The 53,968-nt window shown below is 38.1% G+C and overlaps 2 protein-coding genes across 2 annotated transcripts; both read left to right on the forward strand.

The window, feature by feature from the left end:
- Nucleotides 1-1,299: 1,299 nt before the first annotated feature.
- Nucleotides 1,300-31,253, forward strand: shtn3 (shootin 3). The gene is made up of 16 exons (XM_067458047.1): nt 1,300-1,356; nt 12,059-12,153; nt 13,193-13,355; nt 13,523-13,620; nt 13,831-13,912; nt 15,748-15,842; nt 16,084-16,230; nt 18,783-18,936; nt 19,064-19,223; nt 19,334-19,404; nt 19,501-19,604; nt 20,432-20,446; nt 21,795-21,914; nt 22,165-22,285; nt 24,485-24,758; nt 28,454-31,253. The coding sequence occupies exons 2-16, from the start codon at nt 12,067-12,069 to the stop codon at nt 28,593-28,595; spliced, it is 1,833 nt and encodes a 610-aa protein (XP_067314148.1). The 5' UTR covers nt 1,300-1,356; nt 12,059-12,066; the 3' UTR covers nt 28,596-31,253.
- A 3,736-nt stretch (nt 31,254-34,989) lies between these two features.
- thoc3 (THO complex 3) lies at nt 34,990-43,108 on the forward strand. Its single transcript, XM_067456681.1, has 6 exons — nt 34,990-35,225; nt 35,500-35,656; nt 35,735-35,939; nt 36,052-36,213; nt 42,161-42,261; nt 42,351-43,108. The coding sequence occupies exons 1-6, from the start codon at nt 35,046-35,048 to the stop codon at nt 42,512-42,514; spliced, it is 969 nt and encodes a 322-aa protein (XP_067312782.1). The 5' UTR covers nt 34,990-35,045; the 3' UTR covers nt 42,515-43,108.
- Nucleotides 43,109-53,968: the final 10,860 nt, after the last annotated feature.

Genomic DNA, 53,968 nt, shown 5'->3' on the forward strand with positions numbered 1-53,968 from the left:
ATGGATACGCCGCCGCCGCTGTCTACCGGCTGTGGTACTGAACATTGAGAATAGGCTAAATCCTTAATGATTTCGCATCTATACGCCTATTAGCAATAACGTTCTCTGTTCATATACATACATTATTCTCAGAGTAGTGAAAAGGGAAAATGGGAAATCAGATGTGGCTGTGTGAGTTAACCGGCTTTTTCATACACTCGAGGGTTGACACCCTTTTCATGTGACACTGTCTGCGAATCTTTTGTATTTCATTTTAGAGCGCACAACATATAGACGATGACCTTAAATAATAATAATAAAAAAATATCCGTTTACTTTGACACGTTCATTTGTGGTTGCAGATTAAACACCTCACCTATTGTGGCTTTTTGCATTTTCATATTTCTCATGTGGTTTCATTCATATGAATATTTCCAGTTCTCGAATTAAATGTTCCAAATAAACGGCATTTATTTAAATTTAGACAAAGGAATCGATGGTTTATAGTGATATTAGGATATAAGTTATTAAGGATATCATTGGGTCACATTTTGTGTGTCAGTGCAACACTATTTACATTATTTGCAATGTTAAGGAGATTTATGTGATTTATTAGAAAGGTGCCAAGAGGTTCTGCAGAGCATTGCACCACTGTCACTTCATCTGATGAAGCCCCAAAGTATAATTTAATATTTAGTGTAGGACCTAAGACAGACACAAGACATCTTTAGTGAGAGACTGATATCCAGAAAAAACTAGCAGGAACATACCCTCACATCTACAGAAATCTGGTTCAGTAACTCAAATGGCAGAGCTACCTTGTCAGAAAAACATTACACTGATGTTTGTTTTAAGTGTATGCTATGTGATTTTTAGTACATTTGTATAAATATACAATAGAGTTCAAAAGTTTGGGGTAAGTAAGTTTTTTTTCTTTTTCTGATAAGTCTCTTTAAAAAAAATCCAGAAATTCCAAAATGCTGATTTGCTGCCCAAAAAAATCTTATGATCAATGTTGAAAACAGTTATGCTGGTTAATATTTTGATGGAAACTATGCTTTATTTTTATTTTTCTGGACTCTTTGATGAATATAAAGTCCGAAAGGAGAGCATTTATTTAAAATAGAAAACTTTATATAACTTTTGATCAATTTAACGCATTCGTGCTAAATAAAAGTATTACTTTATTTGAAAATATTAAATTAAAAAATTCTTACTGACCCTAAATATTTGAACAAACAGAAGTGCACATATTAAACTGATGTGGTCTCAAACTCAAAATAAATGTTGTCAAAATGTCAAACCTTGTTTTTTAGTGCCAGAGACTCGCTGCAGAGAGAGATGAGGCTGAAAGGCAACTCAAGCACATTAAACGAGGTAAGATCAAAACCTGACTGTGGTGAAAAAATGTGAAGTCATCTTCTGCTTATACATTTGTTCTACTTTTAAGGCATGTTTGTCATTTAAAAGTGGGAAGAATGATATTGCAATGTGCAGTGTAGTTTCTGTTTATTGGTAAAGTATCAGATTCATTTTCTGATCTTCTTTGTAGACCGAAGGCCAACAATTAGCATCAGTGTGGTCCAGAAATCATTACTTATAAATGAATACAATTATAAATAGCTTTTTTCGTAGCACCCCACATTACCTTGCTGGCTGTTTTACTGCAATGAAGGTCCAAAAGTCTTGAGTTCATATGAAACGGAAGTTGCTATAGCCTTTTCGTACATATTGTGGCTTATGTCCAAGTGAAACAGCGTTTCAAACAAGAAAAAAATGTAGGTTGCGTCTATCAGTAATTGATTGGATGGTTGTGGTTTGCTATTGCACCGATGTCATGTGAGTGACAGAGAGATTGTCCTGCCGTCGCATCAGTAAACACGTCATCAGAGAAGCGATACATTTTTATTTTCCTTCAGTACGTCATCTGGGTTTGCGGTATATTCGCTGGTTTTCTCCGGCCAAATTTGAACCGGTCCAATCAGCGAACAGAGGGAGTGTCTGAGAACGATGACGTTGATGTTGTGTGCTAGTTTGAGTTGTAGTTCAGTAATGAGAGCGGAGAAAATGGCGAGCGAGCCGAATATTAAGAAATTAAAGCCGGAGCAAGAACAATCTTTGAAAGGTTTTGTTTGTGGCCATGATGTTGTGGCCCTCCTCCCCACGGGGTTTCTGAAAAAGTTCGATTTTTCCGTGCGCTCCGTTAATAGTGAAGGAATTGGCTTAGACAAACGGCATGACATACGCCACAACCAAACGTCAGCGATTGGTTACGGCAGATCCAGAGTGACTCTGGGCAGATCCAATAGTTTTTAACTTCAATGGAAGTTAACGCCTGTCAATGGAGAGTGGGCCAGACTCTCTGTACAAATGAAATGTATGAGAGTCTGGTAGGTCAAGGATAAGGGGAGGGCATTGAGATGAAAGATTACGAGAGCACATGAATTTTATAAAATTCATAATATATATGGTAAATGGACTGCATTTATATAGCGCTTTTAACAGACCCTATGGCCATCCAAAGCGCTTTAAATTTTTGCCTCACATTGGGGTTAGGTGTCTGGCTCAAGGACACTTCGACACTTGGTCAGGCGGGGATCAAACCACCAACCTTTCGGTTTGTATATATATATATATTAGGGCTGTCAATCTTAACTTGTTAATGCATACGATAAATTTAAAGTTCTTACCGCATTAAAATTAAAATGATTTAATGCAATTAATGCGAATAAATTACAGAAGTATGTGAACAAATATTTATGGCTGGTACATTTTCTTACTGGCCATCGGCAGGTGTGAAAGTTAGTTTTAGACTATATATATATGGTCTAAAAGTAACTTTATTTTTAAAGACAAGTTCATAGTCAGTAATAAAATAGGAACAATCAATCAAATTTAAAACAAAAGCTCAAAGTAATACACTACATACAAATGAAATAGTTATCTTCAGGCAGGTCTAATAGGTTTCAGGTAGACTACAGAAAATGAATAAAGTTGGCTAATGAAATAAATAACTGCATAGTCTTCAGAGCAGTGAGTGATTTTTTTTCTTTGTCCCTTTGTTGTTTGATTAACATTAAAAACACTGACAGTAGCATGATTAACATGACAGATCATGTGTTTTGTGTTTATGTTCACTTAAGACATAACTGACTGTTTAACGCAGAGATGGATTTTTTTACATATTTTTGAGTGAATTTGTCTATTTAAGCACAGGAACACATGAAAGAGAGTTCATTGTTGCATGCACATGTTTAAACTTCCCACACAGTAACAAATTCCCTTTCATATGTTCCAGCGCTTAAATATTTAAATTGGAAAAGCTGAAACTTTTGTGATGATGCAGCACTGGCCTGTCAACTGTACAGAGCTTCATTCACATTTGTTCATGGCCATTTTGTCACAACATTGCTTTGTTAGAATTTGGGTTGTGTACCCAAACTCGGAGCTAATATAGCACCGGTACCGATACAACCAGTGTGTCAGAACGCAGATTTCTGTTCCTCATTTCGGTGCCATCAAACGTGCTTTCGCGCTTTGGCTGGCGCTGAGCCAGAAACAGACACGCTCAGCGCTCGTCACATATCACAGCGATTCAGTGTTTTCACCACATCATGTTTTTTTAGGTTTTAGACATTTAAATGCACATAAGTAATAGGGCTGTGCGATCCTGAAGAAAAATGTGATATGCAATATCTTATATCTGATATTCGATATGTGATACGATATTGCTATTAGTGTGTAAAATCTATTTAAATGATATTTTTTAAAAAAAATGTATAAACTGAGGATGATACCATTTATGTGTTTCACATTCTTTCTGGGAAAAGAAAGCATCGCTACAACTTCTGAAAGTGACCAGCAGTGTTTGGCAAAAAAAGAATGTCACAAATGACAAATCTGACAATATAATTTTAAAATCAATGTAAACAAACTGAAAATGTAATGCCAATATTTAAAATACCAAAAACCCTTTGCTTGACTTGATAATATATAGTTATATCAGCCTAAAACTGAACATCAAGAACATCCAGATAAACAGAGACTCCTGAACTAGGGGTGGACGCTTATTTTGGTTATTTTAATGTATCTTTGTTATTAAAAATAAGAACTAAAAACAGTCGTCTTCACATTAATTAAATATACACTGTGTACAGACAGTGGCAGGTTTACTATATTAGCTGCCTGTCACTTTAAGAGCTAATCCATGGATCCTATTGACACACACTCTGCTTGTTTCCCCAACTGATATAGTTCATTTAAAGCATAACCGACTGTTTACAAGAATACTCATCAAGACGGCCATTTTGACATAACTGTGTGTGTATATTCACAATGTTGAAGTAGCCTTTATAATCATTCAATGTGTGACATTGCGATATGTACATTTGCGATATTTCGATATATTGCACAGCCCTAATAAGTAACGTTAGCAGCAAAAACACGCTGATGTCTATAGAAGTGGCAATAACAATCCTTTCTAACAGTTATAATTTGACTGTGTTTTATTCATATCAGTTCACCGGTCACGTACTTTCATGTATTTTGTGAGACGAGGATGAATTTACGTGAAATAATCCGACTGATCCGATTCTCTGAGGTGCTATGGCGACTCCCATCGCGCGTTATAGATCAACTAACATGATCATTATGACAAAACACATTCACTTAAATCATTTGAAAATGACATAGGTAACAAGTTTGTAAATATTTTTAATAAAAAATACTAAATAAACTGATACAGCTGAGCTCTGAGCTGTGATACAGGGCTTTTGCGGTTGCTGTATGTCATGTGATGTGAGAAGCCGGACGCGTTGCCATGGAAACAATAAGGCGATGTGTTCTAACTAAGCCAGAGAATATGGTCATATTAATGCAAAATAATGCCGAACTGAAGCTGGTTTGTTGCAGACCAATAGTTTGCTGTTATTAGTGCTGTAATATCACTAGTATTAGGGCTGTTATTTTGTGTTTAATTAGGCATATTGTAGTTGGGTCAGGTGGCTTTAGCTTTTACTGTGAATTTAAGTAAATTGTGTTTTGTATCTATTTATATATCGGGTATACTTTAAACTTCTAATAAATTGTTCATTTAAATGAATTTTTAAAAAAATCAATAAAAAGCCATTATTTAAAGGTGCACTATGCAACTTTTCATCCACTGGAGGGTGCCTATTCTAAACGGCTCGCGAGTATCGGGACTTTTATTATGACGGGACAGGACACAGTCGCCGGGCGCCCGCACTTCCGCTTTTTCCGGTCAGGTAAAACAGCTATTTTTATCATATCAGATACATTTAAGGGGCCAAGGGCTTCAGCCATCCGTCCAGTCTCTTCCCTGAACTGAAATGAAGTAGTGGACTGTACTTTCCACACGATTGACACAAGGTTCAAGTACGCCAGGTTGGCTGGTGGTTATGTTGCCCGCATACCGCCTCCAATGGCCGAGACTGGTATTACGACACCTGTCGGGCCGGGGCTAGTAATGCTACTGCTAATTAAGGTTGATATCTCTGCAGCACTATAACTTGACGGTTTTTTTATGACATCATCCCCCTTATTTCTTCTCATTCTTTTGATGCGTGTAGGTCATTTTTTGGATATTTTTACCTCAATTTTTACACAGGGCACCTTTAATGTCATCCACCGTTGTTTTGTGGCTCTTTTTTTTTAAGTATCGGTTCAGGGACCATTTAGGCACTGGTATGGTTTTAAAAGTACTGGTTTGGCACTGGAATTGAAAAAACCTAAACGATACCCAACCCTAGTTAGAATAAAAAAAAAACTGAGTTTCATATACTCACCAACGTCAATTTTTACTCGCATTTGGGGCTTAGCGAGTGTTCATTTAAGGCCCTCTATATATGCAATCCTGACCTCAATGAACTCCATACATCACCTTTTACAAAGAGGAAGAGGAGATGATCTCACTTGGCTCATCCCACTAGGCTGACGCTTGGTGTTGTCTTATCTCATTTCCTATCCCCTCACCCTCACCCATATCAGCATGACATTACCTGGGGGCTCTTCTGAATGGTCTATTATTCGTAGGTGTTAGCAGGTATTCCAGTCTCCATGGCTACTGGGAGCCAACCGTGGAGATGCATTAGTGTTTAGGTGACCTTACCTGCTTCCGTAAGGAAACCCAGCCTCAGTTACTAACTCATTTGTTAGCACTCTGACAACACTCTAGCGGCTGCCAGGAACAGAATCTGGAAATTGTTCTGAGGTGAGAAAATGTTCATTCTTCTCTGCAAGATTAAAATGAGGGTTTCACTTGACAGGGTTTCACTTGCTTTTACATAAAAAAGGCCTATTGTTGAACTTTTGTATTTATGTTTATATAATGAACTTTTGGAGCACTAGTGCCTTTTTATGTAGAAAATAGTAAAGAAAGCACCATTCTTTGGGGTTGCATAATAAATACTTTATTTGTAATACAGTATGAACAGACTTTTGTGCAATTGCTACAATTCATTGTTACCAAATTGTATGTATGTGCTATATATAGTGATTTTTTTCTTAATCATACTTTATTCAAAGATAAAGTGTGGGATATCATTATATAATTTTACGTGGAAGCCTATTTGGTAAAACATTGTGAATATTAGTTATTGTTCATAACTAAGTATCGAAATGAATCCAGTTTTATTTTAGACTAGTTTGGCTCCTGCTTTTAGGATATGCTTTCTGCTCTTTTTTTATTGGTGCCCTGCAATTATCATTGTCATTCCCTAGGGAAGCAACGTAGACCAGCTGAATTCAGCTCTCATCACTGTCTTGTTATATCACTAAATTATTAAAAATCACCAATTATGAATTATTTATCAGTAGAAAATGAATAGGTACCCGCCCTTTCAACATTTCATTGTAGGTTCATGCCAAACAACTCATGCACTCTCATATCATTTCTGAAATGCATGTCACCTTCAATACAATTTTTAGTGGAAAATATTCAATATGAATGTCTTGTTATATGTAATGTACACAAAATGCATGATATTATTATGGTAGATATTTGCACCACTCTCGTTCATTTTCTTCTTTGTTTTTAACAAAATGGCAGTGCATTTATTTTATAACCTCGCTGAATGGCACAAACATGACACAGCGAATGTCAGTAGTTTGCCCTACTTGCTGACATATAGGACAATAGTCTTGTGCAGGGTGCATGTGATTGGTCTGTGCTCTATTTAATGATTGGCTGCTGCAGGGGAACTGCCGTTGAGTATCTGGGAGGTACTAGATCTGTGTCTGGCAAAGCAGCTGTCTCCCACCTCCTCTTCAATAAGAATATCCCCGACACTTATCCAAATTAAAGCACAGGCTATCAGCCTCATTACTCAGCTTATTTACCTTACATATCTTACAGTTTGTGTGTGGAAAGTGTGAAATCTTTAGGCCTATATTTACACAAAAATGAACGCTGTTTGCCTTTTAATGCAGTCTACTCATCCACCCTGCGTTCGGAGTAGATTATAGGTTGCAAGCACAGGCACAATTAGTCCTGGAGTTGAACTCAAAATTGCTGGGTGATTAAACCTGGACTGTTACGATTTATTAAAAGAGCTTAATGACTGTGATCAAAATTGGAATGGAAGCGCTTTAGACTAATGCCAGCCTAACGTTTTCTTAAAGTGGCAGACAAATGCTTGTTTGAAGCAGCTGTTTCCTGTCTGCTAAGGATGCTGCTGCATTACTTTAAGCTTTCGTCTCTGTTCGACTGACTCCACAGAGCCATATTTTGCTCATGCAGCATTAAGCGTGGCGGACTTGCTGACCTAGAATATGCAGGCAGAAGAAAGCCCAGAAGCAGAGCTCTCTCGGTCAATCATTAGAAGCCAAATGAGTTGAGCAGATGAGTTTGGACTGATCTGCAAGGGCAAGAGGGAGCCACACCCCTTTTGTTGTCCTGCTTTATTTTCATGGGACGTACGTGCAAACTTGCACATCCTGACTGATTTTCAGATGCGGAATTAGTGAATGACCCAGATTAAGTGTTCGGGGTAATACATTTCAAGTAACAGATTACTTTTTAAAGTAACAAGTAAAGTAACGTTCACTTTTAAATTTATAACAAAATATCTGAGTTACTTTTTCAAATAAGTAAAGTTACTTTGTTTTCCCATGTATTGACCAGCAGCTCTTCTGTCCTCGTGAGGAGACCCTTACAAAACAAAAATATATTGCAGTATATTGGAAAATATCATGCAATACATAAGGCAATATATTCACATATATGGGATTTAATATTTATATTTTCCAATATTTTGCAATATATTGAAAGCGGCAATCATTTGTATATTTTGCAATATATTACATGAATATATAATATATTTTATAATACCATCAATATATTATTCCATATATTAACAATATATTAAAATATATTTCAAGTAATGTATTGGTAAATATATTTTCCTTTCGTAAGGGGAGAAATCAGGAGTATACAAACGTGATGCTTATTGTAGTTCTAGACTAAATGTGGGCATGTATTTACTCAGCTCACTTGCACAAAACTAATAAATGAATAATGAATGAATAAAAACTGTGACATGCAAACTCTGAATATTATGCAATGCTGCAATAATTAAATATATAAAATAACACAAAATATATTTTATGTATTTAATCTCACTTTATTAAAGGTGGGGTAAGTGATATCTGGTAACCGTTGTTGTTATTTTAGATCACCGAAACAAACACGCCCCTACCCCCAAAAGGGTCTCGGCCCTATTTTGATGGCTCCACCCCACACATACGTAACCCAGGCAACGACTATGACAGAATCTGTATGTTACTAATTCAGGTTGAATATTTGATGAAAAAGTGAGTATGCATCACAAAAACACAAACCGTTCCCATGAACAACTCTATTGTACACAAGCCAACAGTCCAGCTAACGACATATTACAATTATGACCAAATAAGGGTTATATAGATCATGACAATAGGAAACAAACATCTATTAGGAGTAAAGTGTCTTACTTGTTGGACACATTTTGTGAGCTGACGCTTGAAAGTGAGGAGATTTAGATGCTCAATACGGTGAGGAAATGAACGGGTCTTTATCATCGCGGAAGTGAACAACGATACGATCGCAAATGGACAAACAAGTGAACATGACACACGAGCATATTCAAGCAAAAGTCAGCATATATTAGTTCTCAGCTAATGTCCGTCATGTGTGTCGTGTGTTTTGAATAATGACGTGCACTGAGCGCTCTCTTCTCACCGTCATTAGTAGACATGCCCCTTACTGCTGATTGGCTACACATTTGTTATTGGACTCGGCCGTTTTGTAAAACGGTTTTGAAATAACAGTTACCCTACCTTTAACCAACGTCTTTGCTGCTGACCTTCAATGATACAATTCAACCGTACTGATAGTCAAATATGGTAAACATCATGTTTTGGTTTTATTGCCGAAGTAAGAGTGCTGAATTTCTCTTATGTCCTATTCTGTCCATAACTGCATCCTAGTCCATAACTGCAGGAGCTGAAATGTTCGTGGGGGCAACAGTCTAAGTAGAGACACCCAGACTTCCCTCTCTCTAGACACTTTCTCCAGCTCTGTTAGAGCTAGTTTCAGTGTCCAGAGATCGTGTCGCCGGGGCCCTCGCCCTCGACTGCCGCCCGATCCACTACGCACCGGCCCCTTACGATCCCTCCTGCCCCACATCGCTCATTTGGGCTGAGTATGGCCAGACCCCATGGGGGAGGCCTGGCCACTAGGAGCTCACATGCAAGCCCCAACCCCGAGCCTGGCTCCAGGGTAGGGCCCCGTCTGCGCCATGCTGGGCGACGTCTCCGTCCTTGGTTTTGTATTCATAATGGGCTTTTGAACTCCTCTTAGTCTGGCCCGTCACCCAGGACCTGTTTGCCTTGCGAGACCCTACCAGGGTCATATAGCCCTGTACAACATAGTTCCTAGGACCCTTCGGGTGCTCAAACCCCTCCACCACGGGCAGTTCAAGAAGGAATTAATTTAACTTTTGTGGAAAAATGTTTTGGGGAAAGTATCTTTGAAAAGTAACGCATAACAAAGTAATGTGTTATGTTACTTTTGCATTGATTCTTTTCACCTGGGCTGGGCTTGTTTATTTTTTTAAACACAAAAAAAGCTATATTTTTGGGGAAATGTAAAGACCCTTTCACACCAAAAAAGGAAGAGCAAATTCATTCAGTATTTTCTCAACATTGGGACAGTCAAAAAGACTGTCCCAATTGAGTCGGTCAGTCAAAAAATAGGAAGACAAGTAATGAAAAACTAACTCAGATATTTTGTTGTAAATTTGTAAAGTAATGCATTACTTTACCAGTTACACGTTACCTGTAATGTGTTACCCCGAACACTGTAAGTAACGCAATTAATTATTTTTTGAGGGAGTAATGCAATATTGTAATGCATTAATTTGTTTACTTCTAGATTGAGTTCATTTTGCTTTTACAAATGGCAGTTCTGGTGATTTATACATTATTTTGGTAGCAGTGGTGTGATTTTGGTTTAAAACATATAATTATATATTCATTTTTATGTCCTCATGTTAATTGTGACTTGTTGCATAACCTTGCATCTGGATTTGGTTACATGATATACAGTATGCTTCTATTCAATATCAAGCAATATGTGTTGGGTCAATGACCTAACAAATGGATGGAATGCATTTTGTATGATTTTTGATATGCATTTCTCTTATGGAATGCTGTAATGAATTCAATTTTTATTTTAGGTAAAAGCAAGAGCTCAGATAGTTGTTATAGCTGTGAACGCCACATGTCCCTGCCAGGTTATTTTCTCACTGCTTCCCAACCTGCATATTTAACAGGAATGAAGAGACAGGTGTCTTAATCCTGCTGAATTTGGATTACTCAATAGGATAATGCGAATTCATAAATTGTAAAATCAAATGTTGTAATGGCATATATGTATTAAATAAAATAGAATGAGATTTGATTGAGGTTATATCAGAATCAGTTTCATTGATCACCCTGAATAAGGGGTCAAAGTCAGCCCATGCATTCATAACATCCCACTTTCCAGTATGTTGCAACATAAAACAAAAACGAGGAGGAATATTTATTCAGAGAAAGGGCTCCAGGGCAGGCTGGTATTGTACTTTGCTGTGACTGCGTGTGGAGAGATGCATCGTTCCTGCATAATTCAACAGACTTTCATGGAGTAATGTATAATACTCCCACTCTTGTTCATTTCCTGTGAAACACACAGGTACAAACAATGCATTTACCCCCGTTTTTTGACCGTATGCAAATATATTTTGTTATATTGGATTAAAAAACATTTAAAAAAAAACATTTTTCAATTTTTAATGTGCCTTTTTAAAGAACTGCTGAAAGTTTAGGGTTTTTAGATTCCGCTTAAATGTGTTTTAGAAATAGCACAATGCACTGAACAAAAATGACTTGTTTAGGAGCCTCTTTGATGTGAGCTGCTCTGACATTTGCTATGACATCCAATCCTCTATTTGAGAGGCCAGTGTGGTGTATAGAGTTACCGTACCGGTGCTTTGTAACAACAGTCCGTCAATGGTACCCAAAGTGTTGGGAAATGGTCCCATTGTGAACATGTAACTGATATAACTGTCTATCTCATTAGTCTCTGGTTAAGTGTCACAGCTGATACAACCACATCTATATTAAAATGTACTTTATACAATTTATATTTTTAAAATACTTTTTTTATATGCTGTTAATGTGCTAAATAAATGTTTAGATATGCCTCATTTCTGGTTTAATGAGTAAAATAACCTCATTTAAAATATAAGTTATATTATACAAAGTAGCATTTGGTAATCATTTCTGTGAATCTGGATTTGACAGACCCCTCATGAACCTTAGAAGATAGTGTAACATTTACTGCAATGACTATCGCTGAAAACTACACACTTCCACTTTTATTGCCATGAGATCAGACAGGATAAGATGCTTATATCTAAAATGTGCATCCCTGTACTTCTATTAGACCACAGAAACACAGTTCCTGCATGATGAATTAGATTGTAAATATGACCTGCTTTGCTTTAATTTACTCATAAATGCATTTCCTTTCTTTGCACAGTTTCCCAAATGGTGATTGAGGAGGTGAATGTACTACAGACCCAGCTTGAGATTGAGAAGTCTTGCCGGGAAAATGCAGAGGCTCTGGCTACCAAGGTGTTTATCCAACAATACTATTCTTCTGTTTCGCCAGACAACACTAAAAGCCCTGAGATCCTCAGTTATTTTACGTTTTTCCCTTAGGGGCATAAAGAAAAAGAGAATTTCAAAATATCTTTATTTAGCTGCATACTGTTAGCAAACATCACAATGCCACCCAAGCTGCTGAGAGCTGCGTTTATATGAAAATGTAAATATAAGCTACGCGCTTTCCTCTCAATAACAAAATAAACACAACACAAATGAGAGTAGTGAGAAAAAAGCAGTTAAGAAAGCATCTGATTAATAGCTATGTGGATTTGTTTGCACAAGCTCTTCGATTCGGCACGCCATTCAAGTCACATCACTTTATATATATAGCACTTTATACAATAGACTGCTTTTAAGCATGCAACTTTACATTATTAAACATGAAAGTGTCTCTTTCAATAAAAACAACAACTTCACCTTCTAATACTAAGCAGCTCTACAGTGTGTTTTACTCATGTCTGATTTATGGACTGAACAGATATAATGAACTGGAGAAGATTTCAAATTTTAAGAAGGAGGAGTACCTTTTGTGTATCGCCACAGACCAATGGAAGTTTGAAGGTGTTTAACCAGCCAGAGCGAACTTTTCTGGAAAGTTTGTTTTGGCACGCTGTTTCAAAGTCCCGAAACAAACTCCAAACGAACTTTGTTTTGGCCTGATCAAAATGAAGTCACACCAGTTTTGCTTGAAGTATCTCTGGGCCTTAATCATTTTATCTATTTCTGTTTGTTGTCGTCTTCAGGCTCTTCAAATATTTTTCTAGAAAGCAATATAATATAATATGGCATTAAAATTAATTCTGGAGTCAACATGCTTATAACTGTTGAACAAAAAAGGAAACATTTGGAAGAATGGACTGGTCGTGCGTTCGAACTTGAGAATCGGATCAGTATGATTCACAAATGAAGAATTTAGAGCACTTTTGTCAAAATTGCAAATGTCAAAATGTTCAAACTTTTATGATAACATAATGGTCTTGAATAATATTGTTTTGATCACTTACAGTTGAACTGTGAGAATAGGAAGCTGAAGTATTTGAGCCTGTCATCACGGCCGTGTCTGGATGAGCTGCTGCCCAGTATTTCTGACTGCATTTCTCTAGAAGAGGAGGCTGAACAGCAAGATCCAAGCTCTGACCCCTATTCTCAGTATAAGCAGCAGGTCAAGGGTAAATACCACAACACCAGTGTATCAGCAGTGTATTATTAAAATGGGGTGAAGTTGTACAAATTGTAAATAAGGCTGTGTACAATTTCCCATTTGCCAATTTGCCAAGGAATCTTTCATCATAAACATCAAGGGGACGTCCATTCAAAATCCTATTTTTATCCACAGATCTCCAAGAAACCGTGAGTTCTTTGCTGGAGGAGAAGAAGCAGTTGGCCTGTCAGCTTCAAGAGCAGAAGCGGCAGATAGAGGAGTTGACAGCACTTGTGAGTAGCAAAGCAACTCTTTTACTTTTAACTCCAACTGAAAGACAGAGCTCAGTTGGTCTGCAAAGCGTCTTCCAGTATTTTAACCTGTTCATAAATAATAAATGATCTTGAAATGAAGCCTGTGGTACTGCTGATCCTAAAAGGATATCAGAGTAACAACGTCTTATTGAGGTTCCTCTCAAATATGTGCCGTATGCCGATTTACAGACTGAAAAGGAGCAGGCTGAGATGAAGGAGCATTATAAAACCATTGAGCAGCAAAGCAAGACCATTAAGAGGTTCAACAGGGGTGAGTGTGGACCTTATGCGAACAGATCCTCTTCATTTCCTCACTTGTATTCAAATGCATGAGCATGACATCATCTCAAATGGCCTGCAGTGCATCTGTGCATGTGCCTTCCAAGAAGATTAATGTTTCCCACCAGCCCACTCACTGCCGGCCGCACGTCAAAGTCCTTGATCAAATTATCTGTAAAAGATTCACCACAGGAAGTCCCTCTGTTCCAGCTGGGGGTGATGCACTTTGTTTTGACATCCTCCCAGCTCCCTCTTTGCTCAATTGTGTTATTACTCTGACGGGGATATTGGAAACAGCAGCGCTCAGGTCATATACTGCACTGACTTTTGCAGCAGGTTTATAATGTTTGTTTATTTTTTGGTTTATTTAAGTCCGAGTGAAGGAGCCACATTGTAAAATTGTTGATATATACACACGTGATTGATTATCAGTTGAATAATATATGAATGTGTCACTGCACATCTGGGAACCAAGAAATTACATATACAAAGAATATCATGACGGTAAAGAGACAATACAACCAAAACAAGTTTTTACAAGTATGTTAATATTATGAGCTGAAAATGCCTAAAATGCTTAAAAACCTCCAAAAAGTTTCTACAGTACAGACCAAGATCCATGGCAAACATGAGGGCTTAAATACACTGATGGACGGATGACTAGCAAGGCACACCTGTGAACAATCATGCTAATGAACCAATGACAGAACTGAACTAAGAACCCACATGACCTAATCAACCAATAACAGCAGGCTTGTTCGACTTGATTGCTGCAGACAGATTGATCGGCGGCTGACTTTAAGCAGTGCATGCCGGTTAAAAAATGTGTCCGACTTGAGGCAGCGCGACAGCACGTGACTGTGACAAAGTACCGCAAGAGCGATTCGAGAGCAGCCGGCTAGTGTAGCTACTCTAGAGTGACTGCACGAGCCCTGATGACAGCACAGCTGATCCACTATTGGCACTATTGGCTATTATAATACAGACGCTGCACTACATAAAGTATTGAATGAAAACGTCTCTGTATTGAAAAATATTGCATTTATTTAACTTCAGCTGTAATAAAGTATCCAAATACAGCACAAGCTTCACTACAGGAAGCAGAAAGTGTCCGACTTCACGTCTCCGTTTGCACTCTCGCGGATCAGATGCATCCAGCTGCAGGCGATGTCCAACACATCTAACATGACACTAGGGAAGCACATGACATGATCACATTGGGGCACAATTCGAATCACACGACAACAGGAAACATGACATTGAACATAACAAAATAAGAACATGAAACATGAACATTAGACAAAACCAAAACACTTGGGAACCAGTAAATTCCTTGCGATTCCCATCCAAACTATCAATCGAATAATATATGCCTGTAATAATGTCTATTATGATATAGGGTATTTTTGCATTACACCCCAAAAAACCTTACAGGGATTTTGCTAGGTCTATTGCTTTATTAGAATAAATAAAGTAGCATTCGAAATACAAATCTTTTTGTATTGGCCCTATTTTAATGATCTAAATGCATGGTCTGACGTGCATGGCCCAGGTGCACTTAGGGCATGTGCGAATCCATTTTGGGCTTAATGTGCAATAAACCAATCAGAGTCTTGATCATCTCCCATTCCCTTTGAAAGCCAGTTGCTCTTGCACCATAGATATCCATCCATTTCTAATGATATCCATCCATTCTGTCCATAGAATAGTCTATCCCTGTAATAAAGTGTCTTCTATGATATTTATTTGTGTTATACCCGAAAAAGCCTTAGAGACGTAGGATTTTTGCAGAGCCTATTGCTTTATCATCATTGTTTATCTCTTTAGTGTCTATGATGGCCACTCATGAGTACGAAAACATGAAGGAGCAGCTGGATTTGGAGCAGAACCTCAGGCAGAAAGCCGAGACCTATGCACATGAGGTATGGGACGAACCATCTGAATTCACATCATCAGTACACGGGTGGCAGGCCAACTTCAGTCCCTGCTCTGACAAACTGTGACCTGGTGACCTTAAAAGCCAACAAAATACAAGATAAATGTATTTATTGACTGGAGGGTTTGAATCGTCCATGGTTACCTGCATCACATGTTTTATTTCCTTTACTTGCTGGAGAAAACCATCTGAAATTGTTGTTTCCTCATGTTCATTTTGTCCTGCAGATGATGGTGAAGCAAAAAGAAGCGAACAGACAGAGCATGATTCTGCTGCAACAGGCAGATCCCAGCATTCAACTGCTCAAAGCTTTGGAAGATGTGGCCAATGTGACCAAAACATTAGAAGAAGAGAGAATACAGCACCAAGACAAGGTAGGAACCCTCTAAACACATTTTAATTAGATTTTTAGATGTACAAAATTGAGTGTATGTTTTGTGTTTTATTCGTTCATTTCAGAGGGTTCCCATATTTTCACTAACACAATAAGCCATACGAGTAATCATGGATTGCATGATAGGATTAGACAATGGAATTAAAACTAAAACCCATTTTCAGTTATTTAACAAGTCAGCTAGGGCTTTTCGTAGGCATAAATCCTTTTATAAATATTAATCCTCTAATGTTCGCTTTTTTAAAACTCTGTAAACAGTTTTGTCTGTGGTCTTATTCATTAGCCACAGACAATCCAGTTTAAGAAAGCACTAAATGGGATAAAATAATCTAACTTGAAGTTAAAAAGTGTTAAAAAGTAAATATAATCTTTAGAAAATCTCAAATGACAACTTTTTAAACTGTATTTTATGTTGTGATGCCTTAATTCTCTTGTTTTTAGTGTTTTATTTTTCCTTTATTTAGACATAATCGAATTGACTATTTCAATAGTATTTAAACATCAGCAGTACCCTCTGCATGCAGGGAAGTTGTCATTTCAAACAGCTGATTCAGGTGTCTGGTGTCTGTTTGACTGATGTTGTACAGTCCCAGTAGACTAGAGTATTCCAGATCATAGACCGCATTCATTCATTCTTCAATTCCCCCACAATGTCTCGTTGGTAATATGTTATTTTCATCTGGGTCTCCTGTGGCTCTTCTGTTCTACATTTGCATCCTCAGCAGTAACAACATGTAATAGTTTTTAAACCGCCTTAAATGACAAACATATGTGAGTGGTAGGCTGTCAACACAACCACAACTATATCAAACCAACAAAAATCTCAGAGCACCAGAAGAGACATCCGGAGGCTTGGCAGATGTCATCATTTTGGGATTCATTCAGCAGCTTTCTGTCATATAAGCTGGGGCCACGAGTAAAAAGTTTCCAGATCATCAGATACTTTTTAGACATTATAGTTACCGATTGGATGAGTGAGGAATCAGATGTAGCTTATATTCTGAAGTGCTATTGCAGTATCATTAATACTAGCAAATGTGATTCAGAGTTTTTGAATCAGTAGCACTGTTGTGTCATCAGTCAATAAACAGCCTGACCCATAATAACCTAACTTCAGACGTCATGTAATCAATAGGCCATGTTAGCAAAACCTTGTTTACAAGTCAGCCTGTAAATATGAACCAAAGTCAAGGGCATTTTAAATGTTGCACCAGTTTGAGTTGCACTTCAGTTTATTGTACCAATTCATTCTAAAAGAATGACAACATTTTTTATATGAACAAATATTTTAATATTTAATCATTTATGGGCATTTAAAAAAAAATGGAATATTGGATAATTAAAGTCCTCCTGGGAATTTCATATTTACGAGTTGGGAAATTCGTAAATAAGTTGGGAAGTTGTAATTATGACATCAGCTGCATTAAAATACCTTGGGTCGGCGCAACCCTACTAAAAATATGTTAACGGGTTGGCTCACCCCAAAATTAAAATTCTGTCATTAATTACTCACCCTAATGTGGTTCCAAACCTGTAAGACCTTCGTTCATCTTTGGAGCACAAATTAAGATATTTTTGTTGAAATCGGAGAGCTCTTTGACCCCTCCATAGACAGCAATTTAATAAACACTTCAAAGACCCAGAAAGGAAGTAATGACATTATTATGAATTTGCTTAAAATAGTCCATGTGATTTCAGTAGTTCAACCTTAGTCGTGGTTTCATTCAGTAACATTAGGCAGTTTTGATTTATATCAAAGACTTTATATATAGGAAGACGGTGCACTGATTACTTATGAATGGGAGAATTCCCGTTACGCCCAATATGGCGAATAAGCCCCGCCAGTCGTTCATTAGTAAAGTCATTCAGTGTCACTGCAGCTGCTGTTAGAAGCTCCGGTTACTGTCAGATTTCATTGGTGATTTCAAGTATTAAATGTAATCATTAGCTTGATGAAAGGTTTTGAAGAAGTCTTTATTGTCTATGAGTAACCAATTCAAACGTTTGAGAAAAAGACATTCCATTAACAATGTATAAACAGAAATTTTGTGCTAACATTTTGAGAACATTTTTAAGACCAGATAACTTTGAACAAACATTCTATTAACATTTCTGAAATAATGTTTGTTCATAACTTTGAGAGACCCTTGCCAGAGAGACGGTTAGACTTTTCTGCAATAAATTTTACATCTGCAAAAGGCTGCAATAAAGAATTTGCTTCAGGTGTTTTTTTGTTGTGTTTTTTTTTTTTATGTTTTTATTGAATTTATGAAGGTGCTGTACATGTAATTATTATATACCCTCTGTTAATTGTGCAATACTATGGTACAATTTAGTTTTATTTGGAAAAAAAAAAATTGCATTGATTTTAATACATTTTTACCAGTAATACAGATGTTATCGCTCCATCCGACGTGTTTTCTCTGACAGGCCCCTGAGACTTTGGGCTTATATAAAATCTGTGCATTCAACTCATAAATACGATCTTTTCAACATGACTTGAACGTACCATGTGTCCCATTTGTTTTTCAGGTAAAGGCTCTAGAGGCTGAACTGGAAGAATGTGCTTTGCGTAAGCAGCTAACTCAACTGCAAAGGCAACTAGAGATATTAGATGAAGAAAAGAAAGAGACGGAGGGACGACTGCAGGAGGAAGAAGAGAAAAACACTATCTTGGAAAAGAAAGGTAAAATTAAGGATGATTTTACATTTTGAAGGCTAGATACTAAAAAATTCTGTAACAGAGAATATAGGAACAAACTGCAGTGACACACACACATAACCTCCCGGCATCCTTCTGTCGTTTGTCACAGTTAAAGAGCTGCAGGAGGCGAGGAGGAGCGGTGATTCAGCATCAGGCCCCTCCCCTGGGACCGCTCCTCCCCCCGCCCCTCTCCCTCAGCCACCTCCACCTCCCCCACCCCCTCCTCCGCCCCCTCCCCCACCTCCTCCATCTCGCTGCAACCCCCTCAGGTAACGCCCCACTTTACTGCACAGAAGCCAGACTGTCATATACCATCATTAAGAACAGTTTTATTCATCTCAGCTGTGAACATCTAATTGCATCTCTTTGTTTACGGCAGCTCTCTCATTGCCATTATGAGGAAATCTTCCAAGGGAGGTAAAGGATCCCCAAAACTAGAGCAAGCCCCAGGTGATTGTTCCCTTTACCCTATAGTCAGAACAGTGTATTTTTGATTCTGTTGCCCTAATATTGGTACCCTGACAAACACAATCTCTCTGGATGCAGCAGCTGAAGCTGTGGATGATGTTAAAGTGAAAGCCGTCAATGAGATGATGGAGAGAATTAAACACGGGGTGGTTCTTAGGCCTGTGAAAGGTCAGGACACTAAGGTGAGTTTTTGAACCAGGACATTCCCTTTATGAGTTGAAATTTGAATCGAATTGGTCACACCCCACATGATGTTGAATTGGGATGACAGGAAAAGGAATTTAGGCCGACTTTAGTGCAATATAAAGACATTCAACACAGTCACATACCAGAGCAATTTAAGCTACCAAAAACCAACAAAATTGGCAAGAATAAATAAATAACGTTTAACATAATTAAATATTGAATGTACATATTTCTATTTAAATACATTTTATAATATAATTTATTCATGTGATGGCAAGACTCCAGACTTCAGTGTCACATGATCCTTAGGAAATCATTATAATATGATTTGATGGTCAAAAACATTTATTATTATCATCAATGTTGAAAACAACAGTTAAATATTTTTGTGGAAACTGTGATACGTTTAGTTTTTTTTTTCTTCAGTATTCCTTGGTGAATAGAAAGTTCAAAATAACAGCATTTATTTGAAATAGAAACATTTTGTAACATGTCACTTTTTATCAAATATTTAATCAATGTATTATTGTTCAAATTATATGCCGTATTAAAACGTCTAATTGCAGCAATACTTACTAAAAAAAAAAAAAAAAAAAAAAATTTAATTTCTTAAATTCAAATCACAGTCCTACATCCTGTTTGCAACTGTTTGCAATTTAAATTCAGAAACTAAACTTTAATTTAATAGGAATTTTCATTAAATTGTAAATTGTGCACCTGTGTTACATTGGTTATGAATATTTGGTGTGTATGATGTGTCCTGATTGATGATCAGTTGTGTTTCTCTACTCTGCACTATCATCTGCTGACCTCATCGTTGCAGAGATTTGGCACGAAGGTATGTTCAACCCACGTGTATTGTTCAGTGTTTAACAACAATCATCACACCAGATCATTGTTCCAGGTGGTAAACAGCTCAGACTGCTTCATTAGAATGAAATGAAATCCTGTGTTTCACAACTCAGCAGCAATTTGTCAATACAAAGATCCTGTAGAAATGGTTCATAGCATTGGATCGTCCTCCCGTGAGAAAGGGTTGGGTCTTTAAAGCATTTTGCGGATAGACAGTTCATAGCCTGAGAGGGGATCCATCTGGTTTAAGTTATTGATGGGTATTGGGTAAAGCCATCAAGATCATCCTGAGGCTCTGAGGAGCTGTATAACTACAGATCAATAGCTATAGTCCTGACTTTAGAGACTGCCTATGTCTCACTATGCTGCACGGGCAGATTGTCTTTTGGACATTACTCATCTAAAATGCATTGCCTGGCCTAAAACGACAGGCAAATGTTTTTTGCTACTTTCAGCCTGACGCAGTTATCATTTCCATGTCCAGCATCACGTTGTTTAAATAGCAAATGCACTCGTGCCCATCTGTTTGCCCATGGGCATGCTGGTCTGAAAACAAGGTGTGTTCAGGAGCATTGTTGGCTTTTATGGGAGATGAGACTCTGGTTGGTCTATTGCGCATTAAGGTCTAAATAGTCAAAAAGTGGATTCAGACATTTGCTACTTAATCAAACCCCCCACCCCAACATCACACACACACACACACACACACACACACACACACACACACACACACACACGTTTGCTTTTGTGACATATGGGGACATTCCATAGGCGTAATGTATTACGCATGTCATTATACACATTTGTGTCCTCATATGTCACAAAAACAGGCCCACACACACACACACACACCCAAACCCCTCCCCAAGTTCACCTGTGCCATGCTTTTCAGACCATGCGCTCAGATCGTTAAAATAGGGCCCGCTATATCACCCGTGTTATTTTAGTAGTATTTATATACTTTTATTAATAAAACATTTGAATTGGTTATTTTTATATTTTAAGTTTTAAGAATTGTAATAGTTTTCTTTTAACATTTCTATTTAGCTTTCATTTATTTGTAGTTATAGTTTGTTGTTTTACTTTAACTAAAACATGTTTATTTCAGTCAGCCAACAAGGGAACATTTTCATTTTAGCTTTTCATGTTTATGTTTTCCATTATAAAATATTTATCTCCGCTTTGTTTAAAGTACTGAAAACAAATTTTTAATAGCTTTAGCTAATATTTTAGCTAACGAAAACAACAGTGATATTATATCATGTAATGTTATTATGGGAAAATACTTTGTGATTTGATCGTATCATGTAACTTTTTATGTTCCTGATCCACAGCAGCCGACCCCAGCAGCACCACCAGCAGCAGCAGCAGCAGCAGCAGCAGCAGCAACAGTAACAGCAACCGTGGAGGAAAAGCACCAAGAAAGCGCAATGGAAGAGCTAAAAGGCATTCTGGTAGGCTTTCTGATTAACCTCTGCTTGCCATTCAGTCATCAGATTTTAACACACCCATGTTACGGTCATCCATCCCATTATCTGTTTGTTCACAAAAAATTGTTCTATGATAATGATCACAGTGTTCAGTAGTGGTTGTACAAATAAATGCATAATATACCGAAGCGTTCTTTGCTCAGAAATGCCAAGATGTCAAACTCAGCTGTGGAACGTTGATTCATCAAGCTCTGTTCTCTCTCTAAACCTGTAGGAGACGGTGAAGAAGAGTCCCAGTCGTGGGTTTCAGGAAGTAATTCATGCTAAAAAGGACAGTGAACTGGAAGTTATTCTGAGGAGGAGACGCAAACAGGCCTGTGATCCCGACACAGAAGGCAAGAGGATAAACAATACCCTTCAAGTAGCCATGAAATAGTTCAACTTATGAGTTCCCTATGTATTTAATATTGGAACAGGATGTGTAACATACATTATCAAAGGGCTTTTAAAATAGCATTCCAATTTGGCCTAAGAACGTTTTGGTAATGCTCCCACTAAGTTATGAAAACATTATTTCTGAATGTTCTCTGAACTGTTTTTATAATAAGATGTAAATGCATTTCTTGGTCATGCGAATGCTAAGGAAATTTTGTACCATTTTGTCATTTTGCAAACATTGTGGGAATGGTACTTTAAAAAAAAAAAAGACACATTTGTTTAAAAAACTGTTACACAAACATCTAGTTAAAACGTTTCAGAAAAAAGCATTCAATGAATGATATATAAATAATACGTTTTGAGAACATTATTAATGATTAGATAACTTTGAACAAACATTCTATTAATATTATAAGGAATGTTTTTTCATAACTTTGAGAGAAACTTTCTGGAACTTTGTAAAGTTCTGGGATCATTCCCAGTCACTTGGGTACATGACAACCATGAACCACAATTTGCTACTTTCCATTGCTAGGCAGAGATTTATGAGAATGTGATTGAACAAAATGTGTGTAGTGCAGGAGAAGTCATCAATATTTTTGCTCAAATTTCCTAGAAAAGAAACACTGTATATTTTCTTAATGTACAGTGCATCTGGAAAATATTCATAGCGCTTCACTTTTCCCACATGTTTTATGTTGCAGCTTTATTCTAAAAATTAAACAAAGATTAAATGCATTATTTTCCTCAAATTTCTACAAAAATACCCCATAACGATGATGTGAAAGAAGTTTTTTGTTTAAAATCTTTGCAAAAAAAACAAGTCTTCACAGCCTTTGCCATGACACTCAGAATGGAGTTCAATTGCTCGTGTTTCCACTGATCATCCTTGAGATGTTTCTACACCTTGACTGGAGTCCACCTGTGGTAAATTCAGTTGACTGGACCTGATCTGAAAAGGCAAACACCTGTCTATATAAGGTCCCACAGTTAACAGTGCATGACAGAGCACAGACCAAGCCATCAAGTCCAAGGAATTGTCTGTAGACGTCAGAGACAGGATTGCATCGAGGCACAGATTCTGGGAAGGGTCCAGAAATATTTCTGCAGCATTGAAGGTCCCAATGAGCACAGTGGCCTCCATCATCTGTAAATGGAAGAAGTTGGTAAACCACCAGGACTCTTCCTAGAGCTGCCGCTCGGCAAAACTGAGCGATCGGGGAAGAAGGGCCTTAGTCAGACAGGTGTACAAGAACATGACGGTGACTCTGACAGAGCTCCTGCATTTCTCTGTGGAGAGAGGAGAACCTTCCAGAAGAACAACCATCTCTGCAGCTCTCCACCAATCAGGCCTGTATGGTAGAGTGACCAGATGGAAGCCACTCCTCAGTAAAAGGCACATGACAGCCTGCCTGAAGTCTGCCAAAAAGGCACCTGAAGGACTCTCAGGCCACAAGAAACAAAATTCTGGAGTGGCTACGGGACAACTCTGTGAATGTCCTGGAGTGGCTCAGCCAGATTTAATCCCAATTGAACATCTCTTTGCTCAACCTGATGGATCTTGAGCAAAGAAGAATGGGAGAAACTGCCCAAAAATAGGTGTGCTAAGCTTGTAGCATCATACTCAAAAAGACTTGTGGCTGTAATTGGTGCCAAAAGCACTTCAACAAGTATTGAGAAAAGGCTGTGAATACTTATGTACATGTGATAAAAAAAAATACATTTGCAAGGATTTTAAACAAAACTTCTTTCATGTTGTCATTTTGGGTATTGTTTGTAGAATTTTGAGAAAATTAATGAATTGAATTCATTTTGGAATAAGGCTGTAACATAAAATGTGGAAAAAGTGAAGCGCTGTGAATACTTTACGGATGCACTGTATAAGTTAATGGCAGCTTTTAGTACACTATCATGTAGAAAATAGGCATGGACTAAAAGCTTCAAAAGTCATATTTGATGTCTATAAGTTGTGATGATGATATTTATGAAAAATATGTTTAAGTAAAAGTGCAATGAGTCCACTTTTTGGCACAATAACATGTTTTTTTTATTGTTGACCTAAGAATGTATGTCGTGATTTAGGATTATTGAAAATACCCTGAGCATACTGCATCATTTGAGCGAATAATGACAATCCTTTCTCTGTTGCTCTGTAGGTGACGGGCAGCTGAGTAAAGTCTCCTCATCGAACAGCCTGAATGGTCGGCACAGCTCTGACTCTGGCAAAGACACGGAAGGGCCCGGCAGCTCTCTGTCAGGCAGTGAGCGCGGATCAAGAACCAGCTCAGACTCGGGCCGAGAGCCAGCCATGGCTCGACAGAGCTCAGACTCTGGCATGGAGTTCAAAGGAGGCGCTCAGACAGACAGTGTCTGCAGATCTCTCTCTGAGAAAGAACCCACTGAGCCGGTCAGCAACGGCTGCTGTTCAGGGTAATGTTGTGCTTGCAAAACTCATTTGTTCAGCAGTGAACCACAGTAATTAAAATTGGGTTTATTTACCTATTTTGCTACATGTTGAAGTGCCCCAATTATGCTATTTTGAAGATTACAAACTCAAAAAACACTTTATTTTTCTCATAAAATACAATGCAGCTCTTTTCTCACAGTGTCCAAATAATTTGGATAAAAGATTCAGTCTATCTAAATGCCTTACCTAGAGCCTGTTCTTTTCTGATTGGTCAGGCGGTCCAGTCTGTTGTGATTGGTCTAAAGATTATAGCGTGTGTCAGAAACAAAATTGCCATTACCTCACCTGAAATTCAGCTCCAGAGGCTTCCTCGGGGCTTAATACACAATAATACGAACAGTCACGATGGTGTCAGTTTTACTGTATTCAGGCAGTTCAGAAATGGTTCTTTTTTTAGGAGACAATAACTTTACTTATCTGCACTTTGATCTTTTATGTTCACAAAGAGCTAGGGTTGCACAGAAATTAAAATTATCATCTTAAATTTAGATCCTTACAATTTTAATGTTTAAAAAAAATTAAAAATAAAGTTTACAATAGCTTATTTTTGTATACTTGTATAAATATATACTATCTGAAATCCTTACGCTTGCCCATTTTTCCTGCTTCTAAAACAACAACTTGGAGGACAAAATGTTCACTTGCTGCCTAATATACCCCACCCACTAACAGGTGTTGTGATATGAACAACACTAAAGTCGTGCATTTGAGGTTAAAAAGTATATTCATGTTTATTTTTTAGTTTTTAGAAAACGACAGATGGTTATGCTCGATAAAACCTTATTCCTCAGCTGGGATCGTGCAGAGCCCTTCAAATGCCTTTGAAACTGCTTTGATTTGTCCATTATCTAGAGAAAAATCCTGGAATGTTTTCCTCAGAATACTTATTTTCTTTTCAACTGAAGAAAGAAAGACATGAACATCTTGGATGGGATGGGGGTGAGTAAATTATCAGGAAATTTTCATTTTAAAGTGAACTGATCCTTTCAGGCATAATATAATTTAAACAAATTAGTTATTACAAAATTCACCCCCCATACAGTTGTCATAAAGGGCAAAATTACCAAACGCACAATTTGTACTAGGCTGTAAAACATGTTTAGTGTTTTGCTATAAAGCTGGGCATTTTAACCTGGGCCTCAACAAGATTATGCTCTTTTTGGCCTGTCTCTAGTGGCCAGTAGAGTTTAGATTTCCTGCCTGAGCCCGAACCTGAACCTGACCCGAACCTGACCCGAACCGGGCACTTGATCAAGCGTTTGCGTTTTTTTTAATCATTACTTTAGTAGTCTAATTGGGTGGACAGAAAGCTATGCCATAATCAAAAAATAATATATATTTTTAGCAAAGTAAGAACTAATACTAGAACTAAGAAACAAATGTGTAGGACAAGTTGCACAAGTCAGGATTAGTGTAAAAATGTGTGTTAAACTCACAGCACATGCAGTGATGGAGCGCAGCATTCTGAACAGAAACGCTCAGTGTTCATGAGCTGCTCGCATCAACACTGCACTATCAAATCTTTTAGTTTAGAATCGTTTCGTTTAAAAGTGAACATTTCAAGCTTTCTATACATATTTCTCATGTCTGTGAGGCAAGTAGCCTGCTGAGTTTCGGTTTATTTATGAGACAGTTTATTGAAGCGATCGCTCCCACGACTTCAGGTCACGATTATAGGCTGCTGTTTCTTATTTATTAAATCCAGGCAATTGGCCGGAGAAACCTTTATTAAAATTAAGATACAATTTAAACAAAACGAAAGAAATGCTTTCTACAAAACAAAACTGAATACTAAACTGAATGTAACCTAATTTCTGACCTACTCGCATCTTTATCATAATCAGATATAATGTAAAAATAATATTATAATATTTAAACATAAATATGAAAAAACATTGTTTAATGGCTACAACAAGTATAGTAAGTTACAGATAAATGTCATGTCTGAGCTGGATTTGAGCGAACATCATTTAAGTCCCCTTTATTTATACAGCACTTTTACAATGATGATTATTTCAAAGCAGCTTCACAGTGTTAACCAGGAAAATATACCAACAAAATTTGATTCGGCTGTACAGTCGCTCTGGAGAAAACGGCGATGTTTTTTTTATTATTGGTTTTTTGATGTTTTAGTTTTTAGAAAACGACAGATAGTTATGCTTTATTCCTCAGGCGGGATTGTGCAGAGCCCTTCAAAGCCATTCGAAGTCCTTTAAAACTGCATTGATATTGAATCCTGGAATGTTTTCCTCAAAACACTTCCATTTCTTTTTGACTGAAGAAAGAAAGACATGAACATCTTGGATGAGATGGGGGTGAGTAAATTATCAGGAAATTTTCATTTTAAAGTGAACAGAAACCGTGAACTCAAACCGAGGGAGAAACCGAGGGAGGTTCCGCTTGGTCCGTTCAAGCACACAGAGATGCTAAAGGAGAATCAATGCGCTGAAATGTCTCTCTGTGTGCGTGCCATTCGTGTGTGTGGCTGTGTTGTGTGCACAGATTACAGCATATGAATATCAAATTAAGGGTGAAACTTGGCAATTAATCTTAATCCTAAACCGTGGGCCTGGTCTGTACGGATGCTGGAGCAGAATATTGAGTGGAGCGGCACACCTCGCAGTGATAACAGCTAAAGCGAGAGTAAAACATGAGCGCTGAACACTGAGGGGTGGGACGGCCTTTTCAGCTCAAAGTTTTGGCCGTTTTTCTCTTTTGAAAATTTCACTGAAGTTTTGGTTCATTCCTACAAACAGCTAGCCTGACGTGGTCATACTCAATTCTAGTCAGAATATGAGTCTGAAACTGCTCCATTGGGCTGTGATTATGGGGTGTTTCAACCGAACCAGGAAAGACATCAATTGGACAGACCAACAACCAATCAGAGCAACGGAGCGACGTCAGCAGAGCTCAAAGTCCGAAGTTTCTGCGAAGTCCGCGTTTTTTCCCTGCGGATTGTTTTCTTCGTCCACGGGTTGAAGCAACTATGATGTAATATATGTAATATATAGACCCATGAGTGTGAATTTTAGCAGGCAACCTTGCAAAAATAACACACATTTAGCCCCCCAAGCACCATTTTCCCCGGAGAACCCCCCCGAGAAGCTATTGTTTAGGGCTAGTAGTTGGCGGGTTTTGTTGTAAAAACTTGGCAACCCTGTCTGCACGCGCGCTGGAATAAACAATCTTTGCCGGTGTTGTAAAAAAATAAATAATTTAATGATACACAGAGTACTTACCCAACATGAACATCATTTCTTGAGAGAACTTGTGAAGGTGAATGCATATACAAACAAGCTCTCCGTATAGGATTCGAACAAACATAATCCCTTTGATGACGTGATGATTACGTTACTGTTGATCGTCTGTCCGTCATCGTCTAAAGCCCGTCCTGATGATTTCATTGGTCCGAACAGTTTTTGTTCAGAGATAATTACTCCTCTGTGGAGCGAGGCCAGACCGAACCGCCCGACCTAAAGATTTTGTGGGCGGGGCTGAGTTCGGCTGGCATCCAGGCTAACAAACAGCTATATTGTGCACTACATGAAAGGTAATATTCGAAAAAGCTTAATGGGGCACTTTAATATGGTATCTGTATATGAATATTATTGTCTATATTCAATTTTGTTGTCATTTTTGCATATACTTTTATCATCAGTGAAGTGAAGGATGGAGATCCAGAGAAGTGGAAGGGGCCCAACGGGTTTGGCCCTTCGGATGCAAGTGACGACCCGCAAACCATGAGCTCCTCTGCACAAAGCCCCAATGCAGCAAACTGTAGCACAGATGCCGAATGTTAACGGCAGGTGGCGCTGCGAGGACAGCTGCATTATTTGCACAAAACCATGCTTTCTAAATTAGTTTATTCCAAATTTAAAATCAGCTGTTCATATTTAAATTATTATAGAAAGATCATGTCATCATTTGCAGCTTGATTACAATAACACTAAAAACATCTTACCAGACCAATTTCTTTCACTGAAAATGTACTGTATCTGCCTTTACCAACAAACACAGGGTGTTTAGACTTTAGGGACATCTGTCATACACTTCAGATTCATTCTGCACAATAGTTACTATTAAATTCATCTTGGATTCATAGATTCAACATCTGAGTCGCATTTCCATAGGAATGCAAGCAAGGAAACTTTAAGTGTGTAATTTCTGTGCCACTAGCAAAATAATTTGAGTCTGTTTGAGCGACTTGAATTAGGAAGTCTGAATACCCTAGAATGTAATCCTAATAGCATTCACATTCATCTCAATTGCAGGACCCCGTGGATATACGGGATTTATGATCTGCCTTCGTTGCATCCAGTGTCCGCATTCGTCCCTCATGTTGTTCCAAACTTATTTAGAAAAATGCCTCAGGCTGCATCCGAATTTGCATACTTCCCTACTATATAGTAGGCCGAAAAACAGGATGGGATAAAATAAGTATGTCTGAAGTAGGCAAAAATTAGCCAAAAGATCTGGCAAGATTCTGAATTGCGCATACGATGGACACTTCACTATCCGATGAGGCCGAGGGAGAAGATTTGGGATTGGAAGTGAAGCATCAGCAACAGTAACTTTTTTCTTCTATACAATAAAAGTCAATGTGGTCTAGTGTTGTTTTAGACCTCACTGACTGTCATTGTATGGACAAGAGCAGTTGAAACGTTCTTTTATAATTTTACTCTTCCTTGAACTGTCCCTTTAAGAAAAATGCATTTTGCTTGCTAACTGGTCAAACCTTGGCGCCTTGGGCCCAATTGACAACACTTGCTGGTCTGCATCCGAAATCACATACTTCCCTACTATATAGTAAGAGAAAAAGAGTATATGTCAAAAGAATTATGTCTGAATTCACAGTACTCATAAAAGAGTAGGTCAAAAGTATCCTGGTGACCTACTTCTTCCGGCGAGATTCTGAAAATGTAAAGTAATTACTTATTCAAAATAAGTATAACTCAAGAGATTATGCGATTTCGGGGACAGCCACTGGCTGAATCAGCGGTGAGAGTTTGGGGCGATGAGATGATCGGTTTGAACAATGGCACATGCTGCTAGTAGCACAGAATTTACTTCATTTTTAGTGCAACGCAGCAGAACAATCCTGACAGAATCACTGCACTGCACATCATGGCACCTTTGTTGTTCCTGGTCCTAAGTGTGGACTAGACTATCCAAATTAATCAAGAGATGCAATTATAAGCCATGTAATCGAATCTTACCTTAAAGAGGAACTGTGTCTGTTCTGTCTGCCTCTTATGACACACTCACCTATTGGGGATTTGAGATCATACATCCTGGATTTTAGGAAAACGAACACCATCAAGTCATGGAGGGCTACGCGCGCATGTCTTCCGGCGTTTCCGAAACTTTGCACTGCATGAATGCACTGTACAAAAGTTTGGCTTTGATTTACAGCTGCGTCTCGATTAGATCCGCTCACTAAATCTGAGCTGTTCCAATGCAATATCATCTGCGAATTGTAATATTGTGCAGGATCAGGCTGCCTCTAATAACTGCGAATATTTGCCTTGTGACTCCTCTGGACTCTAAGCGGATCATGTTAATGGTACAGTAAAGCGAGAGACCGTAGAGTTCTGGCCATCTCGGTTGCCCAGCTAACAGGGAACATTGGCTAACGTTGGCTAATGTTCTGCTCAGATTTTCTGAGACATTATGAATAAATGTTCTTTCAGTAATGTTCAAAGTTATCGGGTGTTTAATAACTTCTCAAAATTATATTTATACATTGTTCATGAAATGTTTTAGTTGGGTGTTTTTTAAACATTATTCATTCAAAAGTAACGTTCCCATAATGTGTGCAAAATTATTAAATTTAACGTTCCCGTGACATTTTCTGTAATATTTGCATAACCAATAAATGTTTCTGGCCGTTTTGAACGCTAAGGAAACGTTCATAAATGATGATTTCATAACTTAATGGGAACGTTAGCAAAACGTTATTATAAAATATTTTTTGTTAGCTGGGTGGTCTGAAGTCTTGACATCAGGCTCTCTGACAGCTGCAATAATATGGCCAATAATTGCAAACACTCAATTACTTGTGGTTGCAATTATGTATAACTTGTCAGAAAAATCTGAATTGTTTTAGTATCTGTTCTTGTTTTCACGCTGTCTTCACTAGAGTTTCTAATAGCCCACATTGATGTGACTCATTTACACTCTTTTTTTAATGTAGGAGACTCGTTTAAATTGCTCCTTAATTTCTCACCACCTCTGGAATGTGTTTTGGCCTTAATGTCTGCACCACTTCTTCCTTTTGGGCCTTATAGGAGTGTAGGCTTGATTTTGTATAAGAACTCTGAGAGGCGATTGATCTGACTTGTGATCTTGAAATGAGTGTGTTTTGAAGCGTATACTGAGTGTACCTGTTTTTATTTGAACTGATAAAAATCTCCCTCTTCAACCTTTTAAACTCAACTGAATAAACTTACGAAGAAATACCGACTGCTCTTTGTACCTCTTTTTTCTGTTTCAAACTAATGCATGTCAGCATCACATATTTTCATTAAACTTGCAATACAATATATGGTAGTTAAAATTAGCTTAAGATCTTGTATATTCAATTGCACAAAAGTTGTACCTTACAGGATGAAACACTACTTAAGTAGTGTGTGTTTGTATCTTGATCCTCTAATAGGTTATTATAGCCTACTCAAAATGCTATAGTCTAGCGTTCAGTTTAACATTGTAACCAAAGAAAGTGCAAAACATTACAAAGAGTGCAATGAAATATACATGAAGGCATTAGCAGGGAGGGCAACTGGATCTGCCGGTGAGAAACAGAACCTGGACCAGTGTGATCGGACCGGCAGGAGCTGGCAGAGAAGAAAAGGAGATAAACACATCATGTGAACTTTCCGGGTTAGTGTAGAGAGTCCAGCATAATCCAGGGTTCACGAATTAAAAAAAAAACATGGAATTTGATTCAAATAACTTCCAGATCTGGGATAAAGAAAAATTCTGGAAAGAGGAAAATAAATGTGTTTCCAAACTATTTTTTATTCAGTTTTCGAAAATAAACAATTATTGTCTTTATTGTATGTCTTATATGTCAATTATTGTCAATTATTGAACACATGCACATGTGGAATTTAACATGTTAAAAGCACATGTGAAATATGTGGATCACATGGGTTTTACATGGGAAATGTGTGCTTTTGGAACATTTGCACATGTGAAACACATGTGATCACATGTGAAACACATAAAATTCCCATGTGAAACCCATGAGATCACATGTGAAACCCATAATATCACGTGAAACCTATGAGATCACATGTGAAACCCATAAATTCCCATGTGAAACCCATAAGATCACATGTGAAACCCATAAATTCCCATGTGAAACCCATGAGATCACATGTGAAACCCATAAATTCCCATGTGAAACCCATAAGATCACATGTGAAACCCATAAATTCCCATGTGAAACCCATGAGATCACATGTGAAACCCATAATATCACGTGAAACCTATGAGATCACATGTGAAACCCATAAGATCACATGTGAAACCCATAAATTCCCATGTGAAACCCATAAGATCACATGTGAAACCCATAAATTCCCATGTGATCACGTGAAACCCCTAAATTCCCATGTGATCACATGTGAAACCCATACATTCCCATGTGAAACCCATAAGATCACATGTGAAACCCATAAATTCCCATAAGATCACATGTGAAACCCATACATTCCCATGTGAAACCCATAAGATCACATGTGAAACCCATAAATTCCCATGTGATCACGTGAAACCCCTAAATTCCCATGTGATCACGTGAAACCCCTAAATTCCCATGTGATCACGTGAAACCCCTAAATTCCCATGTGATCACATGTGAAACCCATACATTCCCATGTGAAACCCATAAGATCACATGTGAAACCCATAAATTCCCATAAGATCACATGTGAAACCCATACATTCCCATGTGAAACCCATAAGATCACATGTGAAACCTTAAATTCCCATGTGATCACGTGAAACCCCTAAATTCCCATGTGATCACATGTGAAACCCATAAGATCACATGTGAAACCCATAAATTCCCATGTGATCACATGTGAAACCCATCATAGAAGGTCACATGTGGAAAACAAGTGATCACATGTGAAATTCATGTGGTTTTTCTGTAAGGGCTATCATACACCCGGAGCAATGCGAGCCCAGGCACAATGTGTTTTTTTGCTAGTTTCAGCCCAACGGAGGGACGATTTTCATGTCCAACCAAAAATAGGAAATGCACTGGCGCATATGTTGACCCATGGGCATCTGGTCTAAAAATCAGCTTTGTTCAGGAGCAGTGTTGGCGTGTTGCCATCTGCTATCGTGTTTACATCTGTCCTGTAATCATATTCATTTAATACGTATTATTGTACGATGTAAATATATTTCACACTATGACACCTTATTATGACTAGCCTACGAATGGGGCACTGGTAGGTCATTAGAGAAAATGTAAACTTTGCCTTACGCTAGGGATGTCGTACAATATACAGAATAACGATAGCACTGATAAAAGTAACTTTACTAAGATTAGCTTGCATTCGTCTGGGAACCTGATAGCTGATGTTAGCAATGAAATGGTAAAAAAAAAAAAAAAAAAAAAAAAAGAAAACGTAAAACTATTATTCATTTTACATAGATTAATTTGATCATAGATCATTTGGCAAATTAAATAACTGCAAATTATAATAGTTTTCAAAAGTAACCTCATCAGCAACACTCACCGAAGAGGTCGAACTGGAAGCCATAATCTTTGACTAAATCGGCCACCGTAGGAGTTGAAACGAAATCAAAATTGAGAGGAACAGAAACTATTATTCACACTGGATGGTCATATACCTTTTCACCACTAGATGGGGGAAAATATCACAGTGTAGCTTTAACCAAGAAAAACCTGCTCTAAAGTCAATGGAGCAGTATTTTTGTTTTATTTAAAGGGTGTGTTAGTATTGTACATCTAACGCACATACACTCAGCTTATTACACACACAGGGATGTGCAGCAGCACACACACATTTTTACATTTAAAAAATAAAAGGATTCCTCTCTGGAGAGGCGTTCAGTCTTTATACTCGCAAATTCCACCGTGTAAACAGCGAACACATGACAAATACTTCATTCTAATTTACAGTTTAATCTGTTATCAGAGTTGACTGTGTCAAAATAATGTCCATATGTCAGAAATGTACAGTAATATTCTATGATAATACAAATCATGTTAGCTGTAACGTCCTGTATTCAGTTCAGGCAGAAACAATGAGCTCAGCCCTTACGCTCTTCGTTTGGGAATTACACCGATCCCAGGCAAACAAATGTAATCAAACAATTTTTAAAACAAATTTAATTTTACTCAAATGTAATTTTTTCTCAACATTTTTAATAATCTATTTGTAATGGATTTTCACACAAAATCAGTTTTATATGTAAAATTCACTTTATAATAGCTTTCATTTGTGGAGATAACATAGATAATTTGACATGGTTTAGTGTGCGATTTTTGCCCATCTTTTTGGAAAATACAGTAAAAAATAAATAAATAAACCTTTTACCAGTAATTGGCTGCAGAGCTCCACTATTTGCTGTGTTTGACTGACTGAAAGCATTTTTTTCAGTTGGATTCACATCTAAATGTTATGAAATCACAATTATAACAATTACAAATATTATTTTTTTGTCAAAGTTTAGCATTTGTTTGTACTGAAAAAAATCTTTTTTTCAATGATGTTACATTATGATTAGAATCAAACCTGGACAAGAGAAACGTTGGAGTCTTTAGAGTTTATAATTTATTTCGGACATCTGATTTTCTTATAATGCTACACATTTAATTTACACTTCAGTTACTAACTCACTGTAACGGAACAAAAATTGACAGAAATGATCAGTTATATTACATATTGAGGGGGGAAAAAATACACAACATGAACACAAAATGCACTGAACGTCAGAAAAGACTCCGCAGACCCTAAGGTGTGCAATTATTATGATCACAATGAATTAAATATATAAAACATTTGGCCGTCGGTGTGTGTTTGTTGATTCATCTGATATTGTACTATAAATATGATTTATCAAAGCAAATTATTTTTCTTATGTGGATGAAATGGGCTTCCATTATGCCATCGCGTGGCATTATTTAGTGTGTCATGTCACTCCCGTACACTAGGTGGCAGTCAGTAACTGAAGATGAAGCTTAAATGCACGGCGAGTGAGAAGTTAACATGGCGTCCTCGTACTATCAGGAGATGCAGGAGGTTTTCAGGAATAACAATAAAAGCAGAGAGTTCCCGGCTCACAGTGCTAAAGTGCATTCGGTTGCCTGGAGCTGTGATGGAAAACGTCTGGCGTCGGGATCATTTGACAAAACCGCCAGCGTGTTTGTCCTGGAAAAAGACCGACTGGTGAGGTTTAACTTTATCATCCCTGAAATTATACAAGAGAACCATATATGTTGAGTATTCGTGGTTAAAAGACATTTCCGCAGTTAGTTCTTTTTTATGTGTTTTCATTTTTTTAACAATTTCTCCAAGATTTCTGTTATTTTGATTCGCCTATATTTAATTAACAGCACGTGATGACTGTATAAGTTATAACTACTATCATTTAGGTTAACGTTAGCTGTCTTTACTATGGCAATTCATTCATTTGGTTTACTCATCCCGAACCTTCACCCAGGTGAAAGAAAACAATTACCGCGGACATGGAGACAGTGTGGATCAGCTGTGCTGGCATCCCACCAACCCCGATCTGTTCGTCACTGCATCCGGAGACAAGACCATCCGCATCTGGGACGTCCGGACCACCAAATGCATGGCCACAGTCAGCACGAAAGGTGAAGCTCTAAACCTTATCTTATGTTCTCATGAAATAGCATTTATTTATCCATGGGATATTGTCTGACAACTTTTAGGGGAGAATATCAACATATGTTGGAGTCCTGATGGTCAGACCATTGCTGTAGGCAATAAGGATGATGTTGTGACGTTCATTGATGCCAAGACGCACCGTCCACGTGCTGAGGAGCAGTTCAAGTTTGAGGTCAATGAGATCTCCTGGAATAATGACAACGACATGTTCTTCCTGACTAACGGCAATGGCTGTATCAATATATTAAGGTATGTTTGTCTGTAGTTGTAACAGGCTGCTGGTGTGCAGAACAGTACGTTTGGGTGATCTTTATGAAGATTTTAGTAAATAGCAAACGTCACGTTTCTCTCTCTGTTTCAGTTACCCTGAACTCAAGCTCATACAGTCAATTAATGCTCATCCGTCCAACTGCATCTGCATTAAATTTGATCCCACTGGCAAGTATTTTGCCACAGGAAGTGCAGATGCTCTGGTCAGCCTGTGGGATGTGGAAGAGCTGGTGTGTGTTCGCTGCTTCTCCAGGTCAGCTGATCATAATTGCAACATTTTCATTTTCACCTCTTTAACACATAGTATCTGATTATTTATTCTCCAGGTCAGTTGATGCAGTCTGGTTATTGCTAACTAAAATATATATTTTTTAATTATTTTAAATAAATCTGAACCAAACATTTTAGATGAGAAACTCATTCGGTAACACTTTACTTAAAGTCGAATCTATAATGCATTCTAAAGGGATTCATAATGTATGGTATAATGTGTTATAAGTAATTCTAACCAAAGTTAAATTGCATCGTAGATTCTTTGTTACATCTGAAATGGTTTTTGTTGTGTTTTAATGCATCATACTTTTAAAAGTGCGTTATAACTAGGGTTACAATTATTAACCGACTATACAGTGTAAGGTGCATTACAAAGCATAATTGATCCATTAACTATAATTTTATAATGCTTTATAGACTTCCTGGCAAAAAAAAAAAAGGCACTGTTTGTCTTTGACTCTTAAGCATTTTCCTATTTAATGATATGATCATTATTGCAGCGATTATGTAAGGGATAATGTTTCGTGTCAGGGTCCTGATCACTCTGAAGGGGTTTATTCTGCGATAACCACCGGCTGGGTGTATGTTATCCCGCTTATTATATTATCCCCGGCTACTAAGTAAATTAGACACAAATTATTGTCTTGAGTTTAAATATTTTATTAGCTCTTTCGTGAAGAAAAATAGTTCCAAACTGCTTTAATCCTTTATCTTTTGCTGAAGATGTTTTACCACACACTACCGGTCAAAAGTTTGCAAAAAGTACGAATTTTTTTTTTTTTTAAAGAAGTCTCTTCTGCTCATCAATGCTGCATTTATAGTATTGTTCAAAATAATAGCAGTACAATGTGACTAACCAGAATAATCAAGGTTTTTAGTATATATTTTTTTGCTACGTGGCAAACAAGTTACCAGTAGGTTCAGTAGATTGTCAGAAAACAAATGAGACCCAGCATTCATGATATGCACGCTCTTAAGGCTGTGCAATTGGGCAATTAGTTGAAAGGGGTGTGTTCAAAAAAATAGCAGTGTCTACCTTTGACTGTACAAACTCAAAACTATTTTGTACAAACATTTTTTTTTCTTCTGGGATTTAGCAATCCTGTGAATCACTAAACTAATATTTAGTTGTATGACCACAGTTTTTTAAAACTGCTTGACATCTGTGTGGCATGGAGTCAACCAACTTGTGGCACCTCTCAGCTGTTATTCCACTCCATGATTCTTTAACAACATTCCACAATTCATTCACATTTCTTGGTTTTGCTTCAGAAACAGCATTTTTGATATCACCCCACAAGTTCTCAATTGGATTAAGGTCTGGAGATTGGGCTGGCCACTCCATAACATTAATTTTGTTGGTTTGGAACCAAGACTTTGCCCGTTTACTAGTGTGTTTTGGGTCATTGTCTTGTTGAAACAACCGTTTCAAGGGCATGTCCTCTTCAGCATAGGGCAACATGACCTCTTCAAGTATTTTAACATATGCAAACTGATCCATGATCCCTGGTATGCCATAAATAGGCCCAACACCATAGTAGGAGAAACATGCCCATATCATGATGCTTGCACCTCCATGCTTCACTGTCTTCACTGTGTACTGTGGCTTGAATTCAGAGTTTGGGGGTCGTCTCACAAACTGCCTGTGGCCCTTGGACCCAAAAAGAACAATTTTACTCTCATCAGTCCACAAAATGTTCCTCCATTTCTCTTTAGGCCAGTTGATGTGTTCTTTGGCAAATTGTAACCTCTTCTGCACATGCCTTTTTTTTAACAGAGGGACTTTGCGGGGGATTCTTGAAAATAGATTAGCTTCACACAGACGTCTTCTAACTGTCACAGTACTTACAGGTAACTCCAGACTGTCTTTGATCATCCTGGAGGTGATCATTGGCTGAGCCTTTGCCATTCTGGTTATTCTTCTATCCATTTTGATGGTTGTCTTCCGTTTTCTTTCACGTCTCTCTGGTTTTGCTCTCCATTTTAAGGCATTGGAGATCATTTTAGCTGAACAGCCTATCATTTTTGCACCTCTTTATAGGTTTTCCCCTCTCTAATCAACTTTTTAATCAAAGTACGCTGTTCTTCTGAACAATGTCTTGAACGACCCATTTTCCTCAGCTTTCAAATGCATGTTCAACAAGTGTTGGCTTCATCCTTAAATAGGGGCCACCTGATTCACACCTGTTTCTTCACAAAATTGATGACCTCAGTGATTGAATGCCACACTGCTATTTTTTTGAACACACCCCTTTCAACTAATTCAACTAATTGCCCAATTGCACAGCCTTAAGAGCGTGCATATCATGAATGCTGGGTCTCATTTGTTTTCTGAGAATCTACTGAACCTACTGGTAACTTGTTTGCCACGTAGCAATAAAAAAATATACGAAAAACCTTGATTATTCTGGTTAGTCACATTGTACTGCTATTATTTTGAACAATACTGTATGTTATTATACCAAAAAAAAACCTGTAATATTGTGAAATATGATTAAAATATAAAATAACTGTTTTCTATTTCAATATATTTTAAAATATCGTTTATTCCTGTGATGCAAAGCTGAAATTATATTCATTACTCCAGTCTTCAGTGTCACATGATCCTTCAGAAATTATTCTAATATGATGATTTACTGCTCAAGAAACATTTATGATTATTATTAATGTTCAAACAGTTGTGTACAATTTTCTTTTTGGATTCTTTGATGAATAGAAAGTTCAAAAGAACAGTATTTATCTGAAATAAAAAGCTTTTGTAACATTGTACTACCATTTAAATGTTTTCGGTCGGTAACAATTAAAAAAAAATGTTTGGGAAAGAACTTAAAGAAATGAATACATTTATTTAGCAGGGATGCATTAAATTGATCAAGTGACAGTATAGACATTTATAATGTTGCAAAAGCTTTATATTTCAGATAAATACTGTTCTTTTGAACTTTCTATTCATCAAATAATCCTAAAATAACATTTTACACAACTGTTTCAACATGAATAATAATCATACATTTTTCTTGAGCAGTAAATCATCATATTAGAATGATTTCTGAAGGATCATGTGACACTGGAGTAATGATGCTCAAAATTCAGCTTTGCATCACAGGAATAAAATACATTTTTAAATATTTTCAAATAGAAACCAGTTATTTTATATTATGTCACAATATTACAGCTTTTTTGTATTTCTAATAACATAAATTCAGCCTTGGTGAGCAGAAGAGACTTCTTTAAAAACATCTTACCATTCAACAACTTTTGGTAGTGTATATGTTGAAATGAATGCTGAAAGGGATAGTTTTATTTTTGAGTGCTGGGCTCTTGCACTGTCAGTACAAAATCTTGACCAAAAATGTATGCACTTCCTTATGCAAACAATGTCATAGCATTTAAGGTCATTTAAGCCCTCTGGACTTTCAATGAAGGTACCAATTCAGCTCAGGTCTGAGCTGATAAATCTTGACATTGTCATCCTGAAATATGGCCATCATGTGTCTTCCTAGATGGTTATTTAAAGGGGTGATGAATTGAGAAATCATCTTTCCCTTGAGCCTTTGATATATGAAAGTCATGGTAATATAAGAATATCCTGTAAGTTTCAGAGCTGAAAACTTCCTTGTTAGTCAAAGAAAAGCTTTTATAGACAGCAGGCCCAGAAAATGAGAGCTCTAAAAATAATGACTTAGAAGGGCGACACGCCGCCTCTACAGATAAATGTGTACGCCTGCTACTGTAGCCCCGCCCACCGACTCGTTGAGCTAAAGGGATCCCGAGCAATAAACACGCCAAAGATAGCAAGACATTGTGCTGTGCCTGGTTTGCTTCATTTCACTGCGGAATCGTTTGTAAGTAAAACACAGGTCGAGACGGGATTTGCAGACATATTGAGATTAAAACACAATGTTGTGCCTTCTATAATGGATCCGACAGGAATGGTGTAACACACTTGCGTGAGTAAAACGTGTTTTTTTTATTTGTGATAGTTTTGCATTGTTACAGATCGTATTGATTGTATACGTCTAACATAACATACCTTAGCACACTGTCACAGGCTGGAGAATCCTTTATTTGTTGGTTCATTGGGATTCAGGATCAGACTCGGACATATAACGTTATGGGCCAGGGCTCACAAAGCCCAACGTCCCGGGGATATGTGTTTTCCAGACGGGCTACCAAAACGTAAGCCTGACGGCAGGCCGGTGAATCTTAAAAAGTGAAATAACATTAATTTCTTGATCTGCGTTGTTCAGGCTCTTGACACGTTTGCGCTCCTATCCACCGATCTGGCAGGCCAGGTAATTAAAAAATGATATTCCAATCAATCGAAGGTGGATGAGAAATAAATCATTGTGTGTGTTTGATAAAGACGTTTACGAGGCCCGTCTGAGAACCATTCCGGTTGCCGCTTTCAAAACAACAGGTGTGTTGGACATCGGCTGCGGCTGAATGCATGCGATCGGTGAGAGTAGCCGAGTGCAGGCGGGGAGGAGCTGCAAACGGAGACGTGAAGTCGGACCCTTTCTACCTCCCAGAGTGACGCTTGCACTGTGTTTGCAAACTTTATCACAGCTGAAGTTAAATAAATGCAATATTTCTCAAACACACAGATGTTTCAAATGACATTTTCATTCAATACTTTATGTACTGTTTAATAAAGCGTCTGTTTGGACAAGATTCAAGTTCAACATAAACACCTACACTATCAATGAAGTGTTGTCAACGGTTTTTATCAGTTTTAGTTTGAGAAACATGACAATATAAAATCGCGACTACATGAAAAGAGGTTGTACTGTTATAAATAAATGACTTGTGAGCATTAGTGTAACATAAGGTTTTAGAATAAACACGAAACACACGTGATCGCTGTCATACGGTGAATCTGGCCAATCGTGGATCAGCTGTGTCGTCATCAGAGCTCGTGCAGCCGACTGCATCGAATCGCTCTCGTAGTACTTTGTCGACATACGTCACAGTCACGTGCCGTCGGCGCTGTCTCAAGTCGGACAAAATTTTTAATCGGCATGCACTGCTTCAAGTCTGGCGCCGTCTGCCCATCGCTAGGTGAAGTCGAACAAGCCTATTCCCTCCTTCATGTGAACTGACAGGGGAGCTGAAGCTCATTAAATATGCAAATCTTATCCAATCCTAGCCGTGGGCGTTTACTTCCAAGTCTCCAGTGCGGCACGCCCACCAAAACCCAGCGTTCAGGAGAGAGCCTCAAAACCATTGTAGAAAATAGCCTATTAGTTATGATGTTTTTAAATATGAAAACCACACGAACATCATTAGTTGACCTCAGACAACAGTATACATAAAAAAAAAAAAAGCCAGTTCATCACACCTTTAAGAAATGAAAATTGACACACTCCATCGATTAGGGAAGAACTGTTGCCAAACATATGACATGCTAGAAACATAATCACTGCAATAATAATCATATCATAGACTCTTAAGCATTTCCCTGTTTACAACCAAACAGCAATATTTTTTTTGGGGGGTGGGCAGTGTACATAAAGGCTTTACTAAAACTTCAACTAAAAATGTATAAAATAAGTTGAAGTACTAAAATTAATAGGCTATTTACTTAAGAAACTGAAACATTTAAATGATTTCATGCATTTTCAATCTTGTAATAAAATAAATTGCAACTTATTTTTTTGCAACTACAAAAGTCCCCAAAAGAAAACTTTGTCCACATATCTAAGATGAAGTTCTGTTTGTTTCACACCTTCATATTCATGTTTGTTTTATTTTCCATCTTTGTATTTTAGACATACTGTATATTTTAATAGAAATTACAGCTGTCGCTACATGATCCCCACGATACTACACTGCATTGATTAATTGTCAGCAGGAAAGCACCTTGACATTTGTTTCAATCTTATTTTAGATAAAGTGATATTTTCATAATATTTTGAATCCCATAGACTAGACTGGCCTGTTCGGACTCTTAGTTTCAGTCATGATGGTAAAATGCTGGCGTCGGCCTCTGAGGACCATTTCATTGACATTGCTGAAGTAGAGACAGGTGAGCAGATACACCATTTTGAAATGATCACGAAAGCTTGAGTTGTTTTTTACCAACTGACTCCCGTTTGTTCTGTGTTATTGCTGTAGGTGAGAAACTCTGGGAGATTCAGTGCGAGTCTCCAACCTTCACTGTAGCGTGGCATCCAAAGAGACCCCTGCTGGCGTATGCCTGCGACGATAAAGAGGGCAAATATGACAGCAACCGAGAGGCCGGGACCGTCAAGCTCTTTGGCCTTCCCAATGACTCTTGAGGAGCAGTGTTTTTAGGTTTTCCAGCTTATTCAGACCTCATTTGAGGTTCAATGGATGGTTCATTTGATTTACTTACTTTGTATTAGATTTCAACTTATTTTGAAGTAAATGCTGTAAATAGTTGAAAGATATCGTGATGTTCTGCTCTCACATTACTTGAGTTCCTAAATGATCAAGGTATTAATAACTACTGACTGCAGCTCATCTTCAGAACATAGGAATGAGTGGTGTTATCATGTCTGTGTAGAGGACTTGGAGATCATTTAACTTACAGCTCATGTTGTTGTTTCCATGATTGACATTGCCATTCTGGGGAAAAATTGGTGGATTTCCCTTTCAGAAATCTTGCCGTTCTTTAGTTCAAATGCATGTTGCTTATCTGCAGTTTTATAAATGACCAGCAGGCGGCATCATAAGCTCAAAGAGGCAAGGCATGTCTAATATGAGCATTTTTGTTTTTTACAGAAATAAATCATATTTTTTAATGACATTTTTTTTCTTATAGTATGATTGACTTAACAGCCTGACATGTTTTGTGTGTTTATGATTTTTATGGAAAACAAAAAACTTGAAATAGAAAAGTGATTAAGCTGTTTTTGTTTTATTTATTTATTTATTACTTCTGTTGTTGTTGGCCTGAAGCTCAGTCAGTTTAACTATAAATTATGCACAAGTTATTTTTTAAAGTATTATTATTGATTTTGTGAAGAAACCGGTAAAGAAAAGAATATCTAAACTACTGCCTTTGTTCACAGTTTGTGAATTATTAGAAGAGCATCCTGAATGCTGCAATGGCAGGTTAAATATTAATATTAATACATAGTCCTACCCTTAAACATAACCCGGCCCATAACTTATCTCTCTAAAATCAGAGGTAAATGATAGGTGAATAAGAATGGTGTAGAAGCCTCTTAACCTTGTTATAAGCCAGAACTTCATCCTTCCCTTGGGTCATTTTGAGCCAATTCCTTGTTCTTTATTTTTTGTCGGATTGATCCAAGACCTCAGGACTTTTGCTGCACTTGAACCACGAATACACACGCACACAAAAATTGACTAAGCCACGAATACACAAATTCTTCCCTCACATGTCAGTTTAAATGCAATGCTTCAGTAGAGAAACCCAAAAAAATGCCTAAATTAAAACTTTATATATATATATATATATATATATATATATATATATATATATATATATATATATATATATATATAATGTCTCCATCTGAATGCACACTGAATAGATAAACCGATCAGGCATTACATGTGAAGTTAACACTGATTATCTCATTATCACGGCACCTGTTAGTGGGTGGGATGTATTAGGCAGCAAGTGAACATTTTGTCCTCAAAGTTAACGTGTTAGAAGCAGGAAAAATGGGCAAGCGTAAGGATTTGAGCGAGTTTGACAAGGGTCAAATTGTGATGGCTAGACGACTGAGTCAGAGCATCTCCAAAACTGCAGCTCTTGTGGGCTGTTCCCGGTCTGCAGTGGTCAGTATCTATCAAAAGTGCTCCAAGGAAGGAACAGTGGAGAACCGGCCACAGGGTCATGGGCGGCCAAGGCTCATTGATGCACATGGGGAGTGAAAGCTGGCCCGTGTGGTCCGATCAAACAGACGAGCTACTGTAGCTCATATGGTTCAAGAAGTTAATGCTGGTTCTGATAGAAAGGTGCCACAGTGCATCGCAGTTTGTTGCGTTTGGGGCTGAATAGCCATGACCAGTGCATGTGCATCACTTACCTGAGGAACACATGGCACCAGGATGCACTATGGGAAGAAGGCAAGCCGGCGGAGACAGTGTGATGCTTCAGGCAATGTTCTGCTGGGAAACCTTGGGTCGTCCATCCATGATGTGGATGTTACTTTGACACGTACCACCTACCTCAGCATTGTTGCAGACCATGTGCACCCTTTAATGGAAACGGTATTATCTGGTTGCTGTGGCTCTTTCAGCAGGATAATGCTCCTGACACAAAGCAAAAATGGTTCAGAAAAGGAACAAAACAATGAGTTTGAGGTGTTGACTTGGCCTCCAATTTCCCCAGATCTCAATCCAATTGAGCATCTGTGGGATCTTTGGCTCGTTTTTCGGGAACACCAAAAAGACTACTCAAAGTCACTTATGGAGGCACGGTCAAATTTCTACTCAAATGTCATCGAAAATAGTCCCGGAAACTCCAAACAGCTGTTCTCCACGATAAATCATCTACTCAAACCCCAAACCTCCTCACTTACAGAAACTACTGTAATAAACTGTAATACATTCCTGGACTTTTTCAAAAGAAAAATAGACTCAATTCATTCTACCTTTCCTGGTTTCTCACCACTATCCACCCTGACTATCCACTCACAGCCTGCAATTTTGGAGCACCTACATCACTTTCCAGAAATCACACAGCAAGAGGTTGAGGATATAATTAAAAGGATGAAACCCACCACCTGTGCGCTCGACCCTTTTCCTACAGCTCTAGTGAAAGTTAATACCTCTGTCCTAAGTCCTCTGATTACCACTTTAATAAACCACTCCCTCCAGTTTGGCAATGTTCCAACAGCCATAAAAAATGCCACAATCAGACCACCTCTCAAAAAACCCACCCTTGACCCAGATGAGCTTGCAAATTACAGGCCCATTTCCAATCTCCCATTCATCTCCAAAGTACTGGAAAAAGTTGTAGCTTCCCACCTCCAGGATCATCTCAAATACAACAATCTTTTCGAAACATTCCAGTCTGGTTTCCGTTCTGCACACAGTACTGAAACAGCCCTGGTTAGAGTCACAAATGACCTACAGGTGACAGCTGATGGAGGCTCACCATCCCTCCTCATACTCCTCGATCTGTCAGCTGCTTTCAATACAGTGGATAATGGCATACTTCTTAACCGGCTGCATCAAACCACTGGACTCACTGGCACTGCTTTAAACTGGTTTAAATCGTACCTCACTAACAGATCAGAGTACATTTCACTTGGAAGTGCAAGGTCCCGACAACACACAGTTACCTGCGAGATCTCTCAGGGGCCAGTCCTTGGCCCCATTCTCTTCATCATTTACATCATCCCCCTCGGTCATGTCATTAGCCGCTATCGAGTCTCATTTCACTGCTAGGCGGATGACACACAACTGTACATGAAATCAGAAACACAAAGCTCTGCAATTTCACCAACATCATCTACGTCTTCAACACTCACTGCCTGTCTGGAGAAGATAAGGGTGTGGATGAAACACAACTTCCTCCAGTTAAACAGCTTGAAAACTGAGGCACACCACATAAAACACAGTCTTCCTCCATAAATGGTATAACTATCTCTGGTCAGGACATTCCCCTCTCCACAACTGTCACCAATCTTGGTGTAAGATTTAACCCACATCTCAGCTTCGAAGTCCATATCTAAAACCTCTGCAAGACATCTTTCTACCATCTTAGAAATATTGCTAAACTCCGTCCAACACTAACCTTAGCACATGCTGAATAACTGGTCCACGCCTTTGTCTCCTCCAAACTGGATTACGGTAATGCACTTCTTATCGGTATCCCTAACAAAAGATTACAGAGACTGCAGTGTGTTCAGAATAGTGCATCAAGGATCCTGTTGAGAGTTTGAAAATTCAATCACATCACACCCATTCTCTATTCACTTCACAGGCTTCCTGTTTCCACCAGGATTAAATATAAGGTCTCCCTTCCAACTCACCAGTGGATCTATGGAAATGCCCCCTCCTATCTGAAACAACTACTTACACCTTCAACTACAGCGTGATCACTTCGTTCAACAAACTCAAGCCTCCTCCATCTTCCCAAGACTAAGCTCAGCTCTATAGGTGATCGGGCTTTCTGTTCTGCTGCTCCTCGGATTTGGAATGCCCTACCTGACCATCTGAGGGCACCTCAAGCTCGTGAGACTTTAAAAAAAAGGACTAAAAACATTTCTTTTTGGAAGAGCTTATGTCTTTTAGCTATTAAATCTATTAGTATTTTGCCATTTTTAAATGATCTTAACTGTAGCACAACTGAGATGTGTTCCAAATATAAAGTGCAATACAAATAAAATGTATTATTATTATTATTATTACTATTATTATGTGCCGAACAAACGCAGCCGTATACCAGGAAGTTTTAGAGCACTTCATCCTTCCTGCTGCTGACCAACTTTATGGAGATGCAGATTTAATTTTCCAACAGGACTTGGCACCTGCACACAGTGCCAAAGCAACCAGTACCTGGTTTAAGGACTATGGTTTCCCTGTTCTTAATTGGCCTGCAAACTCACCTGACATTAACCTCATACAGTGAGTGCAGAATTATTAGGCAAGTTGTATTTTTGAGGATTAATTTTATTATTGAACAACAACCATGTTCTCAATGAACACAAAAAACTCATTAATATCAAAGCTGAATATTATTGGAAGTTTTAGTTTTTAGTTTTAGCTATTTTAGGGGGATATCTGTGTGTGCAGGTGACTATTACTGTGCATAATTATTAGGCAACTTAACAAAAAACAAATTTATACCCATTTCAATTATTTATTTTTACCAGTGAAACCAATAAAACATCTCAACATTCACAAATATACATTTCTGACCTTCAAAAACCAAACAAAAACAAATCAGTGACCAAAATAGCCACCTTTCTTTGCAAGGACACTCAAAAACCTGCAATCCATGGATTCTGTCAGTGTTTTGATCTGTTCACCATCAACATTGCATGCAGCAGCAACCACAGCCTCCCAGACACTGTTCAGAGAGGTGTACTGTTTTCTCTCCTTGTAAATCGCACATTTGATGATGGACCACAGGTTCTCAATGGGGTTCAGATCAGGTGAACAAGGAGGCCATATCATTAGATTTTCTTCTTTTATACCCTTTCTTGCCAGCCACGCTGTGGAGTACTTGGACGTGTGTGATGGAGCATTGTCCTGCATGAAAATCATGTTTTTCTTGAAGGATGCAGACTTCTTCCTGTACCACTGCTTGAAGAAGGTGTCTTCCAGAAACTGGCAGTAGGACTGGGAGTTGAGCTTGACTCAATCCTCAACCCGAAAAGGCCCCACAAGCTCATCTTTGATGATACCAGCCCAAACCAGTACTCCACCTCCACCTTGCTGGCGTCTGAATCGGACTGGAGCTCTCTGCCCTTTACCAATCCAGCCACGGGCCCATCCATCTGGCCCATCAAGACTCACTCTCATTTCATCAGTCCATAAAACCTTACAAAAATCAGTCTTGAGATATTTCTTGGCCCAGTCTTGACGTTTCAGCTTGTGTGTCTTGTTCAGTGGTGGTCGACTTTCTGCCTTTCTTACCTTGGCCATGTCTCTGAGTATTGCACACCTTGTGCTTTTGGGCACTCCAGTGATGTTGCAGCTCTGAAATATGGCCAAACTGGTGGCAAGTGGCATCTTGGCAGCTGCACGCTTGACTTTTCTCAGTTCACGGGCAGTTATTTTGCGCCTTGGTTTTTCCACACGCTTCTTGCGACCCTTTTGACTATTTTGAATGAAACGCTTGATTGTTCGATGATTACGCATCAGAAGCTTGGCTATTTTAAGACTGCTGCATACCTCTGCAATATATCTCACTATTTTTGACATTTCTGAGTCTGTCAAGTCCTTCTTTTGACCCATTTTGCCAAAGGAAAGGAAGTTGCCTAATAATAATGCACACCTGATATAGGGTGTTGATGTCATTAGACCACACCCCTTCTCATTACAGAGATGCACATCACCTAATATGCTTAATTGGTAGTAGGCTTTCCAGCCTATACAGCTTGGAGTAAGACAACATGCATAACGAGGATGATGTGGTCAAAATACTCATTTGCCTAATAATTCTGCACTCCCTGTAGAAAATCTACGTGGTATTGTGAAGAGGAAGATTCTATATAAATAATTTTAGGGTTTTGGATCATTTTGACCCACGAGGGAATGATTTTTTTACAGGATGCGAGGGAAGGATGAAGGACCTGCCATTCATTATAAACTTGTCCCTCTGATTGGTTGATTGAAATGTTGTTCCAGAACAGATGAGGATGTTGATGCCAGGAACATACTCTACGTGGTGAAGTCATGTTGACCATGACGACAGCAGGTCTCCTGATCTTTGTTCTTCAGATCTTAACTAATGCTGATGTCATGATTTCATTGCGATGGCAGTGTGGTGGAGGGTCACTGTAGGTGGAGCAGCAGTAGTCTGTAGAGTCGGAGTGTCCAGTCAGCAGGGAAGGGTTTGTCAGTAAGATTAGGTACACCCCCAACATTAATCTTCCTCCGTTGTGACAGACTCGCACAGCACGCGTGTCCTCCGCGCCCACTTAAGGAGCCTCTAGTCTGTCTGGTGGCAGCTGTCCTCACCCTTCTCTGGTGATTCACCTCAGCAGGCTCCAGGATGTCTCGCTTTGCCACTTCCCATGACACGCTGCTACAGGCGTCCTTCGATTGATGCTTAAATACATTTTGTTTAATTTAGCAGAGGCCCTTTTCCTTGTGATGTCCAGTTTCCAGGCTGTGGCTCATCTCTCTTACTTTCATCCTCTTGTTTATGATTGAGGATTTACATCCATTCATTACTGTTTATTTTTACCCTAACCCTAACACATTCACTGTTAGCTAAGAGGGTTCCCTAAATAACGTCCTATACCACTTATTGATAGTAGGTTGTTTTAGTGGTTATGTTTAGATATTGCTATTAGGGACCTAGAATATAGTCATGCAGAATAAGGCATTAATATATGCTTTATCAAAACTAATGAGCAGCCAATATACTAGAAATCATTTTAATGTTGTACTACTTTTGAATTTGTTATCACTTACTTTTAAATTTTGTTATTTGTTATTATCCTTATGAGTTAATTTATATATATATTAAGATATATTAAGTAAAGAGATACAATACATGAAAGATCTGTCTTAAAATAACTTACATTTACAGCATTTTATGAGGAGGCTAACTTAAGTGTTTATTGATATTGTTGATATATGATGTTTTATTATGTGTTATGTATATGATCTGTAGAAAGTATACATTTATTGGCCAATAGGCAGAAAGCCAAAAGTGTTCACTTTGTCCTATATATGCCATAATAATAGACCATTGGTTAAACCACAGAACACACACAAACACACAAATGAAGAGGTAGACGTGAAATGCTTTCTGCTTTTCTCTGTTAAGACGACATGACACATTTTCGTATCTCCCCTAATTTCCATTTCAATAGATAGAGCTTCCAGGTCCCTTATGAGACTCTCTCAGTCCCTCAGGTCTTAATGGATTAGTTTCTCCACCAGCCATATTATTGGCTTTCGTGACTCTTCCAATTTGTCTTTCAGTCTTTGCTCCAGTAATTTATGGGGCTTGATGTGAAACAAAACATATTTGACATGCAATTTATTAGCACCCCACAGTAACCTTTGCTGTTGAACAAATCAGGCTCTCTGAGCAGTTATTTTTTTTATTTTTTTTTATTTTTTACAGCTTTCAAATGAATAACATTTGCAATTCACATGCTGGAGCAATATTTTATGCTTGGCCACTTTTCTGCACGATTGGTGTTTAAATATTCAGATTGAGCTATGTTTCTTACTATCAGGATGTTTCTTGTTTCTTTTAAAAATGTGTCAATTTGAAATGGTTAGCCCTTTAAAGTCTCACCAGTGTTGGTTAAATAACTACAAAAAATATACTAGCTATTAAATACATCTTCAACAGCATAATTAGATTACTGTAGTTGTTATTGTTTTACTAATTAATAATTACTTTCATAAATTGTATTGAACCCTTTTTGGGTTAGGGTTTAGGAAATAGATTCTAAAATAAGGAAGTTTTGTTTGTTATTTTGATCCCGGACGAGCCCCCGATTTCATGTTACGCCCCATCTAAGGGAAAGGGTACAACATTTCAAACTCTGAAAAAGCAGTGAATTTGAACAATGATGAATTTATTGAATAACTCTAGGACTCTTGATTCAAGAGCTGACTTTGGTACCATGTTGGTAGTGAAATTTTTAAAATGTTACGATACCAGCATTTCTGTAGTAGCCTACCAGCACAGACTCCTGAGTATATCCGGTTCCCGCAGCTTCCGTGTTAATCCAAGCACAGGGTTCCAGACTATAGCTTAATATATACTAGTATCTGTGAATATTCAACTGCAAATTTTAAATATTAAATATTATGACTTTGCCTTTTAAATTCAATCTCAATACAATCGAGCATCTGTGGGATGTGCTGAACAAACAAGTCCGATCCATAGAGGCCACACCTGGAAACTTACAGGACTTAAAGAATCTGCTGCTAACATCTTGGTGCCAGATACCACAGCACATCTTCAGGGGTCTAGTGGAGTCCATGCTTTGATGGGCCAGGGCTGTTTTGGCAGCAAAAGGGGGACCAACATAATATTAGAAAGATGGTCATAACGTTATGCCTAAATGGTGGATGAAATGCACCAATAGTTAAAGATTTTTTTGAAAATGTTAGACTGATAAGAGAGAAAAAGAAAAACCCTAAAACAAAGTTTGAGAAGTGGGACGAGCATATGAAGTAACAAACACAAAACCTGTCATCAGATTCTTACAGTCTCCTAGGACCATGATATATATAAACGTGAGTGGGTTTCGGTGAGCAATTCCCACATCAGCATTTGCTCATGAAATTCAGTCCTAACCTTGCCTAATACATTTCAAGAAATCAGTGGGAGCTTTACTGTCAGAATGAGAGTTTTAAGGCAAAGATATGAGATTTTAAAGGGTAAGTTCACCCAAAAATGAAACTTCTGTCACTAATTCCTCGCCCTCACGTCGCTCCAAACCCGTAAGACCTTTGTTCATCTTCGGAACCCAAATGAAGACATCTTTAAAGGCCCACTAAAGTGCCTTGAAACGCGCCGCATTATTCAATGTGTTGACGTAATTTCCCCTGAAACGGCTTCAGCTGTTAGCAGCTCCTCCCCTTTTTTGAAACAGCCAATAGCGTTTCGTTAATATACAGTTTGACTAGAGCGCAAGAGCGGACCTTTCTGTTTGGTAAAGCCAGTTTCCTCTAACAGTTTTTACCATCATAATCTCCTCCATATCGCTTTGAAATGCAGCATTCTGTGCAGAATTCAAATGGGTCCGACATGTTTGTTGTCTGCGCGGACTCGCGCATATGATCTGTGCTGCGCTCTCGTGTCTGTAGTCTAAATTTAGACCAGAGCCGTTGGGGTGTGTGTGCTGCGTGAAACTAACGTGAAAACAGACTTTATTCGCCTCAAATGAAAGCATATTTACACCGAATGGTTTCCTATCACATATATAGTGTGCTGTGTGCCTTTCACCATGTAGAAATTAGTAAATGTGTGTAAACAAATCCTGACCGATTTCAGCTTCAGCAGTGTAGGGGGCGGGCTTTAGATTCTGGAGCGCATTCTGATTGGACAGAAGATTTGACGAGAAAGTGAAGTCTGCGATGATGTCACCAAAATCTGAGATTCATTTTAACGGAAGTGGGAGACTGTAAATTTTGAATGCATATATCTCCTAAATAGTTTTGGAACATACCAGCGTATTCATAACTTTAAGGCTACCACAGTCATACTAAAAGCTAAAAAAAATTGATTTCAGTGGACCTTTAATGACATCCGACAGCTCTCTGACCCCTCCATAGACAGATATTTAAAATAACACTTTCATGGCCCAGAAAGGTATAGTGAAGACATCCCCCCGACTCTCTGTGGTCGTTAAAAATCCCAGGATGTCCTTCGATAAAGAGTAGGGGTGTAACCCCGGCATCCTGGCCTAATTTGCCCATTGGCCCCTGTCCATCATGGCCTCCTAATAATCCCCATATCCTGATTGGCTTAATCACTCTGTCTCCTCTCCACTAATCAGCTGGTGTGCGGTGAGCGTTCTGGCGCAAAAATGGCTGCCGTCGCATCATCCAGGTGGGTGCTGCACATTGGTGGTGGTTGAGGAGATTCCCCCCTTCTATATGTAAAGCGCTTTGGGTGTCTAGAAAAGCGCTATATAAATGTAATGAATTATTATTATTATTACATCGTTAAAATAGTCCATGTGTATCAGTGGTTAAAACTTACTTTTTGTGCGCAGCAAACAAACAAAAATAACTTTATTCAACAATTCTGTTCTAGCCTGTCAGTCTCCTATGCAGTTTATGTTGTAAATAGTGCAGCGTTTTCAAGTTCTATGCCGGCCGATGCTGTTCACGTGAGACCACATCAAGCATCAAGATGATGACGCGGGAGCATGAATTGTACAACGTAAACTGTGGAGACTAGGAGCAAGAACGGAATTGTTGAAGCATTCACATAATGTATCTCATAGCCTTGTACTCCAGTTATATCAGATCAAATGCACATGATTATCTTTGCTTGAAATGTTGTTAACAGCAGCTACGCTAATTACTTTCCATTTTATTTCTGTTTTATCTCAGAACAGCCATCACAAAGTAACTAGTGACTACACAAGCTCGAGTTTGGATCCAGCCTCTTATGAAGACTTCAGATGACTCAACATCTGTGAAGAGAAGATGCCCTTCCAGGACATCAGATGATGCCATCTCTGAATTAACATGCACGGTTGCCACATTTTCTGTTTATTGTAATGATTAGGTTCACAACTTTGTATTGTCATAGGAATACATTATTAAAACAATTTATAAATTGTTTAAAAAGCAGCCTATATAACACATTTAAGTTTCTTTATAAGCCACGTCTCCACCACCAGGATCTAGGGATTTTGGGGTGAACTAAAGTGTGTGTCAAGCGCAGGAATCAGGGTCTAAATGAACTTACGAGCATTCCAGAAACATGGAATGACAATAGGAGCACTGACAATATCTAAGATAATGAAAAGAGTTCAGGTATAATATAATGTGACTATATGATATAATCAACCAAAAGATATGCAACCAAAAGATATCTCAAAATTCAAATAATTTAAAATGTTTTTTTTTTTTTTTACAGTCCGATACCATCTTAAAGATTACAGAATCACCAACACAGTCAGCCCTTTTACCCAGTTTATTATGTAATATTCATGTAATAAAAATGACAAAATTCCAAATATGACTGGGATACATATGAAAAGATGGAAGTATCAATAAAGTGGGAATTGAAAACTAAAGTGTTTTGATTCTGTTTGGAATCAACTATATTTGGACCATTAAAAAAATATTTGAACAAGAGAGCCGGAATTAATATACAAATTTATTTGTGTTGTATGTATAACAAAATATGGCTACACTTTATTTGTGTCCTTGTTACAGTGTAATTACATCTAAAGTAATATTAAGTAACTACATGTACAGCGGGTACGGAAAGTATTCAGACCCCCTTACATTTTCACTCTGTTATATTGCTGCCATTTGCTAAAATCATTTAAGTTAAAAAAAAATTCTCATTAATGTACACACAGCACCCCATATTGACAGAAAAACACAGAATTGTTGACATT

Source organism: Pseudorasbora parva, chromosome 11, assembly GCF_024679245.1.
Source record: "Pseudorasbora parva isolate DD20220531a chromosome 11, ASM2467924v1, whole genome shotgun sequence".
Taxonomy (NCBI): Eukaryota; Metazoa; Chordata; class Actinopteri; order Cypriniformes; family Gobionidae; genus Pseudorasbora; species Pseudorasbora parva.

Excerpts from the sequence above, each read along its gene's own strand:
- shtn3 (XM_067458047.1), top strand. The coding sequence starts at position 12,067 with ATGGTGATTGAGGAGGTGAATGTACTACAGACCCAGCTTGAGATTGAG. Across the intron at positions 16,231-18,782 it reads GAATACAGCACCAAGACAAG|GTAAAGGCTCTAGAGGCTGA; the intron begins GTAGGAACCCTC and ends TTTGTTTTTCAG. Across the intron at positions 22,286-24,484 it reads CTGTGATCCCGACACAGAAG|GTGACGGGCAGCTGAGTAAA; the intron begins GCAAGAGGATAA and ends GTTGCTCTGTAG.
- thoc3 (XM_067456681.1), top strand. The coding sequence starts at position 35,046 with ATGGCGTCCTCGTACTATCAGGAGATGCAGGAGGTTTTCAGGAATAAC. Across the intron at positions 35,226-35,499 it reads TCCTGGAAAAAGACCGACTG|GTGAAAGAAAACAATTACCG; the intron begins GTGAGGTTTAAC and ends ACCTTCACCCAG. Across the intron at positions 35,940-36,051 it reads GGCTGTATCAATATATTAAG|TTACCCTGAACTCAAGCTCA; the intron begins GTATGTTTGTCT and ends TCTCTGTTTCAG.